Source organism: Juglans regia, chromosome 5, assembly GCF_001411555.2.
Source record: "Juglans regia cultivar Chandler chromosome 5, Walnut 2.0, whole genome shotgun sequence".
NCBI classification, from domain to species: Eukaryota; Viridiplantae; Streptophyta; class Magnoliopsida; order Fagales; family Juglandaceae; genus Juglans; species Juglans regia.
In genome coordinates this window covers 11,126,895-11,198,983 of record NC_049905.1, presented here as the reverse complement: position 1 = coordinate 11,198,983, position 72,089 = coordinate 11,126,895, and the positions used below count along the sequence as shown (strand labels likewise).

At 37.7% G+C, this 72,089-nt stretch overlaps 4 protein-coding genes and 1 pseudogene across 13 annotated transcripts; 1 reads left to right on the top strand and 4 right to left on the bottom strand.

Annotated features, from left to right (window-relative positions):
• The first annotated feature begins 16,130 nt into the window (after positions 1-16,130).
• LOC108986040 (beta-glucosidase 12-like) lies at positions 16,131-29,481 on the top strand. 5 transcript variants are annotated; one of them, XM_018958529.1, is made up of 14 exons: positions 16,142-16,317; positions 16,447-16,508; positions 18,465-18,586; positions 19,074-19,132; positions 19,337-19,412; positions 19,575-19,652; positions 19,744-19,831; positions 26,169-26,424; positions 26,705-26,820; positions 28,241-28,458; positions 28,541-28,572; positions 28,768-28,870; positions 28,981-29,089; positions 29,174-29,481. In XM_018958529.1, exons 1-14 carry the CDS (start codon positions 16,165-16,167, stop codon positions 29,340-29,342), a joined length of 1,641 nt encoding a protein of 546 aa, XP_018814074.1. In that variant the 5' UTR covers positions 16,142-16,164; the 3' UTR covers positions 29,343-29,481. The 5 variants fall into 5 exon arrangements, with proteins under 5 accessions (XP_018814075.1, XP_035546354.1, XP_018814074.1 ...); XM_018958530.2 differs by lacking the exon at positions 18,465-18,586 and having other exon boundaries at positions 16,131-16,317; positions 16,447-16,516; XM_018958531.1 differs by lacking the exon at positions 18,465-18,586 and having other exon boundaries at positions 16,157-16,317.
• Positions 29,482-31,691: 2,210 nt separating this feature from the next.
• LOC108986033 lies at positions 31,692-33,344 on the bottom strand (annotated as a pseudogene).
• A 4,686-nt stretch (positions 33,345-38,030) lies between these two features.
• LOC108986041 (putative disease resistance RPP13-like protein 1) lies at positions 38,031-44,102 on the bottom strand. 6 transcript variants are annotated; one of them, XM_018958535.2, is made up of 3 exons: positions 40,180-44,102; positions 39,117-39,738; positions 38,031-38,915 (listed from the first exon to the last, which is right to left on the bottom strand). In XM_018958535.2, exon 1 carries the CDS (start codon positions 44,000-44,002, stop codon positions 42,362-42,364), a length of 1,641 nt encoding a protein of 546 aa, XP_018814080.1. In that variant the 5' UTR covers positions 44,003-44,102; the 3' UTR covers positions 38,031-38,915; positions 39,117-39,738; positions 40,180-42,361. The 6 variants fall into 6 exon arrangements, with proteins under 6 accessions (XP_018814080.1, XP_018814082.1, XP_018814079.1 ...); XM_018958537.2 differs by having other exon boundaries at positions 38,031-38,767; XM_018958534.2 differs by having other exon boundaries at positions 38,031-39,374; positions 39,566-39,738.
• On the bottom strand, positions 38,346-42,058 carry LOC108986032 (putative disease resistance protein At3g14460). Its single transcript, XM_035690048.1, has 5 exons — positions 42,054-42,058; positions 41,077-41,981; positions 40,365-40,994; positions 39,167-39,246; positions 38,346-38,717 (listed from the first exon to the last, which is right to left on the bottom strand). The coding sequence occupies exons 1-5, from the start codon at positions 42,056-42,058 to the stop codon at positions 38,346-38,348; spliced, it is 1,992 nt and encodes a 663-aa protein (XP_035545941.1).
• A 23,138-nt stretch (positions 44,103-67,240) lies between the features above and the next one.
• On the bottom strand, positions 67,241-68,961 carry LOC108986031. Its single transcript, XM_018958524.1, has 3 exons — positions 68,817-68,961; positions 67,796-68,121; positions 67,241-67,696 (listed from the first exon to the last, which is right to left on the bottom strand). The coding sequence occupies exons 1-3, from the start codon at positions 68,959-68,961 to the stop codon at positions 67,241-67,243; spliced, it is 927 nt and encodes a 308-aa protein (XP_018814069.1).
• Positions 68,962-72,089: the final 3,128 nt, after the last annotated feature.

Below are 72,089 nucleotides of genomic sequence, written 5' to 3'. Positions count from 1 at the left end.
ACATTTGTTGATGTTGATGACAAAGATAGGTCTACATTATAAATATGTACGGATAAATATACAAATATACAATGGATAATTGATAAGAATGTTAATTCTAATGGAAACTACCATTATAAGAAGAAACTCATATTTGCATTCCTAGAATTATTGGTTTTGCCAGAATAAGGTTAGAAATTTCCTGGCATTCATTGTGAGCGAATCGATTCCATATTTTTAAACGCAACAGTTTAAGGCTATCAAAATTATAAACATAATTAAATTTCTAATAATAAGAGTAATATAGAATATCTATTACTATATATAAAAGTAGAGTCATATAATTCCGATGTGACATTCTATCCATAAAAATAGACATTCTATATATTAAATTTGAAGTGTTATGTTTATGAAGCAGTAAACCTTTTAAAAATGATGTTTCATTATGAACCATTGTAACTTTTAAGTTTCATTTCATTTCTTACATATAAAGATATAAACCGACTCAAGACATCACTCAAAAGCAGTAATTCAACATTTATATTGTTTTGTATTTTAAACGGAGTCATATGACTCCGATGTGATATTCTATCCATAAAAGTATGCATTCTACCCATTAACCTTGAAGTATTATGTTTATGGAACGGTAATCATTTTAAAAGCAATATTTCATTATGAACTGTTGTAATTTTTAAGTTTTATTTCTTTTCTTACATATAAAAATATAAACCGATTCAAGTCTCTACCTAAAGACACAATTTTAACATTATATTGTTTCGTCAAATAAATTGCCCTATAAACCTTTTCGAATTTCTCCACTATAAAACTCGGTCTCTTCTTAAATTTCTCTCCCTCATACACAACAATCCGAGCATTGCACGAGTTATAGGCTTGTTAAATTAAAAGCTTGATAAATGTAAGCAGATATATGTTGATCAATAATGTATATGTCTTGGACTAATCTTTTCCCTTGGCTGTTGTTCACTTCCTATGGCGGGTTCATATGAATTGCAACTGCCAAAATATCTAATTTACGAAGTTATTTTTTGTTTGTAACAAAAGAGAACTATATAAAAACATCGATATATTTATATAGTAGTTACCTATTTCGGCATTTGTGTCTTTGTACACGTCAAGTTCATTTAAAGAGATAATATTGTATTTTGGATGTCTAAGTGTTGCTTGCTCATCTTCGATGTCCTCAATTTTTCTCGAGTTTAATATCTGGTGGTACTCATACACTTCTCTTTAATGTCTTGGATGTAGTTTCTTCACAAAGGCATTGCTGATGTAGTAAGATTGATAGAAGTCTAGTGTATAATCACATAAATCGATGTCCTTGCAAGACATCATCGTTTGCACGCAATTTTCCCGTAAAAAGATAAAGATAAAAGGTATTTATTTAATTTTAAATGATAAACAAAATAGTGTTAAGTAATAAAGAAGAATATTTTAATCCCTCAGCGTCTATCAACATTAAATTTTGGTACCTCGTTGGTGAATTTTACACCACTCATTTTGGCGATTTTTCTCCGACAATCATTTTGATTTTCCAATTTCTGGTGGCTGAAGCAATGTCGTCAATGAATGTATACATGGTTTGCATGTTTACTACAATTAAAAATCTAGAAAGAAACATATGTTAATATATAGCATAAAATTTATAACACAATTAAATAAAATGATAGAATATATGAATAATAATAATGTTAAAAGAACTCAAATACTTACATGGTATTATAATGAGTTTATTAATATTAAAAAATTCCTATATACGATGTTTTTTGTGTAATTTGTTTCATAAACGGCAATTGTTGTTGATCTTATAAGCACTTTTACTGAATCAGCAGTTTGAGCTCTTAATAATGCAATATATAATTGTCTATAAGAAAATGCTGGTTCAGGTATGTTAATACAAAACTGTAAATTGAAGATTTTGAGAATTTTAAGGTTGTTCTAAAGATTTGAGAAAATAGATAAACCGTAAATTGAAGCATATGAAAAGTTGTATGGCAAAGCAATGTGTAAAATATGTAGGATAAAGAAGTGGTTGGGATAATGGTGGAAAACAAAAAAGATAGAAAACATTGTTGGAAAACGAAACCACAAGAGAAAACAATTGAGGATTTCCTTGAAAAAGAAGGAGCTTTTTGGGAAATAATGGATTTATAATAATAGACAGTTGGTAAAACAATTACATGAAGAAGAGTTCAGAATAAACCAGGAAAATAGGATAGAGATGGAAAAAAATACTTTCGATGAAAATACTTTTCACAATTTTGCAAATTTTGTTCTCTGCTTGTCAATTTCGGCATCACGTGGTATGTTTTGTTCTGCTTCTTCTTTTCAATTAAATATTTCTTATTGTTTATTAAAAAGTTTCTTTAGACGTAGTACTTAGGTGAAAAAATAATTACATGAACTCATTCCAAATATTGGACGAAATGCAAACAAGAAGAAAGCCCAAAAACAAGAACACTGGAATTTATACAAAAGTAAACTCGACTAAGGTTTGTTGGAATCTGGAAAATTTGAGAAAATTATAGTATCATTAATACTATGGAAAGAACAAAGAAGATTTAATTAACTCGTAAAAGGGTGGAGGAAACTGAGGTTGATGTCTTCTTATCAAACAGTTAGTGTGCACTATCATTGCTTCCTCTTCCATCTTCAACTTTTATTTTGCTTGGTGCATATTACATCAGAAATGCAAACTACTCACATAAATAAATCATGAAAAAAATAAAATAAAAACTTCAAATGTGAAAGAAAATTACACTGAGATGCGAAGAAGGAAGAAAATACTCTAATTTATTTGGTTATTTAAAAAAAATCAAATAACAAAAAAGAAAATTCAAACAGATTGAATAAAAATTTTCAACTCAGTCAAAAAATCAAACAAGAACATCAAAATATATAATACAGTGTAGATGTAAAAAACAAATTCTTAATACAAGAACAAAAAATCAATATATAGAAATAACAAAAAAGAAAATTCAAACAAATTGAATAAAAACTTTCAACTCAGTAAAAAAAATCAAACAAGAACATCAAAATATATAATACATGTGTAGATCTAAAGAAATTCTTAATACAAGAACAAAAAATCAATATACAGAAATAAGAAGAAAAAATAACATTTTTTTCAGATCTAAAGAATAAACCTTAGGATTTATAAGGAATTGCAAAAAAAATTTAACTAAAAAAAGGAGAACAAAATCTTAATATACAAGAAGTGTCAAAATAAAATATCTATATATTGTGAGAAACCCTAGGAAAAGAACAGAGAAGTCGAAGTTAATTGGGGAAGAAATGGTAGAAATTGAGATTGATGTCATTTTATCAAACACTTTGAACTTCGATAAGTTCAATGAAAAAAATAAAAAAAAAGCAAATCGAAACATAATCTATAATAGTTGTGTAGATTTAAAAAAAAAAAAAATCTTCAACTTAGCCAAAAACACTCATACTGATAGACGAAATAAATATAGATCGAAATGAGTAAACTTCTCCAAATCCACAACTTCCACAGAGCCTCAGATCATACCCAAAAAATATGCTCCTTATTGAGCAATGGAAATCGCAGGAGAAGATGCATATCATACCAGAAAGAAATAAAAAAAAAAAAAAAAGTAAATCCAAACATAATCTATAATACATGCGTAGATAAAAAAAAAAAACCTTCAAATTAGGCAAAAAATTCATACTAATAAAAACGAAATGAATATAGATCGAAATGAGTAAACTTTTCCAAACTCACGACTTATGGCCAAAACAATATGCTCCATATCGAGGAACACAAATCGCACAACAAGATGCATATCCAACAAAAAAAAAAAGAGAAGAAAAACCCAATATACAGAAAGATGAAGAAGAAAATAACATTGTATTCAAATTTGAGAAATAAACTTTAAGATTTTTAAGGACTTGCAAAAAAAAAAAAAAATTTGTGACAAACAAGGAAACAAATAAATAGAGAGAATAAAGAGATGAAGAAGTAAGGATTCTTCTTTGTTTCATTGAGCAACGCGAGATAAGGCTACGCAAGACGACGGTGTCGTGTTGGCATTGGTGCAGATGAGAGCAAAGGTAAGAGACAGAGAACAAGAGACAAAGAATAGAGAGAAGGAGAAACGGAGAGAGGCGTCTAGAAGGTGGGTTAGGTGAGAGAGGGTTTTGTGAGAAAATAAAGGGGGTGTCAGCACCGAGAGAAAGAAATAGAGAAGAAGAAAAAAAAACTAGGGTTTTTAGTATGGGTGTCAAATCATGTTAAAGGGTCGTGTTCGTATTGTGTCAAGACATGTACATGTACATTATACTTAATGGGTCAACCCTGAACATGACCCGTTAAGAATTTCGTGTCAAAATCTCAAACCCTAACACGACTCATTAAGATAACGGGTTGACACGACACGACATTTTTTGACCCGTTACTGAATATGAAATAGATTGAGAAGATAGGACACGACCTGACTCGTTTCAAGCCATTTACGTTAATGGGTTGAATAGACCCGTTTCAATCTATTTGACCTGATTGATTTTATATAAATATTAAAATATAAAAAATATTTATAAAAAATAAAAAACTAACTACAAGTCTAAAATTACAATCCAATCAATAAAAATACCGACACTAAAATTCCAACAATACCAAATATGATAAATACACAATTACACAAATATGGTAAATATACATTGTAATAATATTAAAGCTACAATCCCACATGTGATAAACACACATTAAAAATATTAATGTAACTATCCAAAATATGATTGAAATGTAAATTCAACTTTCTTAACGAGTTGACCCATTAAGCAATCGTGTCTTAACGGGTCAACCCGTTTTGACCCAAACTTGTAAGGCTAAACTCAAACCCGTTTTTATTGTGTCGTTAGTTTTTTATTTTTTATAAATAATTTGAGTTTGGCCTTACGGGTTTGGGTCAAAACGGGTCAACCCTGTTAAGCAATTGTGTTTTAAAGGGTCAACCAGTTTTATCGTGTCGTGTTCGTGTTGGGTTAACGGGTTGTGTCACATATTGCCACCTCTAGTTTTTAGATGTCTAAACGGTATCATATCGGGTTGGGCTAGGCTGGGCTGGGCCTTTTGTAGGAAATTGGGAAGGACAACTTTGGGCTTCATTTCTTTTTTTTTTTTTCCCTTGACATGTGACAAATATTTAATCTTATAAATGATTTTTTAGACAGATATTACAAATTGTACTTTTTGAAGCAGAATGTTTACCATCAGTGGCATCATGTCAACATTGTGAAGCAAAATGTTTTTTTATCATGAACCCAATGGCTTCTGTTGTGCTGATGGAACAATATCATTGACTCCTAATCATATTTCTGACCAATTTGATCAATTATTCACTTTTGGTTCAGCTGAATCTAAAATTTTTCGTACATATGTACGTACATACAATAATAAGTTTGCTTTCACGTCATTTGGAGTAAAATTCAATAGAAATCTTTGTAGAAGAAACAAAGAAATTTACACATTTAGAGTTCAATGACAGATCTATCATTACATTAACAATTTAATTCCCAAAGATGGACATTCATCATATTTACAGTTATATTTCTACAATACCAAACATGAATTACAAAATCGTATTGATGATACAAAAAGATTAGATCATTCTATTATTACTCAATAGATAAATATACTTAGAATTAATCCATATTGTCATTTCTTCCGAACGTTGAGCAACATGCCAAATCTTGAAAATCATATAATTCACATAAGATCAAATATTGGTTTAGATCAACGTGTTTATAACGCTCCATCGGTATCACAAGTTGCCACTATTTGGATAGAAAATGATAATTGTGCAGAACAAAAAGGCAGAAACATTATCATTTTTAGCCAAACAAGTGGAGTCATATTGTCCAATTTATTTTGACTATTATGATCTACTACAATATCTATTATTATTTCCTTTCGGCGATTTGGATTGGCATCAAGGACTTGAAAAGGTTTAGAAAAATCAATATTAGTAAATGCTCATACATTAGAAATCGCTGATCTCCAACGGTTAAATAGTGCAGAAGAGTTACTTCGAATTGAAGAATAAGGTAATAATCACTTTTAATCCGTTAACTCATTTATCTTAAAATTTATATCTTTATACTTCAAAATTTCTTTTTATAATCATTTTAGTTCTAAAGAAAAAGAAGAAAGAGTCAACAGTTTCTTGCCGTGAACATTATTGTTTCAAATTACAATTAGAGATGCATACAAATCAATTATGTTATTATCCGATTGTTTATTACAACATTTTGTCGTTGATATGTACATCAAAATTGAAATATCAAAATTAGATTATTTCTATTCAAAACAACAAGAAATTAGATCATATGTTTATTAGGATATTGTCGATAGTATTTCAATTGGTGAAACTAATACTTTAAAAATTGGAAGATGTATTATCCTACCTTCATCTTTTATTGGAGGTCCAAGAGATACGCGCAAAAGATATATGGAAACAATGACATTAGTTCAATGTTTTGGCAAACCTGATATTTTCCTAACTATGACATGTAATCTAAGTTGGAAAGAAATCTTAGACCAATTGAATCCACATGAAGAAGTTCAAAATTGTTCTGATCTAATTATACATATCTTTAGAGCAAAATTAGAAGATCTAAAAAATGGCTTGTTTAAACTAAATTCTTTTGGCAAAGTTACAGCATATGCATATACAATCGAACATAAAAAAAAAAGAAAAAAAAAAGAGGTTTACTGCATGTTCATTTCTTAATTATACTACAAAAAGATTGGAGAATTTACGCTCCTGAATCTTTCAATGAAATTGTTTCAGCAGAGATATTTGATAAAACCAAGAATTTACATTTATATAAAACTGTCGTTAAGCATATGATGCATGGCCCTATGGAATACTGAATCCAACCAATATATGTATGAAAAGGAACGGTACTTGCTAATACATCAGCAACAATTGTAAAAAAATAAAATAAAAATGGTTCTACAAAACATCTCGTCTACACTTGAATCGATGGAAAAAAACATAAATGTGCATAATTTCATTCCCATTGATATATTGTCTGGTAACGACGCATTTGCAAATAAATAAATTTATGATGAAGAAAATGTTACAATTTCGGAAGAAGATATCTTTGCTTCAAAACTTCTAAATTCTTAACAAAAAGATGCATTGATCCTTCAAACTTTATTGGCAAATGAACCTGTTGCATTTTTCACTGATGGCCCTGCTGGTACTGAAAAATATTTCTATATAAAGCACTTGCTGAAATTAGATCAAAACATATATTAGCAATTGCAATTGCAATTGCATCATCTAGTATTGCTACATATATTTTACCTAGAGGGCAAATATCATATTCACGCTTTAAATTTTCATTAAATGTAGACAAAAACAGTTCATGTAATGTCATCAAACAAGAAAATGTTGTTATACTGTTACATCTTACGAAATTAATTATATGGGATGAAGCACCTATGTCCGCAAAACAATCAATAGAATAATTGGATAAGATGTTGCGAAACATAACTGATACAGATCTCCCTTTTGGTGGAAAATTTATTATCTTTTGGGGAGGTTTTCGTCAAATATTGCCTGTAATTCGTAAAAGCACAAGAGAATAACAAATTGATGCAAGCTTAGCCTGTTCTTATTTATGGCCTACTTTAAAAAATCAAATTAATAGAAAATATGAGAGCCAAATTAGATCCCGATTTGTCACAGTATTTAATTGAAGTTGGCAATGGTAATGCACCAATTACCATCGATGAAAAGATAAAATTCCTTATAACAATGACATTGAATCTCTAAATTCTTTATTAAATGTTGTTTTTGGAAACATTTATGACTATTCAAAAAATTTCATCGAGATGGCAAGTCAAGCTGTATTGACACCAAAAAATTAATTAGTTGATGAAATAAATGCTATATTGATTGAAAGATTTCTGGGAGATATGGTTCGATTTTAGAGTTTTGACGAAACAGTTGATGCATCTGAACAAGGTGTTATGGAAGGTTTTTTAAATACGTTAACAACAAACAGACTGTCACCACATGAATTATTGCTTAAGAAGGATTGTCCAATCATGTTACTTAGAAATATAAATTTTTCAAAAGGTTTATGCAATGAAACACGGTTGTTTTGTTGCAATTTTAGTCGTAATATCATCGATGCACAAATTTTAGTTGGTCATCACAGTGGAAAAATAGTGTTTATACCTAGAATTCCATTATTGCTAGATACATGTGAAAATAATGGGTTTCTATTTAAAAAAGCATAATTTCCTATTAGATTAAGTTTCGCAATGATAATAAATAAATTGCAAGGATAAACATTAAATTATGTCAGGATATATTTACTTGAACCAATATTTTCTCATGGACAATTACATGTCACATTATCAAGAGCAAAAATTGCTAATTTAGTGAAAATTCTTATAAGACCAACAATAGCTGGTGTTTACGGAGCAAATTACACCGATATGTTAGCATTGACAAACTCATCATAGCATTATATAAGTATTTAAATCTTTCTCATGCTGCTATTATTTAGGTATTATATTATTATTTTTAATTCTACTATAGGTTTTATACTATAGTTCGATGCACCAAGAGGATCAATCTCAAGCAATACCATCGACACAACAATAAAGATTTCTGACAATGACGATATAGTTTTATTCCTTGAAATTAAATTCCTCCCTCCTGTTAAAAATTATTTTTTTTCCTATGTTCAAATAATAATGATTTCCATAAATATTTACTCACAATTATTATATGATATGCTTGTCTAAATCTGTCTTAATGTAGAGACCGTAATTTTTGGTTAAAGGAAGATTTTCCATGATTGATCTACATCAGCCATTCTTCTACATGTCTTGTACAAATTGTAACAAAGCAACTAGCTATGAGTACACTGAGAAATTCATATGCTACAGTTGCAAGAACATGACTGTCTCACAACCACGGTAAACATTTTTTTTTTCATATTTTCAAATTATATAGATTATTACATCATAATTAAAACATATTAACTATTAGTATTAACGAATAATAATCTTTCCATTAATTTGAAATGTCGAGCATATATGGAAGTATATGACGATAGTACATCTATAGCAGTTGTTAGTTTCGGCTCAACAGCAGAACAAATCATGAATTGCACAATCATGGATCTTCTTGAACATGGAGGCGAGGTAAAATCTTTATTCATAAATCTATTTTAAAAAATGGATGCATTACTTGTTTATATGTTTCCATCATTATAGGATCATCTCCCATATTTCGAAAATATTGCAATTGAAATTTCAAAAAAAGGAATAGATAATCCATTTAGGTGCACAAATAAATTAATATTGACAGTTGCGCCAGAACAAATTGAACGTACTCTCTGTCAATGCTATACTTGAAGCAAGAACATAAATGTTTCAAATGTCTCATTTAAAACTTGTCGTTGTTCTAATATATACTTCAAAAATATCTATATATAGTTGTGAATAGGTTTTTGTCAATTGTTGTATTATAATTGTAGATACTTTGCAAGTGGTGTAAATGATGTGTAGTGTAAACAAAGAATTTTTTTTAAAATATAGATGAAACTCAATCTATTTATAAACAATTCAACTTTTTTAAATTTTAAAACAATAATAATATTAAAAAATAATATTTTAAACTATCATCTAAAATAAAAAATTATCATCTCACTATCCAAATTTGCCCTAAGAATTGCATGACTTTTTTTTTTTTTTATATCAAATCATAACTTGCATTAATCATAGAATATGGCCTTCAACCATTACAATTGTCTTAATACAATCAACTACATAGTCAACATCAATTAATTCATGCTCCATATTGATAGCTTGTTGTGCCAATTGGTGAGCAGCCCCATTAAGTTCCCTCTTGACATGATGAATTTTCCATGTTGTGATTGCCATTAGTTGCTGCAAATCTGAAGCAAAACAATGAAACTTTTCTACAGTTTATTCTATTAGGCCAATCATTGCTTGCACCACTTGACACGAATTCCCTTAAAAAATCACATAATTCAAACCCAGTTCTTTACAAAAATTAGCAGCAGTAAGTAGACCCTTAGCTTATGCAATGGCTGGATCAACACAATAGAACTTGGGTTGCATTAAACTAGCAAGAACAGAACCCATATCATCCCTAATGATGACCCCAATACCAATCTTGTTAGTCTCATATCTAGTTGTCACATCCCAATTAATTTTAATCCAATGTGGTGGATGAGTTTCCCAATGAATTGCTGTCTGTTGATGAGGATTTTTTGTCATAGTTTGCTGTTGCATTGCAGTTTGGAAATTGTCAAAAGCTGTAACAACTTGCTTATAAACCATGGTTGGTGCCTGGAAAGCACCATTATGTATGAGAGTGTTTCTTCTAAACCAATTGAACCTGGCCAAGATAGCAAAGAACACCAAATCCTGTCTTGATAGTCGATCTGCAAGTTGCTAAAAAATATTGAAAATGTCAGATGTTGTTATTGAGGCCTTTTGTATTGATCTATAACCAAGTAACCACACATCCCTTTCTGAAGGACATGTCTATAAGATATGGCTTGGTGTCTCGTCTTCATGTAAGCAAATAGGGCATACAGATTCTGTTGTGACATGTATTTTCTATAAGTTTACTCTAGTAGGTAGACCTTCAGTACATGCACGCCACATGAACATCATCACTCCATTTGATGTTTGTAGAGACCATAATCTCTTCCAGATCTTCTCATGTACTCCTTGAGTAGAAGATGCCCCTTCTGATCATGTTAAGAGGTGCCTATGCAGATGATAAGCACTTTTAACAGAAAAATGCCCAGTTGTATTTTCCCTCCATATCAGTTTGTCATCAATAGGCATGATTCCAATAGGTATCTTCAGTATTTCCTTAATATCATTGTCATTAAAAATATTATGAACTATTTCCAAGTTCCACCACCCTCCTGTGTTCGAGTCAACTATGCCAGCAACCATAGCATCCTCATTAAGTACAGAAACAAGAGACTAGATTTTGCAAGAAAAGTCCTTATTAATCCATCTGTCCTTCCAAATTCGAATGTGTACCATCCCCTACTTTCCACATAATTCCTTCACTCAACAAAGAAATAGACTGGATCATACTCCTCCATATGTATGAGGGTCTGAGGCCTAGTTCGGCTTAAAATAAATTCTGATTTGGGAAATATTTTGCTTCAAAAATCCTGCTAGGGAAGGAGTCAAGACACATAATGAGTCTCCATGCTTGCTTGGCTAGAAGAGCAAGATTAAAACTATGTAATTAACGAAAGCCTAATCCACCCTTCATTTTATTGACACTCATTGACTTCCAATTCCTCCAAGGAATTCTTGATTGATTGTCTTGATTCCCCAACCAGAATTTTGCAAAAAGGGATTGAAGTTTCTTACAAAGGGACTTTGGCAGCATAAAAACACTCATACTATATGTTGGCATTGCTTGCAAAACAACTTTAATAAGAATCTCTTTTCCAGCTTGAGAGAGAAACTTATTTCTCCAATTGCCAATTATTTTACCCACCCTTCTTTAATCCCCTTGAAAGCGTTTGTTCTAGATTTGCCAACTAGTGATGGAAGACCTAGATATTTATCTAGGTTAGATGATACTTGTAAGCCTGTCACCTCCATAAGGTACTGCTTAGTTGCTGCTCTTGTATTTCTACTAAAAAACAAAGTGGCCATGTCTCTGTTGAGGTGATGTCCAGAAGCAGCTTCATAAATGTCAAGGATCTTATTCAACATAGCCCATTCCTGCATGTTTGCTTTACAAAAAGGAGACTATCGTTAGCAAAGAAAATGTGGTTCATTGTGATTCTTCCTCTAGCAATTGGTACCCCAGTTAGGATTTGTTTTTGTTCTTCTGCAAGTAATTGGGAGCTTAAGGCCTCATCACATATAATAAAAATATATGGTGATAGAGGGCAGCCTTGCCTCAAACCCCTCTGTGGTTTAAACCTTTTGTTGAGGAGATCCATTCACCAAAACAGAAAAGGAACTAGTGGTGATGCAGTTCATAATCAATTCAGCCCATTGTGGTGCAAAACCCATCTTGAACTTACAAATGCCCATTCTAGCCTGTCATAGGCTTTGCTCATATCCAACTTCAGAGCCATATATCATTGACTACCATGGAATTGAGTTTGCATGGTGTGAAGAGTCTCATAAGCAGCCAATATATTATCTGTAATGAGTCTACTAGGGACAAATGTGCATTGATTTTGTGAAATAAGTGTAGACGAGATGGGTTTCAACTTGTTTATAATCATCTTTGTAATGACTTTGTATAAAACATTACAAAGACTGATTGGTCTATATTTAGAAACATGTTTTGGGCTACTGGATTTAGGAATCAGGACCAGATAAGTGAAATTGATAGATTCAATATTAGCATTGGAATTTAAGAAGGATAAAACAGCATGAAAAACCTCTTTACCAACTATTGACCAGTGAGTTTGATAAAAACATGCTCCATATCCATCTGGACCAAGAGTTTTGTAAGGTTCCATTTGGAAAATAACAACTCTAACTTCCTCCTCAGTAAATTGTTGTAGCAAGGCTGCATTCATTTCTGGAGCTACTCTTGGTTTCAGGTCTTGTAAACAAACATCAATCTGAGTAGGTTGTATTGAATGAAAAAGGGACCGATAAAATTGTGTAAAAGCACAACCTATCTCAGTTGAGGTAGTATGCACTAGTTCACCATGTCTTCCACCTCTTTGACTTCCACATAGATGGAAAAACTTTGTGTCTCTATCACCATATTGTAACCAATCAACTTTAGCCCTCTGCTTCCACTTCAGATGAAGGCTTTCCTGAGTCTTACTTATCTCCCTTTGTAGTTGTTGTACTTCCTCAATAGATGATGCTGTTAAAGTATTCTGCAGAGCTTGTAATCTTTTAGTCTTCTCCTGCAATGCTTTATCAGAAACTGGTCCTTTACCTCGTGACCATCTTTTTAATGTTCTCATGCAGGAGCCAAGCTTCTGTGAAAGGGATTCAAAACAACCATAAGAGTCTCTTGCTTGCCTCCAATAATTTTTAATAACCTCACCACAATCCTCATAAGAAGACCAACTAGCTTTAAATCTGCACAATTTTTTGGTAGGGGCTGAGTGACTCTACTGTTGTGCCACCGATAGTAAGATAGGATAGTGATAAGAAGTAATGGAAGGCAGTGCCCTTATTTCCCCTTCTCCAAACTCATCACACCAGTTAGTAGAGGCTACTGCTCTGTCACGCCTTTTGCTAGTAAAATAGTCATCTATCCTATTGTTAGACCAAGTGAAGTTCCTATAAGAGAAGCCCAAATCATGAAGTCCACAATCATTCAAAGCATCATAATAGATTAATCTGTCTGTCACTCTTTTGAGCACCACCCTCCTTTTCACTATGGAATAATATTTCATTAAAATCACCAATGCAAAGCCACTTGCCAGGATTGAATGAATGAGGATGTCTTAGAATGCTATACCCTTCCATCATTTTTTCAGTAACATGTCCATAAAAATTGATGTGTCTATGTGAGAAGCTTTGAGCCTCCAACTCTAGACCACCCCTACGGCCAAAGCCATCCACAGTAAATAAGTTTTGAAAGTCCAAACCATACTTCAACTTACCCAACTTTGTTTTGAATTCTAGTTTCCATAAGAAATAAAATACTAGGCCTTTTATCCTTAACAATAAGGTTAAGATCATGAACTGTTCGAGGGTTGCTAAGCCCTTGACAGTTCCAACTTAGAAGCCTCATTTTTCCCGTCGGGGTTGTCTTCCAGCCTCCGCCGATAAAGACAAAGATTTTTTTTGCCTAGTCAACTTCATCTTGTTATTGCTTGTTGGTTTACCCCTAAGCAAGAACTTCCTTTTTTCGAGTGATAGTATTAAATTCAACAGGGTGTTTATCATTAAGATCAATAGACAGTTTGACATTGTTCTTCAATTTCTTCAGGGAAGATCCAACATGTTTATTTGTATCCACTGAGGTCTTCAACAAGCCACCTATCATCTCACCATCAGTAATGGGATCAGAGTCAATAGAAGGGTTATCTGCTAGAATAGATGGTTGTGGGGGATTCACTAAAAGTTCAGGCATGGTAGTTACTTCTTTTGCAGTTAAGGCAGTTATGGTTTCTGATGAACAACCAATCTCATTCCCTCGTTGAGAAATAAACTTCTGCCACATCACTTTTTCCTTGTCAACTGCCACATAACTGTCATTATAGTTCCCTGAGAAACTGGAAGAAGATAACTGTTGTCCATGTTGCATGCAAGGAAGCTGTCCTGACTTTCCAGGAATGAAATTCCCCACTCCACCATGAGAATTCATGGCCCTCAGCCATGAACCACATTGCTTATTAGTGGTGGTAGAGGATGAGGAGGAAATAGATGGCACCATACACCCAGAAGGTCCATGCATAATGATTCCACATATGAAACAGAAACGTGGCAATCTTTCATATTGGAAGGACACAAAAACTTGATGCCCCTTCAAGAACACCATAGTCCCACGTGCTAGTGGTTTGGATAAGTCAATCTCCATAAGAATCCGTAAATACTTTCCCCAGCCATGTCCACTATCATCCACATCCACATGAATAACATTGCCTATTGTCTTGCCAATCAGTGCACCAACATCATAGTTCATACAGCCAAAAGGTATGTTATGTAATTGCACCCAGAATCATGCATGATTGAACACCAGATCAATGGGAGTGGTAAAACCATCAAAGTATTGCAGGCAAATTAACTGTTGATCAAAAAGCCAAGGTTGACCCTCCCATACACTTTGCAAAGCATGTTCAGAATTGAACTCAAATAGGAATAAATTTGCCCCCACTTCAAATATCTTAATCTCATTAGCAAATTTCCAGACTTTAAGTATAATAACTTTGAAAGCCTCTTTATTAATCCTTTTATCCACCATAATCTTCCCCACGAGACATAATTTTCCTTTAGAAAGTATAGGTTCAACATCATTTTCAGCCACTATTACACCACCATTCTCCACATCAATAAGACAGAGTTCCTTCCATTTCTGAGTAATTTCATCTGCCATTTTGTAATCCAATGAACACAAACCGAGAACAAAAAGGTTCAAATAGCAATCCACTACAAACCTTCCACCCGAAAGTGAAGGTACTACTCTTCCTCCTCAAAGAACTCGTTAAGAGAATTGAGAGGAAACCGTTTCCGCTGTCGTCGGAGCAAACTATTCGAATCTCGACCGAGTGTGTTAATTAGTGGTTCTCCTAATGGTTATTATTAGATAAGAATTGCATGACTCTTAGTACACTATATAGAATAGAGAAATGATATATATGAGTATCAAATATATAAATTTTACATAAGTCTTTTATAAAAAATACTCATCACGTAAAAGTCTAAAAATTTTATCTTTTTAATAGGTCAATATTTTTAGAAAAGGCTTTTGCATTTTGGATCTAGAGCACTTACAATGGCTTTTGTATTATACAAAAAATATAAATTATTTAAAGAATTGCTCTAAAAAGAAGTTTCATTCGATTATGTAAAAGGAATTGTAAAATATAATTAGCTACAGTAATCTGCTACATGTAGCAGATACAGTTCATCCTGTATTTTTTTTATTATTATTGATATTTCATTTACTCTCTCATTTTCTTTTACTTTGATTTTTATCATGTAAGCAAATTCTTTTTATTGTTCATCATTTAAAACACATATATTTCATTTTCTTCTAAAAAATATCTTAGAAATATTTTTAAACCAATTTTTTCATATTTTGATTTACTTTTTAATTTTTATTTGGCTTATATATTTTTGTTTTATGCGTATAAGACTGAATTATTTTGCATCGTATATAAAAACAAATTGCAAATATAAAAAAATATATAGATATTGTAAATTTATTGGTAGAAATAAAATATTTAAAAAGTATAAAAAATAATATTTAAATAATATAAAAAAAATAGATAAATTGATGGATAACATATTATAAAAATTAATATATAAAATAAAAAAAATAAATTTTAATGATGTATTTTAAAAAATATGATAAAGAATGCATTGTGAATGTTCTTTAACATAGAGAATAATGTCTTTCTATAAAATTTAATAATAATAATAATAAAAAGGCCCCAGCCACTGCCTACCGCCACTAATCACTGAGGATGGCATTTCAGAGTTATCTTCGCTTAGTTCTTCTCTACTCATTCACTAACATCATTGCTTCAACACCAAGCCACTACCATAATCATGCTGTACTCAACAGGAGCAGTTTTCCTGCAGGTTTCATTTTTGGGACGGCATCATCGTCCTACCAGGTTTGTCTTTATTTTTCTGCACTCCTGTATGATTTTTTGAATCACAGTAGAGTTTTGCTTCTAGTTTTGTGACAAGAAAGCATGTAATTATTGTGTGTCCATGTGTGTTCTTTTGAATTACAATTACAGTATGAAGGTGCGGCAAAAGACGGTGGTAGAGGACCATCTATATGGGACACGTTCACCCATAGGTATCCAGGTCTCTCTCTCTCTCTCTCTCTGCGCCCCAAATATGAAGTTTTGATTTACAATTGAATACATATTAATGGTATTGATTTAAATATCGATTCTCAAAAGAAGAAAAAAAGGGAAAGAAAATCCCTATCTTTTCGGAATTGTGACGGGAGTGAATAGCACTGAAGAATTCAAAATTGGTTGTATCGTGAATGAAGTTTGTTTGATCAACCATACATATATTGTACTGCTTCCAAAAACCCAGAATCCTTTCTCAGTCTCGCTTTGTTTAAAAAAAAAAAAAAAAAAGGTTGCTGAGAATGTTTTATGGCTATCACCATTGGCATGGAAGATGGCGTACGAAAATAAGAATTCGCCTTCATCATCGAATTGTTGGAACTAATATCAGGCTTTTAAATAGGGAGGAGGTATTGGGCCAATCCATTAATTTCAGCAAATCCTCTATTCAGTTGAGCTGGAACATTTCAATTTGCTCCAAACAATCCATCTTCTAACTCCTTAATGTTTCCTCCGCCCTTCCAAAAGCTAAAAATGTAGGCGTTCTTTTTAATCTCCTCACATCAAAGTCTTATGCTTTTCGAAGACCGTCTCTCCAGTCAAAAACAAAATCTTGGCCTGGAATGCCTACTTCCTCTCTCAAGCTGGAAGAGCGACTTTGATAATGATAGTTGCATCCTCCATTCCCTCTTATAGTAAGCCCATGTTCTTTCTGCTTGAAGATCCCTGTACTCAGCTTTTGACCCTAAATTAAAAATTTTATTTTGGGGCTTCAAATCAGATGGTTGTTGTCATTTCACTGCAAAGGCTTGGCAATCTCTCTATACTCCTATAGCATGTGGTGGTTTGGGGGTTTTTTCCCCAAAATCTCTGGAAAACCATCTTGCTTTGGTAGCCAAGCTTGGGTGGCAAGTTTAGCTTATTTAGATAGAACTTGGATTTGGGTTATGTCAGCAAAATGCATGAAGCATTCAAATTTTTGGGAGGTTTAGGGCAGGTTTGAAGGGTGAGATGAGAATTTTGTGTTTTATTTTAGTGTTTAAAATATTATGTTTTAGTATTATTATTGTTTTGGAATTTGAAAAAGTTGAATTGGGATTTGAAAAAGTTGAATTGTTTATTATATTTTGTATAGGGATTTGAAAAAGGTGTAATGATGAGATGAGATAAGATGAGAATTTTGTGTCTCATCCCACCTCCCAAACCTACCCTTAGAAGTTCAATCTCGACTGGGTGGTTTTGGAAAGCAATTTTACGTACCAGACATTTATTAGCAAAGGGTATCTGGTTTCAGGTTGGTTCCTGATCTTCTAACCATAATCAGACAGATCCTTGGATACCCCATATTCTCGATCCCAAATGGCTTCCAGAAATATCTGGAGTCCTACTCCCCCATGTGTGAAATCTGCATTTTGGTTCTTTGCTACTAATCAATACTCTCCATATACTTCATTTTCGTATTCTGAATGGGCTTAATTGTGGTGATTTAAACCGCACGAAATATTAGAATTGCTCCGATGGAAGATTTGAAAGAACATTCTACCTGCTCATATCAATTTGTTTAGCCACACCCAAACAGGCTTTGAAAAATGCAGCCCAGCACTACTAATTTTGGTACGTAAATAAAGGGATCGAAGAGATTATTGCTGGTCAAATTCAAGTTGTTAAACCCAGAGAGCATTCACCATCCCCTTTGCAAGGCTGCGGAGGGAACATTAGTGGACTTGTTCCTCTATGGCCCTGTTGCTAGAATCATTTGCAGGAATTCTTGCTGGCCTCTTGATATTTGTTGTTTTCAAACCATACAATCCCTGAGTGGGTGCCGCCTATTATTAACATCAATCCTTCTTTGAAAATCAAGTCGAATGACTTGTTTCATTTTCATACTTTTTGCCTTGATTTGTTCTAGTGGGCAAAACTAATAATAAAAAATATCTTTGAGCATATCCTGGTAGATGCCCTTTCTCTATTAGAGAAAATCAACTCAGTGGCCAACAAGCATTTAAAAGCATGGAAAGAAGAGGAGGCACAAGGTCAGACTCATCTTTCGGAACCTTCCCCAACTGGTGTCATAAAGGTAAAATTTGAGACTGAAATCAGAAGCAAGACCTATTTTATAGACGCTCTATTCAGGTTCTGGAGCACAAAAGTGGTAAAAATACTCATCAATGACCCCACTTTTGCTCAATTTTAAATGAATTATTTTGAAAGGGGACTCACTCTTGGTCATATCTGCAGTTTCAATATCTAGATCAGTCCATTGTCTCTGTTATACAGGACATTGGGAACTTGTTCGTGCATTTTCCCTCTTGGTTTATTAAAAAATTGCGGATAGCATCAATTTTGGTATTCGTAATTTAGCTGCAGCCACCGATAAGATAGGCTGCATCCCCTTAGCTGAATTACCTTGCATGCCAATTTTGAAACCCCAAGTCCACATGAACCTATCTAGATAATGTTGGAGATATTTGCTAGTTTTAGTTGACTCATAGTTATATCCCTAATTATTGTAGAAAAACACTCCGTTAATGTATTCTAAATGCATTTCTATGATGAAATTGCAGATAGGATACAAGATGGCAGTAATGGAGATGTAACTGTTGATCAATACCATCACTATAAGGTATGGTGCAAAGTACGGAAAGAAAAAAGGAGAGTCACTCATATTAGCCTTTGAGTACTTATTATCTATTGAAGTCCATTTTGATAACTTGAAATTTCTTCTTTTTTAGCCTAGCATGATATAAAAGATGATCAGATATGGAAATTCTAGATGATTTTGCAACATTTATGATCCTTCTCAACTTTTTTTTTTGTTTTGAGACAGGAAGACGTTGGGATTATGAGGCAAATGGGTTTTGATGCATACAGGTTCTCAATCTCATGGTCCCGAGTTTTACCAAGTAAGATAATGATTTGAACTGACCTGTTATAAGAATTCAGAGAAAAATGAGAAGGAAAGAAAAGGGAAAAAGAAGAAAAAATGCATATAAAAATGGGCAACATCAAGTTTTTGTCTTGGTTTGGAATTACACTTGGTAGTATTTATTCTATGTTTGTGTCAGACGGAAGGCTAAGTGGGGGCGTGAACCTGGAAGGAATCAAATACTACAACAACCTCATCAATGAACTTCTAGCCAAAGGTCATGATTCAATCCAATTATTTCATCATAAATCATCTATTTTTTCAGCTTTTAATAATCTGCCCTTGAATTCATGATAATTAAATGCCAGGTCTAAAGCCCTTTGTGACTCTCTTTCACTTTGATCTTCCCCAATCCTTGGAAGATGATTATGGTGGTTTCTTAAGTCCACATATTGTGTAAGTGACAGAAAATTATGATCCTCTATCCGTCTGATTAGGTGGTTCTTAAGTCCACACATTGTGTAAGTGGCACAGAAAATTATGATTCTCTATCCGTCTCAATAGTAGATCACTTGTACATATCACTGGTAACATGATCCTAATTAAAAGAAGAAAAGGGAGAATCCATATGATGGATGCTGTTTACTATTCCTATTACTGAAGGCTTGAAATTTTGCCCATGGTTTTTCAAAATTTATTTTCTTTACTGTCATTTCATTGAGACTCCAATGACAGTCTATGACTATACAATACAAGATTCAAAATTGTCTTTCTTATTATGATCCTGTCTGTTGTGAAGATAGGAATTGACCTTAGTATAAGGACCTCACCTGCCCTTTCAGGATTGAACTCTATCTGACTGACTAACCTCATAAAGCTTTTTTTTTTTTTTTAAGTAATCGATATTATATAAATAGAGATAGGCAAAACCCAAGTACACAAGATGATATACAAGAGATAAGATCTATCTAGGTCGATGTAAGGGAAACTAGAAAGTCATGAAAATTCAGACCATTAAAATCTAAAGCAATGGCCCATAGACATAAAGTACGGAAAAATAGAGTTCTAAATTCCTCCAAAGACCGCTCTTTGTTTTCGAAAGTCCGATCATTGCGCTCTTGCTATATACACCACATAATGACATAAAGTACGGAAAAATAGAGTTCTAATTCCTCCAAAGACCACTCCTTGTTTTCGAAAGCCCGATCATTGTGCTCTTGCCATATACACCACAGAATGCAGATTGGGATCATTTTCCACACCGTCTTAATTTGTTGAACTTCTCTTGGAAGTGTCCAGCTGGCCAATAAATCTACCACAGTTGAAGGCATAACGGAGGATAATTCTATTCGGCTAAAGACTTCCACCCACATGGCTCTAATTGCCTCGCAATGTAGCAAGAGGTGTTCCACTAACTCGCCAGATCTCTTGCACATGCAACACCAGTCTAGTATAACTATTCAGCACTTCCTCAGATTGGCGGTAGTTAGAATCTTCTCCAACGCTGCTGTCCATGTAAAGAAGATCGCTTTCGGGGGCACCTTATTTCGCCAAAGTCTCCTCCATGGGAACAAAATATTAACGGCTTGGGAAAGGGACTTATAGTATGATCGAACTGAGAAAGTACCCTTACCCGCAGGAGTCCACCACATCCTATCAGCTCGTTGTCTATTCAGCTTCACAGAATAAACCAGACTGAAAAATGCCTCAAAGATGTCCACTTCCCAGTCTTGTGCCGCTCTACTAAGCGTGACGTTCCACTGCACTTGGTCCCCTGATAGAAGCTTAAGATTCTCTATTGAAGCTTCCTGGTTGCGTGCTATTTGGAAAACTGCTAGAAATGCATCCTTTAGATCCTCATTCCCACACCATATGTCCCTTCAAAACTTAATACGAAAACCCCTCCCCAACACCAATTTAGCATGGCTGCTGAAATGCCCCCACCCACGCCTAATGTGTTTCCAAACTCCAACACTACTGGCCCCATTTTCCTCTTCAGTGCACTAGGCCCCCCCCCCCACCCCCCCAACATAAGCTTCCATATTTACAATCAATTACCAGTTTCCATAAGGCTTCTGTTTCCGTGTTATACCTCCATAGCCACTTCTCAAGTAGGGCCCGATTGAATGTTCTTAGATTTTTTATACCCAAACCACTTGGCGAGATTGGTCTACACACCTTATTCCAATTGACCAAGTGAAATTTGAATTCATCCCCTATCCCACTCCATAAGAAATCACGATACAATTTATCAATCCGAGTTTCTACCCTTGCAGGCAATTGGAACAAAGATAAGAAGTACATAGGTAGGTTAGAAAGGGTACTCTTGATGAGAGTCAACTGGCCACCTTTCGACAAGTACAATCTTTTCCATCCTGCGATTTTCCTTTTTATCTTCTCTATGACTGAATCCCATATGGATGAGGCCCTAGCAGCAGCCCCCAACGGCAATCCCAAGTAGGGCATGGGAAGATAAGCTACCTTGCACCCAAGAATACTGGCTAGCTGCCTTGTGTTACTCACGTTCCCCACTGGCACTAAGTCTGACTTGTCAAAATTAACTTTCAGGCCTGATGCTGCTTCAAAACATATTAACAAGGCCTTCAATGCCCTCAATTGGTCACGATCTGCCTCACAGAATAGGAGCATATCATCTGCAAAAAGTAAATGAGATAAAGTAATAATGCTCCTATTGGGTTCACCAATCGGAAATCTAGCCATAAACCTATGTGTAACCGCCGCCGATATCATCCTACTCAAGGCCTCCATAATGATAACAAAGAGAAGTGGAGACAAATGATCTTCTTGTCTTAGGCCACAAGATCTACTGAAAAAGCCTGTAGGATAGCCATTTATCAATACTGAGAATTTAGTTGTAGTAATGCACCAACTCATCCAGGAATGCCACCTAGCCCCAAAACCGCACCTCCCCAACTCATCCAGGAAATCCCAATTTACGTGATCATATGGCTTCTCCATATATATTTTGCAAATAATCCTTGTGGAACCAGTCTTTAATCTACTATCCAAACCCTCGTTCGCTATGAGGACTGAGTTCAAAATTTGTCGCCCCTTAACAAATGCATTTTGTGGCTTCATGATGATCTTGTCCAAAGCCACCACCAATCTGTTAGCAAGAACCTTAGAAATAATTTTATACACCCCATTCAAAAGGCTAATGGGTTGAAAATCCTTAACCTCCAACGCTCCAATCTTCTTCGGGATCAGCGCAATAAAAGTAGCATTTAGGTATTCTCAAACTTTCCAACCGAGGATACTTCTCTTAAGACCTTCATTATGTCCACTTTCACTACCTCCCAACAAGCTTGGAAGAAGCCCATCGAGAAACCATCTGGACCTGGGGCTTTATCTTTACCCATACGTCTCACTATCCATACACTTCCTCTTATTCAAAAGGTCTCTCCAACCAAGAGGCTTCCTGGGGCTCAATAGTGTAAAAAACGAGACCATCCAACTTTGGTCTCCATTCCTCATGTTCTATAAGCAGTTGTTCATAGAAATTCACTACATGAGCACTAATCATGGGGGCCTCCTTACACTCCATATTATTAATATTTAGCATTTCAATGGTATTGGTTCTCTTATGAGAGTTAACAACTCTATGAAAGAACTTTGTGCTCCGCTCCCCTTCTTTCAACCACAATGCTCTTGAATTTTGGTGCCAAGAAATCTCCTCTAAGGATAGTACTCTTTCTAATTCTGAAACCAACTCTGTCTTGCACAATAATTCTTCTAGTAAAAGGCCTCTAGCCTCAAGAATCCGCTCAAACTGATGCAACTCTTCCACCATAAGTTTCTTTCGCTCTCCTATATCTCCAAAGGATTGTGAATTCTAAAGCTTAAGGTCTTTTTTTAAAGCTTTTAACTTACAGCTCGGATGTATGAGGGGTTACCGTAGAACTGGTAAGAAGACCACCATTGCCTAACCTTATCCACAAAACCTTCACTTTTTAGCCACATTTTTTCAAACTTGAAGTATTGGCGGCCGCTTTGAATGCCACCACAATCCAACAAGATAGGAAAATGATTTCGAGCAAAGACGTGGTAGTCTCTTTTGGCACACCTCCAGATAGTGCTCCTTCCACTCTGGTGAGATTAGAAATCTGTTCAGGCAGGACCAAGTCTGATTATTCGACCAAGTAAAGGAGCTCCCCAATAGAAGAATATCTAGCAGGTTCAAGTCAAAAATACAATTTGAGAACTCTGTCATAGCTGGGCGCATCCTACTCTCACCAGATCGTTCACTAGGAAATCTGATGACATTAAATCCCTTCCTATACGCCAAGGAAGCTCCCACCAACTATATAACCCAGCAAGTTCCTCCCATAAGAAACGTCTATCGTCGTCTACATTTAGATCGTATACGGGCAAAAGCTCACACAAAATTATCTGCCACTCTTAAAAGAACATGCCACTGTATACTCCCCCACAAACTTCTCCAATTTCTCAACAACTCTTTTATCCCACATCACTAGGATTCCACCCGAAGCCCCATTCGATGCAAGAAAGACCCAATCCACATATGTACAACTCCAAACATTTCGAATTAATCTTCTAGTAACACTTTTCTGCTTAGTTTCTTGTAAACATACCCACTCTCGCAGCAAATTTTTTATACGAAGTCGCTTATTTGCCTCATTTAACCCACGAACGTTCCAATACACAATTTTTGGCTTCATAAAGGATATGCAAGCCCCTTCCCTTTGGATCTTTCACGGCTCGAGCTTCCTTCATAATTTAATGACCAAGTTAGGCGCTTGAGCTCCCACTGTTTTTTTGACTCTAGTTTCTTTGACTGTGTATGACCCGCATCAATGGCAATAAGTAAAGCCAAAAACTGCTCTTCATAACTCACACAATCCATACCTATCCAGTGATGCATATCTTTCACCATTTGAAGCATCCAATCCGATGCATTCGATTCATTTGGTAGCATACGGTTCAATGGAATAGGCTCCCCTTCACTCCCATTGCATATTAGGAGTCACCCCGCTTCTTCCTCCCCAAATAAGTTTCTGCACTCCCATTCAACCACAACATTACTAGTGGGAAACTGGGTCTCATAAACCATCACTACCTCACAACCAAGTCCCTGAGAAAGCCCATCATCATCACCCACATCCACCCCTGCCCCCTCAACCCCTGGAACAATGTGACTCGGTTCAGGGCATGGCAAAGCTTCAGAGTAGAACTCAAGATGATCCTCTAGTTGTAGATGGGCTTCCACTGAGGAGGTGACCCTCCCAACATGATCATCGGCCTTTTCTGGCTGCCTGAAGCTGCAACAGTGTCGCATGGTGGCGGGAACTCCACCACCTCCACCTGGTTGTTTTCCGGAATGTGTACTGTCAGCCCCCCCATCGTAGGCCTCTCCTCATCGAAAGAAACCTTGCAGAACTGAGCCTCCACTAAAGGCGAAGGAACCACCTGCTGTTCTGTTGCCGTCAAAGCATCGACGTCCCTCGAAAATCACTAGAATGGACTTGGCGGTTCTGTTGTTATGCGTCATTGTTCAACTTGATCAGAGTCCGGCAGTTTAGCCTCCATCGGTGGTGTCGCTGCCTTCGCCAAGGCCACTTGGGTCTTCGCCGGCACTGGTGGCTGAGGCCCCCCCGTCGATGGGCCTGAGGCTGACGAAACCCGTCTCCTCCAAGCAGGCCTCTTCTTTGCCTGCGTCCCCCGATAGTGAAGCCCAACACGTGGGCCCGGCCCTAATTTTCCTTTTCCTGAGGCTTGCTTTAGTTGCTTGGGCCCATTCAGTTCCTGACCCAACACTTTAGCCTTCTTCCCATCCCCCCGGCCCACGCCCACTTCCATTAAAGCTTCCTCTTGAACGCACTGTTTCAGCAGATCAATATTAGATTGTAAATCCTCTACGTGCCTTTGCATCTCCAACACAGCCCGAAGGAAAAATTCCTTATTAAGACTGACATTTCCCCTGCCATCCCCCTCCAACATCTGAGCCCCTACTGAAACAACGCCACCTCCAGACTGCAACAGCGCTTTGACAGGTTGTCGGGATGGGTCCAAGACCCTTGGATTTTTTAGAGCTTCGAGGTACGAATTGTTGGAGGGAGGAGCTGTCATCGTCACTAACGGAGCTAGCCCAAATGAGCCACCTTCTCGCCCAACTTCCCTCAAAACCTCCACCATCTTCCTCCAACCCATTCCATCCCTATCTTCCGTAATAAATATGCAGTTCCGGCGACCTCTATTGTATTCCACCAGTGCCATGAAAACTCCCTAAAGGTTTGAGCACCTCTGTGCTATGCAACCCCTGTCCCCTTCCCTATGCCCTGAATAGAACTCCTTCCTCCCAGCAACTAAACAATTTCCTAGGGCTTTAGTGAACCATTGAGCCGTGGCCAACTCCAAACTCATCTTCTTCACCAGCTTACACCCTCTTTCGGTAAGGAGCACCTACGCCCATCCCTTAAAACCTCAAAGGACTTTAGTTCAATATCAACTACCCTCCTAAGACCCATAATCCTTCCCTGTTGAACTAAACCCCATGATCAAGCTCCCACTAACGCCATTGGGACGAAGCATAAAATTGTACGAGGGATATTGTACGGAGAGAAAAATTTTAAGAGAGAAAAGGCTGAAGTTTAGAGATCAAATATTTTACCGCTTCTCATAAAGCATTTTTAAGTGTCAAATAACTGAATGAAGCAAAAATCTCTTTGCATCTCATTATAAAAAATTTCACACTTTGGCCATAGCTTTAAATAATTGGATTTTTTTTTGTGTACTCGTGCATTTGATGACAAAGGAATGATTTTCGGGACTATACCGAGGTTTGCTTCAAGGAATTTGGCGATCGGGTGAAGCACTGGATCACACTGAATGAGCCAACGAGCTACAGCGTAGGTGGTTATACATCTGGGGCTATACCGCCAGGGCGATGTTCTGATTGGCAAAATCAGTATTGCACCAAAGGAAATTCTGGAACAGAACCATATTTGGTGATACACCACCAACTTCTTGCCCATGCAGCTGCTGTTAAAGTGTACCGGCAAAAGTATCAGGTTCAACATTTATATGAAGTTAAAATGTTCATGTAAAAAATCCTAGATAATATCCAACAATGTACAAGCATGTTTTGCAATGCATACAATATCATGAGTATGCATCATAGATAGAGGATGAGAAATAATTATATAGTGTACTAGTTGTAGTAAGGACTAACTTAGCTATAACTGAAATTGTATTTCATTAAGAGTAGATGAAATATTTTTGGTAGAGTAATTAAAGAAAATTTCACCACAGACATGAGTGTCAACTCAACCAAATTCTGAAAATGTTCAGGAAAGACAAAAAGGCACTTTAGGTATATCGCTCGAGACAGGCTGGATGGTGCCATATTCTAAAGCAAGACATCATCGTAATGCTATGCTACGGGCTCTTGATTTCAGAATTGGATGGTAAGTACTGCTTGAATGTTCTTTTTGCATGTATACCATTTCAGGGTTGGATGCTCTAAGATATCTTGTGATGCCATGTCTTGGGCTAGGGTTTATCATTTGACTCCAAGCATTTAATAGTGCTATTGCACTGCCGCTTGGAGGTGATGTTCTATGAGTGGCCCTTTTAGATCAATGAGTTTTCTTATGGGTGCCTTTGGCTTTGTTGCTGCTGGTGTGATATGGTGGTCCAAATCAGTGCTTCTTGGTTCCACATACTATGTATGGTGGTTCTAACCGTCGGGTTCATTTGTTATAGATCTGGCTGAAGTGCAAAGCTTTGCCTCTATTTATGGTTGTGGAGTTGTTCATGGTAGTGAGTCTAGTGACATGGAAACACATCAACGGGGGACTGTCGGTGACAACCATGCGGGTGGTTTTGTGTGTGCTGGTTTTCCTTCTCTATGTGATTTTGGAATGCTTTGAAGCTTTGTGATAGTGGCGAGGAAGCTTGTGGATTGTTCGACCTGGCACTTCCCTCTCTCTGTGTTAGTGATGCTAGTGGGAGCTAGAGATCTTGCTCTAGCAAGGAGAACCATTGATGTCATCCGGCTTGATTCGTCCATGTAAAATAGCGTGCTGGGTTGGTTGTTTGAAGGAAGGTTGGTGAAGTATTACAGGTTTCAGCTTGGAATGCATCGTGGTCACTGACCGCCTACTGATGTTACTCGAGTTGTGCACCAAGCAGGTTGGAGGGTTTGAGGAGACGGTAGTTATCCTTGGATGGCTCAACTATTTTCATACTTTCCATTCGATTGTGATGATCATATGTTGAGCTTGCAAAGACAATTTAGGTTTTTAATCGCAGAGGAATTAGTTTCATGGTTTATTAAGGGTCAAGATTTGTAGAGGCCAGAGACTCTCTGTATATTTTAAGGGAGTAGACTACTTATCTCTCCTCGATTCGAGGAGTTGGTTATTTTGTGTATTAAGGCATTGACTCCTTGATGTTTGCATTGGGCTCTTTTATATTATTCTTGACTTTTTTTGGCTTAACGTTGACTTACCTTACTCAAAACACATATTATATCAGCCTATTAGTAAACATAGAGGGATCATGCCATATAGACCACTATCAAAGGAGGTTAAACAAAATCCAAAACGACTATAATGAAAATGAAAATAAGCAATAACTGTCCTCTTAGGATTTGATGACAAACCGATATTGTGAAGTATGTGGAAGAAACGCTTTCTAAGGTTTACTCATAAAAAAACAAAAAAAAAAGGTTTCTAAGTTTTAATAATTCCATGGGTTATATATATTAAATGCCCAAAACTAGGTTTGATTAACTTAAAGCTATCATGACATGAAAATTCTTGCATTGTATGTAAATGTATGAATATTTGTTATGAAAACTGTAATTTCAATGCATTGTTGCAGGTTAATGGACCCCTTGATCAATGGTGACTATCCACATAGCATGCGATCTCTGGTTGGAAACCGATTACCCAAATTTACCAAAGAACAATCTAAGCTCGTAAACAGGTCATTTGACTTTATCGGATTAAACTACTATACTGCTTATTATGCAGCCTATGCACCTCAACATAATGCTGGAAATGCAAGCTACTTGACGGATTCTCGTGCTAATCTTTCAAGTAAGTGAAAACTCAACAAGTAATGATTACGTTGGTTTATGTTCCAATATTAAGGATAACATGTCTTTGCTGTGCATGGCAGCTGAGCGCAATGGAATCCCCATTGGTCCACAGGTGTGTTCTATATATGTCAAAATTTTTGAATTTTAAAACAATCATGTACCAAAATATATCAATTTCTTTATTCTTTTTCCAAATAGAAATATCCTCAGCAGTATCAAAGCAAGACCTTTGGGCTGACTCACTTTATAAACAAGCACAAATGGAAAGGGTTATTTGGTGTTAACCTCTGTTTTCTATAAGTTGCAGGCAGCTTCAGAATGGCTTCATCTATATCCAAGAGGAATTCGAGATCTTTTGCTCTACACAAAGCAGAAGTACCATAATCCACTAATTTATATCACTGAGAATGGTAATTATTTTGTCTCAAATCTCGAGTTATCTTCTCGTGACACTCTGAAATTTGAAAGAAGTTGTAGTTATTACATGTCCATTGGAAGCTAAATGCACTATGACTTCTAGGAATTGATGAGTTCAATAATGCCACCTTGTCACTAGAGGAGGCTCTTGTGGACAACCAAAGAATTGAATACTATTTTAGTCATCTTTGGTATCTTCAGAAGGCTATCAGGTAAGTGCTTGATAATAGTTCTCTCTCTCTCTCTCCCTCTCAAATCTAGCTGACTTTGGCTCATTAATTTTTTGTTTTGAATAGGGATGGTGTAAATGTTAAGGGATACTTTGCATGGTCCTTGTTGGACAACTTTGAATGGAATTCAGGTTACACTGTTCGGTTTGGCATCAACTATGTAGACTACAAGGATGGATGTAAAAGACACCCTAAACTTTCAGCGCATTGGTTCACGAATTTCCTCAAGAAATAGATTATAGATATGATGTCCATATGATTAACGTATGTGAAGGCCATTTCTTGAAAATAATGTTATAATTATACGTAGTAGGAATAAATATTGTAAGACTCACTTCATATATCATACTTGTTGAAGTTCTTTTTCTTCTCAACTTCTGTCTCTACTGTTCGAATTATCTGTAATTTGTCTTTTGCTTCATTGCTCGGATTGATGGAGCCAATCCTCACATCCTTTATCGTTTAAATGATTTCTTGGCTTGATTCATATAGTGGAGAGAATGACCCACTCATTTTTGGCTCCATGTGATCTATTGGGGAGGAATACAAGATCTCTTGCTCCAGCTAAAGGTTCCATGCATGTTTGAAAAAGTGCATGTTTAATTTGCGCCCAGGTTAGGTTATGTTACCATAAAAATAAAATGAAAAAAACTTGCTAGCGAGCTATAAGATTTTCTTCTGAATTTGATCGAGTGCATATCATGCTTACATTATTATTGACGCGTTTAAGGTTTGGTCTATAGAAACATAATCTCAAGTAGGGCTGCAAGCGGTCTGTTCCGGTCTGGGCCGGCGATGGACCGAATACTTTCGGTCTATCATTTTTCCGGACCAAACATCCAAAGGGACCGGACCGGACCAGACCGAGCCCCAGTCGGTCCGGCCTTTTTTTTTAAAAATAATTAATAAAAAAATTATTTAAAATACTAGATTAAATTAAGTGATTTATTAATGTGGATTATGTAACACTCAATAAAAAAAATATTTTATATGGTCAATGATAATAAATTAGATGAAAATTATATTATTAATTTATATAATTACTATATAATTAACTAATTGATATTATATATTTATTAATTCATAAAATATTAACAAGTATTAATAGCATATTTAAAATTTTATATTGTTAATAGTGATAGGTTAGATGAAGATATATATAAAATATTGTTAATTTATAGAATATTAACAAGTCTTAATAATATATTTAAAAATTTATATTGTTAACTGTACAATTATTATATATAAAATATATATAAAATATTTTTTATTTTTTTTTATTTTTCATTCGGTCCGGTCTGGTCCGGTCCGAAAAAACCCTGGACCGTGGACCGGACCGAATGTTTTCGGTCCTCTAAATTGTGGACCGGACCGGACCGGTCTAAGTCTCGGTCCGGACCGAAACGGTCGGTCCAGTCGGTTTATCACCCCTAATCTCAAGGTTTTTTAACTTTTTTTTTATTTTAAAAAAAAAACTTATATTAACCTACTGATTTGCCTAAAGTTATGTAAAAAATACTTTTCACAAAGTCTAAAAAGTAGACATGAAAGTATGGGTGGGTAGCAGGGCCCCGTACGCCACTATCCTGCCCCCGCATGGTGGGGCAAGCTGGGTAAGTGATTTCTTAGATTGCTTAAGTGAGACTCTTGTATTTTCTTGAACTCCTATATAAAGTCTACATTAAATTACATTAACTTACATATAATATGCACTAACAAATTTATGGTCATATTTTCAAATTTAAATTTAGAATAATTTTGCTCATTATTCTTATACCATAGTACACCACACGTAATTTTTTATCTTCTTATTTTTTTTCCTTAACAAGTATGCTGTATAAGGACGGTGAGTAGAAGAACTCAATTAGTTTAGTAAAAATAAAACAAAAAATAAAAATAAAACATGTATGGTGTGAGTAGTAGGATGATGTGTAGTAAAACCTTTAAATTTATAATTTTGGTTCAAAATGTGTTTTTAGTCACTTTTAGGCCTAGGAATAGTTTCTGGGCCTAGTGGGTGATGTGCACTATTGGAGTGGGCGGGGGGCGGGGTGGGTGAGGGGTTCGCCCCAAGCACCAGGGCAGGGTGTAGGGGTGAAAACCCATCCTCCGCCCATGCGCGACACCCCTACCTGAAAGAATTATATACAAACAGTTTTTAAAATCTACCTACTTACGCAAATCAATAAAACAAAACCTATAAAAACCTTTATCCAAACAACTTATATATTTCCTATCTACTTCTATGAAATATAGTTAAAAAAAAAAAAAATTATATTTTGAAACAGGTGTGCAAAGCATACTTAGTAAAATGCTTATTGGACAATTTGATTTGGAAGAATATTTCTAAACCTTAAATCTTTCAAATCAAATCTTACAATTTAAATGACGTGGATGGTGTGCTCTACCCATCGACTTGAGAATAGAATAATTCAAAAAAAATTTACTAAAAACTTTTTAAAAAGATTGTCAAATTGTTTTCTTATCCTAACAAGGGAATCATGTTAATTTCTTAACTACACACGCTATTATTAGGAACCATTCAAAACCACAAAGTTTGAAATGTATAGTCTCTTTGAATTGATCAAATGGAAATGCTATATAGAACTCCTTTTCCAATTACGCCAAGGGTGGAAAATGGCTTCAAAAGCTCATATGGCACAACTCCAGCTCCTACTCTATTCTTCAAACTACTGTTTGCATTCCTTTTATCAATTATCAATTCAAGTTCCCTCAATCTCCATGGAACCTCTCAAATGCTTCCTTTATGAACTGATCTTCAGCCCACAATGGCTCAATATTCTCCCCAAGATATTCCTTGTCGGGTGAATGATTAGACAATATGTCCAAAACAACCATCATTCTTGTTGCTTAAAGCTATGACGGGTAGCATTGTAAAAGTGCATGTTCAGTCTTTTTCATGAACTTTTCCATTCTTCTTCAGTTGGGTCTTCTGTGGCTAAGTTGGTTTTAGCAATGCTTGGCCGATTTGGGAATTAGCTCCCGTAAGCATATTGACCGAAGTTGGCAGCGACATGGAGGTCGGAAGTCACACAAGTGACCGTTGTGAGGATGCTGATTAGGTCTTTTTGGGTTTTGAGAATCGACCACCATGGTTCGTCCTTCTTGTCTGAGTGGCCAACCGTTTGAATTTCCGTCCACCGTGATTGGAGCTCTTGATCAGACTCCACAAGGCTAGGGTTAGGATAGTAGTGATTCACATAGTTTGTGACCCATTGTTTGATGGAATCCCAGAGGATGAGACCATCATTGACGTAAGGATAGTCTTTGATTGTTAGCCTTAGTCCAGGACATTCCCCTATGCACACAATTGCAAAAGAGTTTATCTTAAAATTTGATATATGGAAATTAGATTATACACATTAATGAAAAGCTATAATAATGCCACTTGATTGCCAATAAGTTGCAAAACAACAATTTTTCTCTTTTTATTTTTATTTTTTTATTTATTATTTTTTTTAAAATATGTCCATAGGCTTTATTGATAAGCCCTCACTTTTGGCGGAGAAATACCTTGTTTACATGACAATCCAATAATAATAAATAACCTTATTTCCAACCACGACCAAAATGAAACATGAAACTATCAACTCCCAAGCTACTTACATTAACAAATACGCAAATAAAGCAAAACCAATTTATCTGTACTAACCAAACCTCTAAAATAATTGGGAACCTGCAATAAAGATCTCCAAACGCACGTAACGCCATGCTCCCCCAATTTCGCCAATTAATATGCGGGAGCATTACCTTCTCTATATATATGCTGCACAAGAAAATCACCACTATGAATAATGTCCATAAGCTCTTTCCAAAAATCTTCTAAGTAACACACACCACACATTTGCTGATGAACCCAATTAACACATACTAAAGAATCTAATTCCACATCGACATGTTGTATACCCAGCTCATGATAAAACCGCAACCCAAAGAGCATTGCTTGCAACTCAGCACAATTATTTGACCCTCTTCCAAGGTGCCTCAAAAAAGCTAGACAAATGTCCCCATGTGAGTTCCGTATAACACCGCCTGCAACCAAAGCTTCAGGATTGCCAACACTACTTCCATTTGTATTCAATTTGAATCTTCCAACCACTGGTTTCAACCAAGTAACAAGCCACAGTTGTTGCCTTTTTACAGGAACCACAGGGAGGTTTAATTCTTGGAGAGGAACTTCATGAGCATACGAAATCCTCTTAAATTTTAAATTCATGTTTTGCAATTTACCCAACGTTACTCAGACCAACCTGCACGCTGTTTCAACAGAAATCAAATTCCCTTCCATCCTCGCCTTGCATCTACATTGCCACAACCTCCATGAAATGATGCACGAAATTGTTCCCAAGATGCTTCCCGTTTGTGACGATCTTGAAGCTCTCCTGAACCACAACACACAAAATGGTAGAAAATGATCTCCAAACCACCAACGCAATATCCCTTGCCACTAATACATGATTCAAGTCTTCCAAACTCCCTCTCTAGCACAACAATCACATTTAGAAGGAATAGGAATACCAACCCTTCTTAGCCTCTCATCAACACTTAAACAATTATTCATTGCTTTCTACATGAAAATAGATATCTTTTTGGCAAGCAAGCATGCCAGACCCAATATGCCCAGTACACTTCTGGAGCACAAACACAAACACACTCCCAGACACTCTTCATTGAGAAACTACCCATCACTGACTAATCTGATTGGTCCACACACTTAAGCATGTGTGCAAGGTTGTGCACTGGCCCCACATCCCGCAGCAGCAAGGGAAGCCGCTGAGTAGTATTCTGACATACTACGGTGGACCATGCTTGAGTATGTGGCTTGCACATCCACTCTGAATACTGAACTGAAAGGCCATCCTATTAACTGATCTTATCTTATCTTATCTTATCTTACACTTGAAATTAAGATAACTTACGTGTCTTATAAAATGTGGTATGCATGAAATTCATACTAATATAAATAATATAAAATGCTGAACCTGAACATGATGCAAAAAATTAACATGACCATATACTATGATGACTGACATGCTTATACAGATCGTAACATGCTTGGTACATAAAAAGAATAGCTATCGAAGAACTGGCTTTAATAGTAATAGTCTAACTATATGTTAATCCTAATTTGTGATCAAATTACTTACCTCTTAGCGATGCTTTCACAACCTCACTTTGTAGTTCGTTACCTATATGAAGCACTAGTCGTCACTAATTTTCTAGAAAAACATATCATCGTATTCTACTAAATTAACCACATTCCAAGGAAAACAATTTAAAAATATTCGGTTATGCACACTAGCATCATATAATTATTTAAACATTAATATCATAATCAATCTTCCAATTATACCTAGTAGCATAATTTAAAACTTATTACAATTTTATTAAACAAGTCAAAGAAAATTCAATTAAAAAAATGGATTTAATTGTATTCAAAATAATTAAGAACCAAAATCTGAATTCTTATATATATATATTGCAGTAATCTAATTTATTAAAAAATAATACCAAATGACATAATTTAACTCTTACATATTTTTAGAAATAAGATTTTTGACTATTTATTTAAATCGAAATTCTTTAAATAGAATTCACCTCAAAAGCCGATAACATAAAAGGATTCTGTATGCTGGTCCATGAGGCTTCGAGAGGCCTCGAATGTAAATTAAAAATATATTGTTTAAAGGGCAAATTTGTAAAATCAGCTTAAAACCTCATCTACCTCTTTGCACATATTACACCTTATGTTCATCTTCTCGTACACATCTTGTCTAATAACAGAGAAGAAAAAGCAACTAGGAATGAAAAAGTTATACGTAATTGACTTTCTGTAAGTATAAAAACTGTGCATAAATCTGACTAAAAGAGACCAAGCCAAGAAAAAGACAAGGATGAAATATTCTGGAAAAACAAAGATAAACCTTACATAAGGACACTAACATCAATTTAGCCATTAGAATAGTGATTAGCACTTATATCTATGAGCTTCAGTCAGACAAGATTTTATTCTCAAAGAAAAGCTAGACAAGGAAGAACTTGAAAGCTTACAGTACACAAAGCGACTTCGTGCGAGAGGAAGGTAGGCGACGAAACGACGACTAGATAGAGATCTACCTCTTCCAACAAGCACGGTGGAGTAAAAACTAAGGTGAGTAAAATACTTGATTGTTAGACTAACGAAAAAATATCAGAAGAAAGGAAGAGGAAAGGGCAACCAGTGAGGCTTACCACCAGAGCAAAAAAAAAAAAGGCCGAGCACGGACATACTATATTTTTTTTAAATCTATAGCACGATGGACAAGAGCAAGAGAAATTTTGCTTGATGCATGGAAACATAGAATAAAGGAGTGAGGGTATTTGCTGCACTGCTGAATTTACGGAGAATAAGGAATATAAACTGAAGAATTCAGTTCTTACTATGTAACGTCTGAAAATCGAAGAGATCGTCCGAGGAATGGAAATGGAAACAACGGCTGAAAAATCTGAAAGTTTTAAAGAAATAAATTAAGAACTAAAATTAGTAATAATAGTGGTATTAATAATATAAACATAAAAATACAAAATACAAAATAATAATTTTAAAATTCTTAACTTAAAAATCGTGGCCATTACATAATCCTTGATGGGATATTACCATTTAAGAGTAATATATACGTACTCTTTCATAAGAATTTTTTATTTTTTCAGAATGTACAAAATTTAAAGGTGTATATTTTCTTTTCTTTTTTTCTAAAATGTTTTCCCGAGATTTTCCTGAAATGAATTGGTGGTGGAAGGAACTTTGGGGTAAAAGAACAAAAAAGCTGAAAAATCCATTTTGTAATGCATGTTTGTGAATGCTCATTTGCAATGCATGTTTGTGAATGTTAGTAATGCATGTTTGTGAGTGCTCATTTGTAACGCATAAAACTTGGTTGGATGTTCATTGTTTAGCATGTTTACTATAATTTTAGATTTCTTGTCATTGTTTAGTTCATGGAATATCCGGCAGATTCTAGTGCGAGTTTTCCTATCCATCTCTTCTGGGCGAGTAGCCAGTTAGATGTCGCATTGTACTCTTTCTTGAATTCTCGAAATCTAGCTGGCTTTCCTTTGGAAAATAAATGGTATTGGATTTTGATTTTGTAGATATTTTCTTAGAATGACTTACCGATTAAGGTTTTGCGATCTGTTAGTCTCACAAAGGAACTCGAGGCTTTTCCTGGCACTGATATCTAATTTGTTGTAGAAGCGGAGTTGCTATTCTTAACAGAAATTTCCTCAATTTTAGCAACAAGTAAAAGGTTGCCTGCTGTTTATGTTTGAGTCTAAAGCACCACCTACGTTCAAATATATTTTGGTGTGAAATTCTGAACATGATGACCATCCTCTTTTAGAAATTACACAAGAATTCTTCTTTCATGGTAAAAATCACACAGGAATTTTGTAACGACTAACGAGCAAACATCAGCAAATAGAGTTGCATATTTGCTCATTCATTTATATATATGCTATGGCCAATATTGCATAGCAATGATATAGCGATGTGTAGTAATTACAGTTTTCCTGATCCATCGGAAGCGTTATCTATTTTTCTATATTGTCCACCACGTGTCTATAGGTTCAATTTCTGGACTTGTAGATCAGCTCCAATAACTGAGATCCTAGATTTGGGCCCTCCAACACATGAGTTTATTCTGCTGAGGCCCTAAATATCCCATCCACATATAATTAAGTTGAATTGAAATCAAATTCACAACTTGATTCGTTGACACTGATAGATGATATGTCTAATTACTTGGTTGAAAACTTGACGCGGTATGATCTAATAATTTTGCTTTAAACTCATTATAAAAGGACATTAACAATAGGTATTGGTTGTTTGGGATTGCGCCAGAAAATAAAACTTTTTTTAGTATTCATAGTAGTTCTTTTTAATTATAGAGCTTTACTAAAAACAACTCTACTATCAAAAAGGCTTTTATTGTTTGGTAAATATGCATTTAAAATGTTTCTAAAGTTAGTTACGATGATGTTTGTAAAAAATTAAACATTACTTTTGTAACAAAAAGCTTCCATTTGGTTTAAAAGAACTTTTAAACAGTTAAAAGCATTTTTTAAACCTCCAAACTCAAACCTAAAAATGTCTTAGCTACTACCCATAAATGAGTTAAACTAAGGGACTTGTGAAAATTTAAATATTTAGAATACTACATTACAAGTATCGGCACCACAATTTTTATTTTTAGAAAGAAATACAGACAAAAAATAAAAAGAAAATACAAGAGACTCATGGGTTGAGAAGATGCAAATCGTTGGATATCTCAAATGTGATAGTTGAAATGGATTCTATGGTAGTTATCTCTTGGTGGCTAAGAGGGAGATGTAGAGTGTGGTACCTTGAGGATTTATGAGAGGAAATTGTTGATTTAGCTTGCACGGTTCAATGTCGGTTTCAGCATGTCTTTCGTGAAGGTAATAGGGTGGCGGATTGATTAGCTAAGGTAAGGGCTTCATGTTCTGATTGGGATTTTTTTAGTAGTTATAATTTACCTTGGGTTCTTAGAGGTCTGATTCGTTTGGATTCTTTGGGTTTTCCTTCGTTGAGATGTTAGATTATGATTTTGGGGTTATTTGTAAAACTTGTTTTTGAGTGGGTTTTTGGTGGGTATTGTTTTAATAGTGATCTAATAATTTTGTTCTAGTTTTGTTTTTTCTTGGTTGTGGGCCTGTTTCCATGATCCTTTCTTGTCACCACAGTATTCTTCCGCCATAAGTGATGGCTTTTTTAATAAATTTTGGGTCACTATTGGACATGTGACTTCCTGCTCTTTCTAAAAAAAAAAATGTAATATCCACTTTTTTTTTTTTTTTTATAGAAGAGGCAGAGTCACATGTTCAAGAGTGACTCCTCCCAAAATTTATTGAAATAGCCCTCACTTATGGTGGAGGAAAACCGTGGGTACATCCTGACACTTGAGAATTACAAAAACAAATACCATGAATATAAACCAATAAGGCCCAAGCATCCAAAAAAGACATCACCTACTTACCAAGATCTATACAATGAATACCAAGCTGAAGCAATAAATTAAATAAAAATGAGTTAAAAGATAGACATCGTTCCTTCTATACGAAATAAAGCCAGCATAAAAAATAAAACGGCGTCTATACGAAAAGTTCCGTTGCCAATCTTCCATACGAAAAGTTAAGTCTATACAAAATCCACTTGAAGCTACACACCGTCCAAGCAAGTTCGCAAGTGAGATATTTCCATTGGGCGCAAACTCAGCAAACCACTATTATCCAAGCGAAGGATTCCTCTGATTACCGGAGGTAAATCTGAGCTATCATTCCAAGTCTGATTCAATCCGGAAGCTCCCAACCTAGCTAAGCTATCAGCCAATGAGTTACATTGCCTATAGACATGCCCGAATATGTAATTCAAGCCTTCACACAGCTGCATCAACTCTTCCCAATAATCTTCTAAGTACCAAAGGCCACATCTTTTTTTCTTCATCCACTCAATCACAATCTTAGAGTCCATCTCAATTTCTATATTTTGAATGCCCAAAAATCTCACAATTCTCATGCCCTGAACCAAGCTCTAAAATTCAGCAACATTGTTAGATTGATTCCCAGTAGCTATTGCAAAACCTGAAATTAACTATTGTTAGATTGAAATATGTAATATCCACTTGATGATATGAAAAAGTGTGATTCTTTAATGATCAGGAATCACATCATGCCATGGCCCAACCACCATTTTGGAAGAGCCAAATTATATCTCCTGCAACCAAATGATCTACAAGGAGACATAGAGATGCATGTGAGAAATTTTTGGAAAAACAATTATATGCTGAAATTCATAGTGACATCAACAAGAATAACTGCAGTAAAATTGCTGGCATGAGACAGAGCTGCAGTACATAAAATTTTGTTGAAAAATATTAAATTGGTTTCAGTAATTTTAGAACGATTTGCATTCAAATTGTTTGCCACTTACTGAATTTCCAAACAGCTATCTGCTTTGCCCCTGGAGAAGAAATTTGGAACCTGAGGCGGAGTTGCTATTTTCACAAAAACTTCATCAATTTTAGAGAAAGGAACATGTGGTCGATTTACAGGGGAGCAGTCTGAATTAGAAGATGAGGGACTCCATGTCATATAGGAGATTATCTGTCACATGAGTGGATGTTGCCCAAAGTTTGAGTTCTAGTCTAAGGTAGGGAAAAAAGATCTCCGAAGCCTTGTGAAGTGCAACCTGCTTTCATATGTATTTGTTGTAAATTCAAAACATGATGGCTATCTTCTTTTAGACACTACAATGGATTTTTTTTATTTTTTTTTTATTTTTTTACTCTTTCTTGAATTCCCGAAATCTAGATGGCTTTTCTTAGGAAAATAAATAGTATTAGATTCTGATTTTGTAGATATTTTCTTAGAATGACTTACCGATCAAGGTTTCGATCTGTTAGTCACACAAAGGAACTCGAGGCTTTTCCTGGCACTGATATATAATTTGTTGTAGAAGCGGAGTTGCTATTCTTAACAGAAATTTCCTCAATTCCAGCAACAACAACAAGTAAAAGGTTGCCCGCTATTTGTGTTTGAGTCTGAAGCACCACCTGCATTCAAATATATTTTGGTGTGAAATTCTGAACATGATGACCATCCCCTTTTAGAAATTACACAGGAATTCCTCATTCATAATAAAAATCACTCAAGAATTCTCTAACGAGCAAACATCTGCACATAGAGTTGCATATTTGCTTATTCATTTATATATACGTCATGGCCAGTATTGCAGAGCAATGATACAATGATGTGTAGTAATTACAGTTTCTATGAAGTTCATTGTTAGCAATTGTCATTTTAGTAAGATAATTTGGTTTGAAGAATATGACACCAGTTATTGAGGATTGATAGTGATCAAACTGAGATCTATTGAAAGCAACCTACAGACCATACGAGAGATACTCAACAACATGTTTCACCAAATATAGTTTTTAGCGAACCTAAAATAAAAATGATGAATTATATTGACAAATGGTTGGGAAAACAAATACCTTATTTTGAAAGGTGAATATACAGTCGCTGCCATTCACTTGTAGTTCATATGGTTGCCTTGTAGAAGAAGCCATTCAAATCCCCTTATAATTAATGCTTATGTGGGGGATGTGAGCAACCTTGCACCATTCTTTTCCTTTTTTATTTTGTAATAGTTTCTCCAACAGTGGACATTTCCTGATACCTAGTGAAGAAATTGAGGCATGAAACCCATCTTTGGGCAAGAACTTCAGATTAGGACAATCATAGATCCGCATTGTCTTCAGAGAGGTGAAGTGTTGAAGGCCCAAGTTGTCCAAAGATGTCATATTTGAAAATCCAGAGATGGTAAGACTGGTTATAGTCATGGGCAGCAACGCCGGCTCCGGAAAAGACTCCACATCTTTGCATTTGCCATGGATGTAGAATTCTTGAAGAGAGAGGAGTTTTTGCAAACCCCATGTCGTTCGAGAGGCAACAAGTTTGTCACAATCTAAGATGGAAATTGATTTTAAATTGGTAGACAAGCCCCCTTCACCGAATGATTGCAACATTGGACACATACTAATAAATAGTGACTCAAGTGATGGAAGGAGTAGGTGCATCTTGTCAGGCAATGACCTTAAACTCCCACAACCATTTATCTCAAATGTTTTCAAATTTTGGGCACGCAATCCTTCATCTGAAAATGATACGAAATTTGGGCATTTCTGGATTCTTATAGTCGAGGCGGCTGAATCAGTTTCATGTTGTTCTGAATAAGTAAGAGACTCTAGATTCTCACATCCCTTGACGGTGATAATATTGATCTCGGCGATTAAGTTTGCTGGAGCACCTAAGAGAATCACAACTATTTTCCAAGTACAACTCTTTGAGCGATGAATAGTTGAAGTGCACTGGGAATTCTAACTTCTTACAGTTTGAGATCTTAAGAGTTTCCAATGTGGAGGATAGACCATCTTCGAAAAGTAACATGAGCGAGCTACAACCATAAATTTCCAATTCTTGAAGAGGACTGCTGGAATCCATCATTCCCTCCGATAGGGACCGTAATACAGCACATCCTTCAAGTACTACTTTTTGCAATAATCTAGATGGCAATTCATTTAACAGAACCTCATTAAAATTTGTTAACTTCAATTGACATAGAGTAGGAGACCTTGGGAGTGAGGCCTCCAGCTGCGAACATTCAACAATCTTAAGTCTGGCTAAAGAAGGAAGATGGATGGGTAACCCTCCTGTTAGCTTGGGGCAATTAACAATATAAAGCTCTGCAAGATGAGGAAAAGCTTCACCTTCATTTTCAGAATCAAAGCATAACCAGTTTTCCCAATCTGGCATGTCTTCGAACCTTAGAACTTTCAAGGCTTCGAATGGCTTAAACGTAGAAGAATAGCTACCATAGAACTCCTTACCCACACTAGCAATTCCATGAAACCCAATGATGTAGAGGCTCTCGAGAGCGTGTAGTTGTCCAAATGATGGCAAGATGTGGCAATATTTACAATCATAGAGATAAATAGATTCTATCTTAGAGAACGAATGATGAGTGATCCAATCCGGAAAGCTTTTACCACCATATTTGTTGATTCTGAGACTTTTCAGGTTTGTATGGGGTTTGAGACTCTTCAATACAGTTATTTGATCACTTTTTGAAATATTGCTACTTGTATTGTCTAGATAATCCAACGTCAAGTCCTCAAGGTGCTTCTTATCCTTCAATCTTGCATCCAAAGCATCGGCAGGAGATTTGACATTTTGGAGGTTCTCAATAGAGAGATTCCCCCCAATATATTCAAGCTTCCCCAACTCCCCAATATTGCTTTATCCGCAATGTTTGTTGACAACAAATATATCCAAAGTCTGTAGACATTTTAGTCTACCCAGTTGTAACGGCATCTCCGTTATGGCACTTCCATATAAAAAAGGATGATGCAAACTAATGCGTTTATGCATATCTCTAGGTAATACAGTAAAATTCTCACACCAAATTAATCTCAATGTTTGCAAATTGCACAATTTACATATAGAATCAGGTAGTTTTCTAATTGGTGTATCTGACAGATCCAAATATCGTAGATGTCTAATTTTTCCAAATGAATCAGGCAACTCAGTTACATTTCTATTCCTTAATAAGGAAAGCACTCGTAAGAATCTCAACATGGGCAACGAATGATGTGGGAGTGCTCCATTCCGAAAAGCCTAATTTAGAAATATTGGGAGAAAAGTGCGTAACCCCTTAGCCTCATAAAGTGCCTCAAACGTCTTTGGGATGTTTTCAAGAATCGATAAATGGCGAGTCTTGCTCGTAACTTGGAGTGAATTGACACTCTCCAGTCTAAAGATAAATTGTCCAAATACAAATTTTGCCAAGTCGTTGACAAGATCATGCATTCCGAACTTAAAATCATACACATTGTGTTGTTGGAATAACGATCTCGATACCAGATCAAAGAAGTAATCATGACCGACTTGCTCCATTGTTTTGTCTTTAGATTTTTTCAAGAAACCTTCTGCCATCCACAATAAGACTAATTCATTTTCTGAGAAAAGATAATCTTTTGGCAATATCGAACAATAAGCAAAGCATCGCTTTAAATGTGAGGGCAAATATTTATAACTTAATCGTAGAGCAGGAATAATTTCAGTCGACATGTCCCACACCTCGCTCTTTAATATTTTATTCCAATCATCAGCATCTACTTTAGACCTCAAGAGAGCTCCAATTGTCTTGACTGCTAAAGGCAGACCTTTGCATTTTTCTACGAACTGTCTTCCAATTGCTTCTAGCTCTGGATGTATACTGCCACGAAACACATGTCTTACAAAAAGTGACCAACATTCTTTTTCTGGTAATGGCTTCAGATAGTAATTAGGTATAGTTTGCATAACCGATGCTACTCGTTCTTCACATGTGATTACCAAAACACTGCTCCCTTGTGCTCCAAATCTGAAGGGATTAGTTAAGACCTCCCAATTAATATAATTATCATTCCCAACATCATCTAAAACAAGTAGAAATTTCTTTCCCGTCAAACTCTCCTTTAGTCTATTTTGAAGCCAATCTAGAGTCTTACCATCACCATTAGCGGATGAACCAACTCCCTCTAGAATTGCTTTTGTTACCTTAAAGACGTCAAAGTCATCCGAAATACAAGCCCATGCTTCAAGGTCAAAATGTTCCTTCACGCACTCGTCATTGTATACAAGCTGAGAAAGGGTGGTCTTGCCGAGTGCCCCCATACCGACAATAGCAATCACAAACAACTTATTGCCACTTACATCATTTGAGAATAAGGAATTAATAATTTTCTCCTTATCATCTTCTCTACCACAAATTCCAGATTCTTCAACCAAAGAAGTTGTGGGCAATCTTTCAGATGGATTTCCTTGAACGCCTTCTTTTAGACCCATATTGTTCTTTTGACTTACAAGATACTCCAATTTGTCAAGCACTTGTTTTATCTTTGGTTCAATTTTCTTGACAAAGGGTACTTTAAGAGAAGTAGAGATGGCTTTTCGTACCTTGCTCTTAGTGGTATGAAATTCAGCATCCAACTCGCGTAGTTTGGCTTCGGTATCAATCTCATCCAAGGTGTCCTCTGCCTCATAGATAGCATCTTTCAACTCATCGAGCCATTCTTTTACGTTGGGATTTACCACTTGCTTTTCCTCTGCATCTTCAAACACAACATTCACAAATAGCAAAGCCATCTTTAGTTTGTTCAAGAGTGCTTGGTCGAGTTTTTCTCGTCGAAAAAAGTAAACAAATTCACGAGATGCCACCCTTTCAAAAAACACTTGGAGGAGTGGGGAGAGAACTATGCCTGCAAGGTCAGCCATGGTTTCTGCTTTGTAATTGGAAGGAATCAAAGGAAATGAAGGAAAATGATGAAGAATAGTGGAGAGAAATAAGATGCTTCGACGTTAAAACTGAAGTGAGTAAATTAATGAGAAGTTAGTAAAATAAATAAATCGATGAGATCAGGGTGTGTTAGTGGATCGGAGGCCAACTCATTCACTCACGCTATTCGCAACTCATTCATTCAACACTCAACATCATGTTTTGGAGCAAAGGAATCAAACAAAAAAGGGAAAGCAACCAAAGGAAAGACGACATGCAAACAGGTGGAACCATCGTTCAACAAGCCATCTACCACTCCATGCAATAATGTCGTTTGCTTTTTTAATTCATTCCAAGCTTGACGAATTGACGAATATTAAACTCACATGATGTCTCTGCAGAATGGGCTATTAGGCCTGCTTGGTTTGTTAGTTGGGGCTGAGCTACAAAGGGATAGATAGGCCTACATTCTTTTTTTTTTTTTAGTAGGCCTACATTCTTGAAAGCTGCTACATGTGACGTCACATATATATACATATTAAATTATAATATCGTATAAAGTATTATATATATTATACTATACTAAAATATAAAAGAAAATGTAAGATCATATATATTATTAATATATACTATTATTAATATATATTATAGTAATCTATTATTAATATATATTAGTAATCTATACTCTCATATTAAAGTATATATATATATATATAATATAATATACTATAATATTGCATATATATTACAGTATATATAATCTACTATAATAGTATATATTTATACTAAATTCTAGTATTATAAATTTCATTTAAAACAGATACTAATTATAATATACTATAATATACTTTTGTTAAATTTGAAACAAATATTGTTTGATCGGTAAAAACCAAAGCATTGATCTTCTGGGAATTAAAAACATATCAATGAATGCGATGCCAATCGAAAGTGCTGTTAAATGAAAGTGTTCGCCACCAAAGCAAACAAAAAATATCACAAAAGCAAATTAATAGATCAAGAAAAACCAAATAGAGATAAACATGGAGAGAGATAGAGAGAGAAGGAGATAGAGAAAAGAAGGAGAGAGGGACACAAGAAGGAGAGAGAGAGAGAGAGAGAGACTTACTGGGAGAAGCTGTGATGACACGGGAGCGCGCAATTGGTGTGTGGAGGGGCAATGAAAAAATCCGAAGGAAGATCGCAATCGATGTGAAGGTTGGGAGAAAAAAATTAGGTCTGATCGATTTTTATACGGTTAAAAAGTTGCCACCACTTATGTCGTCACAATAATCAAATATAAACAAAAATTCTTAGCGGCAATATAAAGTTGTTGCTAAAAACACACTAAGCGACGATTTAGTAAACAAAAAAAGTTGCTTTTTCACAACGAATGAGTATTTCCTAAAAATAGTGGGATGGAAATGCAATAATTTTGTCTTTCACGACCACTAACAACGTTGCCGCAAATACATTGGTCGCAAAAACTACACATGTTGGGAGATCTTTAGTGACAACGTCAAATTTTTCCCTCATCTGGTCTTGTTTACTCTCAGTAACATGTTAAAATTTCTTACTTCGTTTGTATTTCTTCCTCAGTCAGTAGGAGAGATAAAAGAGATGAAAACAAAAAAAAATTTCTTTTTTTTTTACTTTCCACCTATATAGGTCCTCTTTAATTCTCAATTTTGTGTCAGTTATTTCTTTTTTTATTATTAACTCTAGATTTTTCTACTTGTCATTGGTTTGAATACTGAGAAAATCAAAGAAAGTTTGTGAATACCTATAAAGAAAACCAAAGGAAATAACTATAAAAAAATTTAAAAAAAAGTAGAAGTTTGTATATGAAATGCTTATCCAAAATCTTAGTTTCGCAACTTCAATTCCTTTTTCTAACACACATTTTCTTGACATCCAAACATCTTCTTTGCACGCCATTTTATACAACATTTTTATATTGTTAATTTTAATTTTAACCTTAAGTTTGTTTTTGGGAGGAACCTTTTTTATATCGACACTATGCAGATCAAATAATCAGAAAATGTGTGCCCGAGGAAGAGATGGAGAGCTACTCAGATACTACCACTCTTTGGAAGCGAGCGGCATGGCCACTTTGGTAGAGCAAAAAATAACAGCAAAATTTTTACAATGCTGCTTTTATTAGCCGACTATTTTTAAAGACTCTTTTTATTTTGTTACTTTACGTGATCATTGTCAAAGGGTTGGTAACATTTTTAGGAAACATGAGATGCCTTTAAACAATATTTTAATGATTGAATTATTTGATGTGTGGGGAATAGATTTCATGAGTCCTTCTCCATCCTCATATTCTAATAAATTTATTTTGGTGGCTGTACATTATGTCTCCAAATGGGTGGAAACGATCGCCTTGCCAACCAATGATGTGAGGGTCGTGGTGATTTTCTTGCGAAAGAACATATTTTCCCGATTTGGCACTCCGAGGGCCATAATCAATTCAGTGATGGCGGAAAGTATTTTTGCAATCGCCAATTTGAAGCCCTACTAACTAAGTATGGAGTTACCCATCATGTGGCGACACCATACCATCCTCAAACGAGCGGCTAGGTCGAGGTGTCTAATCGGGAGCTAAAGCAAATTCTGGAGAAGATCGTGAGTGTCTCTCGAACAGACTGGGCGAGAAAGTTAGATGATGCGCTATGGGCCTATCGGGATTTCACCTTATCGGCTCATTTATGGAAAAGCCTGCCATCTAGCCGTGGAGATAGAACACAGAGCCTATTGGGTGACGAGGACACTAAACTTTGATTTACAAGCAGCTGGTGAGAAGAGAATATTGTAGATCAATGAGATGGATGAGTTCCGCAATAATGCTTATGAGAATACTCGAATTTACAAAGATAAAACTAAAAGATGGCACGATAAGCATATTATGAGAAGGGAATTCGAAATTGGGCATAAAGTTTTATTATTTAACTTAAGACTTTGACTCTTCTTAGGAAAGTTGCACTCTCGGTGGTCGGGACCGTTTGTGGTAATCCATATCTTCCCCTATGGGACGATTGAAGTCCATCATGAGACAAAAGACACATTTCAAGTAAATGGACAGAGACTAAAACCCTATATGGATGGAGACTTTAACTCGGAAGAGTGCTCCATCGATCTCGCCATTAATAAATGCTGAGCAGACAATGTCTAGCTATAGACTCTAAACAAAGCACTTTTGGGAGGCAACCCAAGTTTCTATTTATTTATTTATTTTATTTATTTTCATTTTTACTTATTATTATTTATTTTCCTTTCATTTTGCAGGAACGAAGAGGCGAGGAGATCTTCAAGGAGTACATGGCTGTACCTTCAAGAAAAATATTCAAATGACAGAACTGGACAAAATCAGGGAAAATGATATTATTTTCTAAAAAAAATTAATAAAAACAATAAAAAAAAATCATAATAATGATGTTAGAAACAGTATGGTTTGATGAATAAAAAACCTATAATAAAAATATGATTGAAATTGATTATCATTTTCAGGAAAAATTCCTATTGCTTAAGTCTAGTTGTTAATTCTACACTTGATCTTACTTAATTTGATATTTTCTATGTTCAATGAATGCTTCTTATGATCATTAATTTTTTTGAGTACATAGAGAAATTTTATGTGAATTTTGTGAATTTATATGGTCTCAACTTACTTTAGAATTTGTTTGATTACACTCGAGGTGAAATCCTAGACAGAATATTATTTGGGAAATGACTATGGCATTCTTTGGACCAATTGAGCCTTTCATGCTTACCTGTTTATTCTCTTCATCTCTAGTCACCTCTTTGAGTTTTATTGAAATATATTTTGGCCTTTTGTTTTTCTTTCTTGTAAACCTCATATTCTCTACCATATTTTAGCTTAAACACCGATTTTCATACCTTTCAAGAGAACTAAGTTTACACAAAGTCACAGATTCACAAGAACATGAAAGGCGAGAGAGGTAAAAGGTCTACAAGTAAAGTACCTATAGCAATATTATCATAATCATAAGTTTGGAGATGTGAAGAGTCAACTCATTTATCGTGTAGCCAATAAGAAAAGGCTAACGAGAGTCATCGACAAAGACAGTCGAAAAAGTATGGAATATTTCCAAAAAAGTAAAATAAAATAAAAAATTTGACTTACTGAATAGAGGGGTAAAGATAGAGATACTTGAAAGTGAAATAAAGAAAGGTATGTTGAGAGATTTACAAAGACTGAGAAGAGATGTTTGTGTTACAAGTGAGAATGTTCTATTTATTCTGTTAGTGTTTGTAACACCCCGCTTAATTAACTCTTGATTAACCCTTAAGTACTCTAGATTAGACTTTTATTTTTGGGTTAATCACTTTCATTAAGATTGATAATGGGATTAGCATTAAAGTTGGTACTTAGTGTTAATGACCTAAGGATTAGAGAGGCAAGCCCATTAGTAATTTTGTTGAGACTTTTTAAGACCCAAATACATTCATGGCCTAGCCCAAGAAAAATCTTGAACCAAGCCCTTAGGAAATCAACGCTAATCTTGGCCCAAGTATTGGAAGGCATAAGGCTTTTGGTGTAGATTGGACCCTTGGCCCTTTTCAAGCTCATATGGCCCAAAGCCATGTTTGGACTCATTTTATCATTCATGACCAAAGGCCCAATACACCATACCATTGGTTTCCTTAAGCCCAAATCACACTCAAAGTACCCAAATTAAGTTTTAAAAATTGGCTAAGGCCATTAACCATTATACTTGAGGTTAGTGCACTTTAAGCTATACTTTGAAGTTTAATCTTTTCTTAAACTTTTTAATTCAGATTTTCTTGAATTAATACTCCCTTAAACCATGATTAGACCATGTTAATACCCTAGCTAAACCATTCCACATGTCATTAAGAAAAATGACATAGCAAGCCCAAACTATGCTTCAAACGGTTTTGTACATTGCCCTTTGTAATGCTTAGACTATTTTGCCCTTGGACCCAACATTTTTGTGGTTTATCCTCAAGGGTAATATGGTCCTTAAATACCACATGAGACCCTCCCAAACTCATTTTGAGCCTTGGACGAAATTGGTTGCATCAACCAACTCAAAGAACCAAATTACCTTGTGCACCTTGGTCTAGTTTGTGTAGGAACCATTTGAATTGAATTTGAACCAGTCTCCTACCATGGTTTGCACCACCACCCCATGCCACCTTCTTCTCCACCCAATCACCAAGAAGTCTCATGACCATCATGAAGGATTTTGACTCATTTTTGCTGCCCAAATAGATCCAAAACCGAACTGATTTTCTGCTACCACAAAACCACCTTCATCCACCTGTTTTCAAAGGTGGTTTGAGGGATCTTCTGCCATCCAAATGATGCCCCACGACCTGGAATCATCTACAAGACCCTTGCAGCTACTGTGGAGAGGAAATGATGGTGGGTTAGGGCACTATTTCATTCTGCACAAGTGACCTAAGCTCATGCAAGCAAATCTGGAAATTTTCCACATTTGAGCACCTCCCACTTCACCCAATCACCAAGCACCCAAGCTAACGTCCCTCACCCCTTGGCCACATATAAAAACTTTCATCCCCTTCTCATTTCATCCACACCATAGCTCCAAGCATCATCTTGAGCCTTGAGAGCATTTCCCCCTCTTAGAGATCAAAAGAGTGCAAACCGAGTGAGTTTTTGTGAGTTTTTTAGTGTTCTTGTGTAAGGCAGTCTAGAGTACTTGGAACGCCACAAAATTTGTAAGTTTTCTTACTTTTGATCTTAGCTAGCATGTCAAGCTTTATTTCCAAGTGTTGGTACGAAATTTGATAGAGTTTTGAGAAGGTTACGATACTTAATGCAAAACCGGGTCAATTAAAGGAAGGTTTGAATGATTGAATGTTTTTAATTAGAAATTTAGCTATGGCATGTCCTAAGCATGATTTTATATGATCTATCATTGTCCAAACATGATTATGGAAGGTTAAGTTTTTTATTAGAAGCTTGTCATGATAGGTTTTAAATCTATCTTGTTTTGATCATCAAGCATGAATCGGTTTTAAGTATATTGGTGAATTAAGGATTTCTTAGCTTTGATTAAGTGTTGGGATGAACTTGATTACTCAAGAATTAGACTTCATAATTTTCCTAAAGATGTTAGTGATCATTAATGATTAAATAAAATCTCATATGCATGCATTCATAAGGATCAATAGTTGAAATACACACATGCATCAACTAGGATGCATATCACGGGTTGAGACTAATTGGACAACTTCCACTTTGTATTTTGAAAATCTAAGGGTATGGATGGTTTTAGAATGCCAAAAATATGACGTCCATGAAATTTGGTTAAATATGGAGTTCGTTTGCAATTAGTGAAAATTTAGGGTCTAAATGACAATTTTTGAAAGACTAGGGGTATTTTTGTAAATATCTAAGTTTTTTGAAGCCTTTGATTTTGAACCTATCCATAAGAATATTAACCTTAACTTAGTATACACACGATTTATGCAGCTACAATGCTAATTTCGAATTTCCCAAGAAGTTTGTAAGTTGACATCTAACTTATACCTTGATAATTTTCTTATGAATTATTGATAAATACTTCATTTGTTCATCAATTATCATTTTGGGCGTAATTTATCATGTTATATGATACATTGAGTGCATACTTATATAACATATGAAATTTTCACTATTTTTACATATTACATTTATAAAAGTCATTTTTTTGCATGAAATTTACTACATTTGTACATGTCATGAAAAATATTTTTCAAACTATTGTATGAAAATCATTTTTATCACGACTTCAAAAGTTAGAATTGGGAATTATTCTAGTGGAACTCCTCTATCTACTCTGAAGTGTTTAATAATGGAGTGGTACCCCTAGGTTGACGAAGAACAGTCAACATGCTTCGAATGAGTTCTCTTTAAAGAACAACGGAGCGAAGTTAACATGTTATGACACCTAACGCTAATGGGTGTACACGTTATGATTTTTATGATGTTATGTTATTTACCAATGCATTGAGAACGAGTCTATAGACAACGTAGTTTCAACGTAAATTATACTATGATCACTGGCAGGTACTCACAGTGCATATGGGGAACTGTGACATTACCACACGTTATGTATTAATTAAGATAATGATCTAAGTCTATGATGATGAAATTTTTATGAAAAAGTTATGTCTTTTAAAAAAAATGATGACGAAATTACTTAATGAGTAAAAACCCGTGTCTTCATTTTCTTTTTTTTAAATGTTGAGGAATCTGGATGGGAGACATGTATACTGATTTTCTGCATCTCATGCATTGCATATTTATCATTTTCATGATTGATTTATCTATGTGTTAGTTAGTTGTTTAACTTATTGAGATTTCGAGTAAATCTCACCCTTTTATGGGATCACTATCATTCCACTCAGAATGATAGAAGTTGTGTCAGGAATCGACCAGGACGAGATTGATGGAGCACTGGATTCACATGATTGAGGAGTAGGATTTGGAAAGGAAGCTAGACTAAATTTTGATATTCATAACCCAAGTCCTTTGTGCTTTAGATCGCATTAAGAGAATGATATGACTTTGTATATAAGTCTATGCTACTTTAGTATTTCGAACATGATGATTATCTAATGAAGTTGGGATGATTATCTATGCGATTATTGCATACTGCTAGTTGCATACTAGAATGCATTGCATATTAACTGTCATGAACGGGGGTATGTAACCTTGTGTTGCATATCCTAACGCGCTAAGTCTCCATTCCATCCCAAGCTGGGATTGGGGGCGTCACAGTGTTCAAACTTAAGTTTTCTTCCTTTGTTTAAATCCTATATTTTCTTTGTAGCCCTCACTCTAGCCTTACATTACAAGTTTAATAAAGACCTATTGATTCCTAGTAATAGTTTATGTTCTACATTAGTGGAAAGTGATTTGAAAAGTAAGACTATGAAGTTTTTAGAGATCCATTATTTATTTACTTATTTGTTTAAAATTACCCGGGGAGCTAATGATGAAGTGAGAATGATGGCTATGCATGAATGTGGAATGGATAATGCGGTGGAATTGAGTTTTGAATTAACTTTTGGACTTGATTGATCTTGAATGATTTCTTTGAATTATAGACTTTAGACAATCTTTGAAGCAATAATTTTTGTGAATTAAACCAATGCTTATTTTAATTTTCTTTTCTTTTCTTCTTTTCTCGAGAGGAAGCAAAACTTAAGTTCGGGTGTATTTGATAAGTGTTATTTTTATGTGATTTTTATCACTATTTTATTTATGAAAAGTGTGATTTTCCCTCCATTGCAATTTATTTTATTTTATTTCTACATATTGTTATTTATTTTCTTGGTTTTAAAGGAATGAGAAGATTTAGTGCAAAAGGAGAACCTTTTGGTACAAAAGAAGAGACTACGGATCCAGACTGATGAGAACCAACGATATCTGAAGAGAGCCAATGATATTGGGGCGAGGAGCCTTGTCCCATGAGTAACAAAGAGGTTTCTCTCACCCAAAGGCGAGAAGGCTTACCTCGTGATAGGCGAGGAGACTCGCGACCAGAAGGCGCACTTGAAGGCACGAAGACTTGGCGACCAGGCTCTAGGAGGTTAGATTGGGCAACTAGTCTAAACAATCAACTTAAAAAACCAACGTAAATGACATCGTGGGCAACAACAAGAAAATGTAAGAGGAGTCTTTCATCCCGATCAGGAGTCTTTCTACTCGGTAGGCGAGAAGAGAGCAGTGTCATCTTTGTGACCTCCACGCCCGTTCATTTGTGACCTCCACACCAGTTAAATTCAGCGCACACGACATCTACTCGGTGGGATAATTCATCCCGACCGGATTCAATCTTCTACTGACCACCAAATCCGAGTTTCGAAATCAATCTATTGGCGACCAAATCCTCCTTAATCCGCAAATCAAGCCACATATTACTAAATCTTCCATTTTAGATAATCTCGTTATTCTTAAGATATTTCCTTTTATGTTAACATATATTTTTAAAGATTATTTTCCATATTTTTAGGTGAGATGGTAGCCGTAGTTATCTTGTTTTCAGATTTGAATTACGACATCTATTTAATTCTGTCTTGTGGAATGGAGGTCGGGCTTCTGAATCGGAGAGCTGAGAATTTTGAGTTTAGGTTTAGAGTTCCAGTTTTTAAATTTGAAGTGTTCTTTCAAGAATGTGGAACTGAAGGGCAGAGGCGAGAGTCGAATGCTTTATCAACCGATTTTAATAAAGAACACCAGTTTTATTATTTTTCTTTTTAATTTCCTTATGAACTAATTCTATTTTTTAGAGTTTTGATGTAGCCTACCACTAAATACACAATTTATATTTCAAGTTATTTTATTTTCAATATTTCCATTATTGAATGTTTATTCCTTGTTCTAATGCTTACAATTTTTTAGCTACTATTGTTCGATCTTTTGGATTGCAATGAGACCAAGAGGTGATTTGTGATTAAAGTGGTAGGATCAAGCACCATTAGTTGAGCCAAAATAGAGATGTTTTACCACTGCTAATGTGATTTTCAAGAAAAATCTAAAAAACTTAATGAGTTTTCAATTAGTTAAATTCACATAAAGATATGAAGTTATTAGTTGTAGATATTTTTTATATTGTTCGAGTGAAAATATTGAATAGTTAAGAGATTTTTATTATCAATTTGGGATAATTGAGATTCTATAATAAGGAAGAATAAATTGTGTGTGATTTGTTAGGTGAAGACAAATACTTTAGATCTATTCTCATTATTATTAAAATCTTAATTTTAATGTTCTTTTCTTTAGTTTAATTTAGATAAATCATTCTTCAAATTTTGGTTTTTTAAATAGTAATTAATTTAGTCAATTTCAATACTTAATAGCATAATTATTCCCTGTGGGTTCGATAACCTTTTTCTTTAAAATACTTTACTACTTGTTACGATTCTGTACACTTGCAGATATATTTTTATGCTAACAGTGTGCAAGCTTGTGTACAAGTGAGGAAAAGATATGGTGGACGTGTGGGACAAAAGAAATTGAGATGGAGGGAGTGAGTTTCGGTAGGTGAGGTATGGGGCTAAAGTATTCTTGCTCATGGAGTTAGATGAGTGACTTGTTGTGAGAGATTGGAGGTGACCAAATGGCATGAGGGAAGGGGGCAATTTATCTTGAGTGAGGGGGTGGTTTTGGTGGTTGAAATGGCTGGTACATGGCATGGTATGGGACTGTGCAGGTGGTACAACAAGGGTGCCTTGGTTGCTTGCAAAAGAGCTCAAACTCATGTGTGAAGTGAAGGGCAAAATTCTAGTAGCATGTTGCTCGATTTTGGGGTTTGTAATTCAGACAAAAAATGAGGGCAAGGCAGGAGGGTTGCATGGTTGGAGAGGGCAAGGTAGGGGCTTCAAAAAGGTGTAAGACCTTCGAAAGAAATGCATGGTCTTGCCTTGTTTCACACTCATTCTTCTTATATATGTACTAAGCTTGAGATGTGCAAATGAGGTCCAAATGGAGGATGATGACGGTGCCAAGTGTCGGTGAGGTTTCCTAGTGTTTCTTGGCTGACTTGGGCATCCTACATGGCATCCTGGCTTACTGACAGTTGGTTGATGACGTGGCATGCTGGACGCCACGTAGTGATCTCCAATTGCCCATTTGGCACCCGAAAATCATGAAAACTTTTATTGCACCATAAAATCCAATCACCAACCCAACGATGCAATCTATTTTCTCTAATGATTCTATGCCTCAAAAAAACCCAAATAACATTACATTCTTTAAGCAGATCATAATTCGACTATGGATTCAAACCGAAAACCTGTCTAGTTCTTAATTCATGAATTTCTCCTAAGTCTTCATGGTATATCCAATGTATAAATAGAAGAAATTTTTTCCATCAAAGTTATTTGCTACCGGCAAGTGGGGGTGGCAATTCGTGTTCGTGAGTCGCATTCCTGTCGTCATGAGTATTAGATTATATAGATCAACCCGAACATGACCCGTTTAATTAAACGAGCTAGATCTCAAAATCTTAACACGACCCCTTTAAATTACAAGTGGCATGACATGACCCGCTTGACCCGTTTAATTATTATGGATATGATCCATTTAACTCATTTCATATAAATAGTTTGAGTTGACCTGTATTTTTATTTTTTCACCAAATTAATATAATTTCATATATACTACAAGAATAACTATATAAAATCATTTACAATTACAACTGGATTCATGATTCAATATTTTATCATCAATATCCAAACAAATAATATATAAGAAAATTAATATTTTCATAAAATAATATTACATATTAACAAAAAAAAAAAAAAAGTTCAATAGTTTGAGATATTATGTAGTCATATACTAATATTAATGTCAAAAATATAATTTCTTTGTATTATATGACTTGATTACTAGTTGACCCGCAATTGGTCTGTTTATTAATCATGTCTTATCGGGTGAACCCGTTTTAATCCAAATCCATTTATATCAAACTCAAATCTACTAATTTGTGTCATGTTCGTGTTGGATTCATAGGTCGTGTCATATATTGTCACCCCTACCGCAAAGGTCTATCCATCCCATGGAGTATTTTTCTTGGTTAATCAAAACCTCTGCGAGTCATGCCACATGACTCCACTAGTAGCGTCGATACTCTTTTATGATCTAATGTTGCTTATACAGTTAAACCAAATTGATCTCATTTTATTGGTGTTACGACCCCAAACTCTACTTGGGATTTGACAGAGCTTGAAGTATGGAGACATACAACATAAGGTTACATATCCTTGTTCATGACCATTAAAAATGCAGTGCCCCTAGAAACCATCTAATAGTATGCAATATTCATAATAGATAATTTATTTTTTGAGAAATAAACAATATACCAGAAATACTATATCTCAAAATATAAACCTGATTCATATTTCTATAATAAAAACAAATCCAAAATGTAGTTACACTTGTCCAACAAGACTGTATCAAAATAAGTACCGGAGATAGCGCTCCATAAATACAAACATGAAATAAAACTATTGCACTAAATCATTGAGCCGCTTTCGCAGCTCGGCTATAATATCCAAAATCGTATCCAGAAAATGGAGTATCCATGCTATTAGCCCCTCATCGTTGCTTCGTACGTGTGGTCTATTAAACCTTGTCTAGTTGGTTGTGTGTAGATTCTCGAAGTCCTGACACCTCATCTTTCATTTCGGGAGAATGGTAGTTGGAACTATCAAGTGAGAATTTGACAAATCTAAGAAAGTAAGCTACTAAACTATCAACAATATACATAGGCATGCATGACAGAAAAAATAGCATGTATACATCATAAAATGAACTTGAACATGCGTGACGTGACGTGACATATAAATAACATGACTATACATCAACGTAACATGACTTCACGTGAATGTGGCATAACTTGACTGGAACATGACTTTGTTGCATATACATGGTTGTTTAACATGAAACTGTAGATGTTCCACAACTCCCCAATGGCCATGTGCTCCTGCCAGTATCACATTATATCACAGGCATCTATGCCAGCTTTGAGTACGTTATGATAATTGAACTAATAAAATTCGCAAACGTGCAGTTGGTACCGCCGGCATTGGGTGCCTGACTTCGTTTCGATAACCAGTTACTTAGGTCCCATTTGAAGCTTTTTTACTGTACTTTGTCAACACAAATGATTTCACATCCAATTTAAACACTCTAACGTGGATAATGGAGTTGCATTAGGATAATTTCTCATCCTAGCACTTGAGATCGTGATAAAATAAAATAAAAAATAAAAAAAATAAAACTCATGCATAATAGATAAACGTATGACAAAGGACATGACATTCATATATTATAACAATTACATTAAGCATAAGTGACTTGAATATAAACCATAGTAGCCTCACTACCATACATGCATAAATAAATGAGAGTAACTTAGAGGCTAACTTATAGTTATATCGTGTAATGTAAAGCGAAGCATAATTGAGTGCAAACTGAAATGAGATATTTTCTATGATTAGAATATCTCACTAAAATCTTATAAAACTAAAAATTGCTAATTTAGGACTAAAATTACAAAGTTATCCCTCTACTTGTGAGAAATTATAATTTTGCTCCTAAAATAAAGATTTTGTAAATGAACTCTAAAACTTACCAAAATTTATATTAATCATGTAAATCTTGTCCTAAATCCAAAAATGAACTCATAATTTTTTTTTCAAAAAAAAGTAAAAAATATGCCAAACTCCTGGGCCAATTCACCTTTAGGCCAAAAACTACACTTTTTTGTCACTTGACCTTTTAACATACTAACATGCTTAAACCAGTTTTATCAACTCTAAAAAATTAAATCATTGGTTCTAAATCATTCTAAGACATCAAAACACACATTTCATAAAAATTTAGACTCATCATAGCAAAGAAAATGCCAAAACATTAAGATTAGGTCAAAATGAACCAACTCTTGATGTTCCTGGACTAACACTTTCAAATCAACTCCAAGGACTCCAAAAGTCCATAAAACTTCTCCTAACATGTTTATCATCCAAACCTAAGTGATATCATGTTTGAATGAACAACCAAAAATCACAAAATACACTTAGAACAATCTTTTGTATAAAAAGCCATAAAAGTGAGTATAACATGCATGGAATTGAAACAAAGTGACTAGATCTTTGATTTTTATACAATAAATCTTCAAATAAAAAACCATATATCTCATATTCAAGTTCTAAATTGATCTAAGTATTAAGTCTAGTATGTCATGGCAACAATTTCATCCAAACAAATCATCACACCCAAGAGCCTCTAGATTGAGTTTAAACCAAGCTCTTGCATGATTAACAACATTTCATTAATGATGTAAACCAACATTCTCCAAAAACAACTCATTCCATTGAGCAAAGCCTCAAGAACAACATAAACGAAAATCAAAGCTATATGATCAAATTTCTAGAGCCAGAGTCACAACCTAAGCTAAAATAGAAATTATTTTGAGCCAATCGGTTTCTAACACTTTGAAATCATTCAAAACGCTTTTATAAAAATACTAATATGCTTTGAATCCAATCGTAACTTTCATATAAACATGTTAAAACTTCACCATAGCAAGATTTACCAATCATTTTATCAAAAATTTCACAAAACTTTTGAAGTTTCACACAAACATCAAAAGTGTCACCACCGAAACCTTTCCTCCATCAACAACCATTTTCATCAATCAAAGCTCCACGAAAGATTTACCAATACATGCCCAAATAAACTAGACTCAATATAGAAAAAAATGCAAAAGTATTGAGCCAAATAAAAATGACTTACAAAGGCTAGAATGTAAGAACACAAACTGCCTAGAAAAAATTCTCTCAACTCTTTCTCAATTTGCTATAGAAAAGTGAGGAAAATGGCTAAGTGTGTGAAGTGAATTGCAAGGGACATGGGGTATAAGCGAGGCTTAATTGAGTGGGTGGATGAATGCACTTGGATGGGAGGGTGGCAGCTAAAAGGTGGAGGAAAAAGTGTTGCACAGCAACTAATTGGCTATTCTGGCTGAGTGGATGGGAGCTGATGGAGGGTGGTTTGACTTGAATTCAAGCCACTATTAGGGGTTGGTCATTGCTTTGTTCAAAAAAAACTTTTGGTTGGACTAAATGGAGTTAACCGAATGGGTCCAAGTTTGGGGTCCAGTTAGGGTTTGGTCATTGCTTAGTTCAAAACAAACCTTTCTTGCTTACAAATCATACCGAACCTTCGGTTCGATTCAACTGATTTTCTAGTTTTTTTTTACGCCCCTGTTGATGTCGTGTTTCGCAGCCCAAGCACTTCCGTAGTATCCAAGCTCGCACCACCTACAAAATAAGAAGAAGGGCTCCGGTGACGTCCAGGGTCACTCCGATGCCTAAGTCAGCGAATGATTCTCTTCTTGGGAACTTAGAAGAATAGTAAGAACAATTAGAAATTAAGCCAGTGCTCCCATGGGTAGGAAGCCTGCTATTTATACCTGATACAAGTCCTGCTGTCGAGGGGGTCGTGGTATGTGAGGTGTCAAACTTGTCACAACTCATTTCTCTCTGCCACAAAGCATCTGCTAGCGGCTCTGGCGGTTGAAAGAGATCGTGGTGTGTCAGGTCGTGGGTAAGGTAGTCATTAGTGTTTGGGATGCGTCATCGCGAGCTGAGCTTCCCGACTCACACCTTTGAGTGCGTCGTCCTGTGAATCTGGAGAGTCTGTGCCCGAGGATATTCAATAGTCCGCTTTTGCTGCCACGCGCCTCGCCTAGCATCCCATAGTAGGTCATGGTGGGCTACTGAGCCCAGAGACGTTCTCATCGGCTCCTCCGAACTCGGCCCCAAAAGATCTTCCCAGTTGGGTTTGCCATTCCTAGCTTAGTAAGTAGTCGTCCTGCTCGGACTCTTAGCTCACGAAGGAAGGGGTCTTGTCCTTGGCCCGAAGCCTTTGGGCTTGGCCTCCTCAGGCGTAGAGCTCCCAGATCTGGCCTCTTTGGTCCTGGGCCCTTTGTGGATGGGCCCCTTCCTCTCAGTACCCCGCGAATTCCTATTGCTTGTGCGTGGGGTGAATTCATTATTCCTTCAATTACACCGTTGTCTGTTTGGCTTCCGGCACTTCAAGTTCCCGAGGCCAATCATCATTGATGGGGTGCCTTTCTTCTTCTTTCGAGGATTGATAGGATGTGTGGGTGTCCCTCCCTTCATATCCTGTGATCTTATTGGCATGTGCCCCTCACTTTCCTAACATAACGCCTTTCAGCCCTACAGCCGCTCCAGGAATCACGTGCCGCGTGGCACTTCATGATCAGAGTCGCTTCATTTCCCGCGCACTCTCCATCCTGTCTCCACTATATAAGGCTCTCACTCTCACATCTTCCCCACCATTCCCTTCTGCTTTCTCATCCCGCATTTCTATTGTTCTCACTCTCTTCCTCTCCAGTAGTCGTGTTTCCCTTCCTTCTCTTCTTTTGGTCGTTGACTCTGTGCCTCCATATTTCTGGGGGAAACGCTAGGTTTCTTTCATTTCTAGTGATGACCTCAGGACATTTCATTCTAAGTACAAGATTCCTCCTACCATTGTTCTGGAGATTCATCGGGGTGAGCATGCAGTGAATCCTGACGATACGACAACGAGTGTTCCTTTCTGCCTCCCTTTCTGTCGTCTGGTTCTCGAGGTTCTGCATTACCTTGGACTGGCCCCATTGAACTCCACCCCAATGCGTGGCGCCTCTTGATATCCAATTGTATCATCTTCCGGATGATACTCAGCAATAATCCTGAGGAATACCCCAACCTGACGGCTCGGGAATTCTTTTTCGCCTATATCCTCGTCTACCATTCGGGAAGCATCATCAGTTTCCAGGCCAGTCCCTCAGGCGCAAGATTGCCTTGCTTGAGCAACATCATTCAAGTATAAAGGAGTGGTGTCGGAAGTTCTTCTTTGTATCGGGTTCGGAGTGGGAATTCCTCCAAGGGGAGGCCGCCCACAGGGAGTTCCCTATTCAGTTATGCTAGGGATTTCCCCTTCTGCGAAGAGCCTAGAAATTACCCTCAACCTAAGGGAAGAGGCTTGATTGGAGCTGGTGATTGCTTGGGTGTGGGCCCATCCTAACGAGTCGAAGACCGACTTGGTTCTGTCCGACGAGAATATCCGCGACTAGCACCCAGATTCGACCCTCTCCCCGAAAGCGGGCTTCGAGCTCTTTTGGTCGCCAAGCAAAACGACCGAGGGTACTCCACGATTCCCCTCCACAAAGTGGTTAGGTGGGGGGTTATTCTTCTTCTGGCGATCGGGGCAAAGAACCGGGAAGCCACCCCCTCTGCCTTGGGGCCAGGGATCCATGCGGATGGAAATTCCAGTTCCTTCAACATGGGGAAGTACATCATTCATGTGCCCTTTACCCCAACGAGCTCTTGGTCAGCTCCCGTCGATCCCTTTCTGGACCCATTGCTTCCTTCCGTGAAAGAGTTGGATGCATGCGATCTTCAGGCTACCTTTTACTTCTCTATCGCATTCCCAGCCCCTTGCGCCTAGCACATTTGAGCCATTTACCTCTTTCGAGGATACGCTGAGGGAGGAAGTAGCATGTCAGCTTCCAAAGACAAGGCAGACTCCTTCCCCATATTCGAGCCATAGGGTTGTTAGCGGGGATGGGACGTCTCCTAGGATCGGGTCGCGGGGCACAGAGTCTAGCTCCTCCCATGCCTCTAGTCGGGGAGGGGTGAGGGCGGACTTTGGCTACATTTGGATAGTGAGAATACCTAAGAAGTGTTGATAATATTTGTGAATAGTTATGAGTAGGGATTGAAGTGGGTTTGTGGGTCCCATTGAGAGTATTTTGAGTTGTTTGGATGTATGAAATATGTTGAGTTGTTGACTTTTGGATAGATAATTGAAAAAGGTGTGGATCCCTTCAATGATTGATTTTTTTTAATGATGATTTTATTTTTTTTAATGATGATTTTATTTATATATAATAGTGATAAATATTATAGTGATTTTATTTTTTATTTATATTTAATAATGATAAATATTATAGTGATTTTATTTTTTATTTATATATAATAGTGATAAATATTATAGAATGTTTGTGAATAGTTATGAGTAGAGATTGAAGTGGGTTTGTGGGTCCCATTGAGAGTATTTTGAGTTGTTTGGATGTATGAAGTATGTTGAGCTGTTGACTTTTAGATAGATAATTGAAAAAGGTGTGGATCCCATCAATGATTATTTTTTTTAATGATGATTTTATTTATATATAATAGTGATAAATATTATAATGATTTTATTTGGAGAGACTTTGGTACGAAGATGGTTCACTGTGTTTGGCATGTAGAGTATTTTCATCCGTTCGAGAATACTTGAAAATTGTTGAGATATCTTCGTTACCCAAACGTAGTCATCTATCAAGACGAGGAAGAAGAAGATTAAGAAGAAGATTAAGAAGAAGAAGAAGAAATCAGCGCAAGAGGAGATGGGCCAGGGCCCGAAAGGTCCTTCCCTTGCGTCTTGGATTTAAGGTGAGGTCACCAGGCGTGCTTCTCCAACGATGGGGGTCCCCCCCTCCTTCGTTTGCTGGGCCGAGTGGGTCCAATCGCGGTCCAAACTTCCAAGACCCTCCAATCTTCATAGACTTGAGTGATGATGACGACTCTGAGGCTCTATCCCCCATGGCACCCGAGGAAGGAAGTCAGTTCTGAGGCTCTATTCCCCGTCCCTTCCGAGTTTTTCTTGGCAGTTAGTCTCCTCAGGTCCTTCATCCTGCTCCGAGGAAGGAAGGATGCAAGCCTAAGCCTCAATCCTGGACGAAGCTCGTGATGTCGCTACTGAGCGCGTGGGTCGGATGTTGCGACCCTTATTTGGCCAGGTATTTCTTCTCGTGTGATACATCTTGTCGTGCCCGTCCAGTCTTCTTTTTTCTCATATACATATGTGTGTCTTGCAAGCTACTCGCCAGTTGGCCTCAACGATTGGTGGGGAACTAGGAGAACTAGAGGAGGCCAACTGGGAGCTCGGGACTCTGGCGCGTTTTGGGTACTTTAAGTTGAAGATGGCGGCCTGAAGAATAAAGAGTCTCAAGATGGAGCGGAAGGATCTGATCAAAGAGGTGGTGGATTTGAAGGAACAAAACCAGAACTTGGAGGGTGAATTGCATGTTGCAGAAGTTGCCCGGCAAGCCTCCGAGCAAGGTTTGGCTACTTAGGAAGCAGAGTTGGTGACTGCTCAGGAGAAGTTGGAGTCTGCTTGGCAAGAGCTATGAAAGTCTAGAGAAGAGACTGAGTTGGCTCGAAGGGAGTTGGTGGATTCCCAACGAAATCGAGCTTTGGCTGCAGGACAGCGTTCACGGCTGATGTTTGGACATTTGAGGCACTCTCAGGAGGCTCAGCTCTTAAGGAAGCAGCTCCGATAGGCCAAGGCACGAATCAGTGAGTTTGCACAGTCGGGCATTCAGAAGAACATTGACCTCCTATCTTGGAATAATGAGATTGCCGGTGAAGTCTCATCTGGAGGATGTCTTCAAACGATCCGGGGAGATTCGATCTCAGATTGTAGGTGCGAATGCTATTCGAGACGCAGCATGGTCTCATGGCTTTCTAGAGGGCCTCGATCGAATGCATAAGCACTTGTTGCAGAACCCCGAGCTAGACCTGCAGACTTTGTCACCTGCCTCCTTCCTCCCCGACCTAAGGTGCAATCTTATGTTAAGAACTTCGGGAAGCCAGGGTATCCCCCATTTTCCCCCAGTCTCCCCCGCCTCCTCCACCCTAGTGATGCACTGGGCCCTTCTCACCTCAGTCTCTTTTTTTCTTTTTTCCTTTTGAATGCTTTTTGTGGCCTTGCACAGTGTTCCCTGTATTTTCTGGTAATTATATATGGCTATTGATGAATGAAATGAAAACTTGTTTCTTACAGCGTGTCGTGTTCCTTTACTCCTCTCCTCCCCCCTTTCGTTTTACTTTTGTTGTTGTTGTGTCTGGGGCCCTTACCCCACAGCGAATCATGGGGCTCACCTTCTGGCGAGTGTTGGGACTCGTCTTGGTTGGATAGGTGGCCGGGACGTAGTTTGAAGACTTGGGCCCTTACCCCACAGCAAGTCAAGGGGCTTGCCTTCTTTCTAGTGCTAGGACTTGTCTTTGTTTGGCGGGGGGTCGGGACCCAGTTCGGTGACTTGGGTCCTTACCCCCAGTGAGTCAAGAGGCTCGCCTTCTTGTGAGTGCTGGGAGCGGCAATCTTTGTTGAAAGGGGGTCGGGACCCAGTTAAGAGATACCCCCTGCAAGTCAAAGAGCTTGCCTTCTTGCGAGTGTTGGGACTCATCTTTGTTGGGTGGGGGGGGGGGGTCGAGACCCAGTTCGGAGATTTAGGCCCTTACCCCGCAGCGAGTCAAAGGGCTCGTCTTCTTGCTAGTTCTGAGACTTGTCTTTGTTGGATGGGGGGTCGGGACCCAATCCGGAAACTTGGGCCCTTACCCCACAGTGAGTCAAGGGGCTCGCCTTCTTGCGAGTGCTGGGACTCCTCTTTGTTAGGCGGGAGGTCGAGACCCAGTTCGGAGACTTGGGCCCTTACCCCATAGCGAGTCAAGGGGCTAGCCGTCTTGCGAGTGTTGGGACTCATCTTTGTTGGGCGAGGGGTCGGGACTCAGTTCGGAGACTTGGGCCCTTACCGAGCAGCGAGTCAAGGGGCTAGCCTTCTTGTGAGTGCTAGGACTCGTCTTTGTTGGGCGGGGGGTCGGGACCCCGTTCGAAGACTTGGGCCCTTACCGAGCAACGAGTGAAGGGGCTAGCTTTCTTACGAGTGCTGGGACGCGTCTTTGTTGGGTTGGGGATTGGGACCCAGTTCGGAGACTTGGGCCCTTAACCAGCAGCGAGTTAAGTTGTTTTTGTTTACATATATATTATTCAAAAGAAAAGTAACACGAGGTTTGAGATTAACATCCGGGCGTTCTCATTCATTCGTGGTTGTTCGTACAAAGCATCACAACGTATTTCTACACATAAAACTTCTTCAAGTGTTCGACGTTCCACGGGTGGGGTAGCTAGAGCCCCTAATTGTCTTTAAGGCAATAGGAACCGAGTTGGTTGCTCGCAGTTACTACGTATGGGTCTTCCCAATGTGGTCCCAACTTTCCCTCTTCTAGGGTAGTTACTCTAGTTTGTCGAAGTACCAGGTCCCCCACCTTGAAAGAGCATGGCTTAAGTCGCCCGTTGAAGTATTGCTCCGCTTTTCACTTGTTATTCACCGTCCGAACCGCTGCTTCCTCTCTCATCTCTTCCAGGACATCTAAGTTCTCGTCTAATCTTTTGTCGTTAGTGTTCGTGTTGAAATGCTAGACACAGAAAGTGGGGAGTCCGACTTTTACGGGGATTACTGCTTCGCTGTCGTAGGTAAGGTTGAAGGGTGTCTCGCCGGTGGGGGTCCGGACGGTGGTCCGATACGCCCACAACACACTTGAGAGCTCTTCGGCCCAGGCTACTTTGTGCGCCCCAATTTTCTTCTTGAGGGTGGAAATGAGAGTTTTGTTGGTTGCCTCGGCTTGTTCATTGGCTTGAGGATGTCCAGACGAGGAGTACTTCACTTTAATTCCGAGCTCCGCGCACCAATCCTAGTAATGCGTGCAGTCAAACTGTTTTCCATTGTCCAATATGAAGTTGTGAGGTATGCTGAACTGGCATATTATTGACTTCTATAGGAATTTCATGATGATCCTAGAGGTGATGCTTGCGAGGGCCTCAGCTTCAACCCATTTTGTGAAATAATCGATCGGGACAATAACAAACTTAGCTCCTCTTCTTGCTGCTGGGAAAGGACCAATCAAGTCTACGCCCCATTGGGCGAAGGGCCATGGGGCCGTGATTGATGTCAGCTCCTCCACCGGGCAATGCGGAATCGGCCTGTGCTTTTGACACTTTGTGCATTTCTTGGCGAAGTCTTCTGCATCTTTGAGGGAGCGGGGCCAATAATATCCAGCCTGGGTTACTCTTGCAACAAGGGCCCTCCCTCCTAGATGGTTTCTGCAAATCCCCTTGTGAATCTCCGTTAGCACGTATTGGGCTTCATCCAGTGACAGGCACCTAAGGAGTGGTTTGGAGAAACCTCTCTTATACAGGACACTTTCTAACACGGTGAACCAGGCCGTCTTGTTCCTAACCTTTCATGCTTCTCCCGGGTCGTTGGGTAGCTGCCCTTCCTGCAGGAATTTCTGGATATTTGTGGCCCATTCAGGAGGTGCTAGGGTCGTGACTAACACTTCCAACCCAATGGACGGGGTGGCGACCATCCTGACCACCGTGTGTTCTGGAAGGGGGAGTTCTTCCTGCCTCGACACACCCCTCGCTAGACGATCCACCTTCTGGTTCTCTCCTCTTGGCACTTGGTGGATGTTCAAATAGTAGAACCAGTCGCGTTCGATGCAGACCAACTGGAGGTACTTCTTCAGTTTTTCCTCCTTTGTTGCGAATTGCCCTAGCACCTGGCTAACCACCACTTGGGAATCCGCCCTCACCTCTATTTCTTCAGCCCATAGTAACCATGCCACTGCCATCCCTGCCAAGAGTTCTTCATACTCAGCTTCGTTGTTGGTTGTTTTGAAAGCTAGCTTGACTACATAGTTGTGCTCCTACCCTTGCTCGATGATGATATGCACCCCTACTCCCCCGCCGGCCCGGCAAGATGAGCCGTCGATGTAGACCTGCCAGGGATTTCCTTGGGGTGCGTTCGGAACTTCTTCTAGGAAATTGGTGAACTCCGCCACAAAATCTACCAGCACTTGTCCTTTGGCTGCAACTCGAGGCTGGTATTCCATATCAAACTCACTGAGCTCGATCACCCACTGCGCAAGCTATTCCGAGGTATCTGGCTTCTGCAATACTTTCTTAAAGGGAAGGTCGGTCAAAACTTTCATTGGGTGGGCCTAGAAATACGGCCTTAGTCTCCTGGCAGTAGCAACCAAGGTGAATACTAACATCTTCGTTCAGGGATACCTTGCTTCCACGCCATGGAAGGCCCTACTCATGTAGTAGACGGGCCGCTACCCTTCTTCCGCATCCCAAAAAAGTACGGTCAAAACAACATGGGGTGATACTGCTAGGTACACCGTCAAGGTTTCCCTGGGTTGTGTTTGGCTGAGCAGTGGGGGCCGACTCAGGTACAACTTCAAATCAGCGAAGGCTTTCTCGTAGGTTTTGTCCCACCCCTGGGCTTTCCTCAAGACTTTGAAGAAGGGTAAGCATCGGTCTGTTGATCAAGCAATGAAACGGTTCAGTGCTGCTACTCGCCTAGCCAGCCTCTAGACCTCATGCAGGTTGCGAGGGGAGGGCATTCCTATCACAGCTTCCACCTTCTCTAGGTTTGCCTCAATCTCTCTCTCGGAGATCATGAATCACAGGAACTTACTTGTCTCTACTCTGAACGCACTTCAACAGGTTCAACTTCATCCGGTATTGTCGAAGGACGGAAAATGCTTTCTCAAGTCTGCCAAATGCTATCTGCGCTCCTTACTTTTTACCAGCAGGCCGTCTACATATACCTCCATATTCTAACCGATCTGTTGTTTGAACATCTGGTTAACCAGCCTTTGGTAGGTGGCCCCTGCATTTTTAAGGCCGAACGACATGGCCTTGTAGCAGTAAAGGCCTAGGTCCACCACGAATGTTGTCTTTTCCTCATCGTCTAGGTTCATCCTGATCTGGTTATACTAAGAATAGGCACCCATGATGCTAAGTATGGGGTGCCCCGCCGTCGAATTCACTATTAGGTCGATGCGAGGTAGAGGGAAACTGTCGGGCAAGCTTTGTTCAGGTCGGTGAAGTCTACACACATTCGCCACTTCCCGTTGGCCTTCTTCACTAGAACTACATTAAATAGCCATTCCGGGTAATGGACTTGTTGGATGAACCCTACTAATAGGAGACATTCAACCTCCTCGACGATCGCCCAATACCTTTCTGCGCTAATGCTTTGCCGCTTCTGCTTGACTCTTCGCACCGCCAGATCGACACCAAGCCAATGCTCAATGATGGAGTTGTCGATCTCTGGCATATCCTCATAGCTCCAAGCGAACACATCTCGATGCTCTATCAAAAGGGATATGAGCCCCGTCCTCATTTTCGGGTCTAGCTTAGTCCCGATCTGGACCATCCATTCTAGTGTCGACTGGTCGACTGCAACCAGCTCCAAGGGCTCGTTGGGGTCTGCTTGCCGCAGAGCCTATTCATCACAAATCTCATCATCACATTTAGTCAGGGGCGGGGGCCAACCTAGCTTCGGTACTTCTTCTGCCGCCTCGACGCTCGCGACTAGTTTGACCTCGTGCCTTAGCTCTCGGTCGTAGCATTCTTGAGCCAAGACCTGCTCACCACGAACTTCGCCCACTCCCGAGTCGGTGGGGAACTTCATTTTGAGGTGGTAGGTGGATGTCACCGCTCTTAGGCTATTCAGAGTGGGGCACGCCAGTATGGCGTTGTAGGAGGACGGTGACTTGACAACTAAGAAGTCAGACATAATGGCCTCAGTCTTGGGAGCCTTCCCCGCCAGCACTAAAAGGGTGATGGCTCTCATTAGTTGGATGACGTCCCCATGAAGCCCTTGAGTGGCATTGGAGCAAGATACAGTCAGTCCAAGCTGATTCCCATCTTGACAAAGGCCTCCCAAAACAAGATGTCAATTGAACTGCTGTTGTCTACTAGGATTCTACGGGTTTGGAAATTTGCTATTGCATCGTTACCACCAGCGCGTCGTCATGCGGATGGAGGATGCCTTCTTCGCCTCTTGCATCGAAGGTTATCATGGGACCTCCAATACATTGTTGGGGCCTGTGTGCAACTCGATCAATGGCGAACACTTCCTCATACCTCGCCTTATGGGCATGTGCTTTTTCGAGCCGATGAAGTCATGCCTCCTCCCGCATAACCCTTATGATCGTGCTGATCTCCCCAAGTGGCCTGTTTTCTACTGGGGGACTCCTCCGCACCTCATCCCTTGTCCCTTGCCTTCTCGGGCTCGTACCTCGCTGGGGGCTAGTGCTTCTCCCTCCCCCCAATCTACATAGTATTCCTGTCGGCGGGCCCGGTTTCGCTGGTCTTCCTTCCTCATCCTCTTCAGGGCATAGCAGTCTCAAGTGTTGTGGTAGTTATTCATATGGAACTCACAGTACGGGCAGCCCTCATCGTCTCGGGGATGCTCTCTTCGAGGGCTTAGGCATTGGTTCCCTCCCACTGCCAGGTTTATGTGTGTGCACGGCCTTCCCCTTGGGGCCAAGCTGGCATTTCTCCCCTGCTTTTTGTGTCAGATGCTCCCCTCTTCCCTTGGTCGCGATTTCCTCATGGACCTGACGCCTTCTGACCCGCTCGCTCCATCTCAGACTGCCATGGGGCAATTAGGGCCTCGAGCATATCTTCAGCGTTGATGAACCCATCTACCCGGTCCATAAATTCCCTCAGTGTTGTAGGGGTCTTTCGCGCTATCTCCGCCATGAACGCAATCAGAGGCCAGATTCCCCCTAGGAGAGCTGCCAACGTGATCTTCTCATCTTAGTCGTCGATGCTCATACGCTCTTGATTGAACCGCTCGAGATACGACTTCAAGTTCTCACCATCTCACTGTTTGACGGTTAGAAGGTGAGCTGCCGGGCGTCTCCTTTTTTGACTTGCCAGGAATTCAGTCATGAAGAGGCAGGTGAGCTCCTCAAAGCTATCTACCATCTCTATACCCAGCGACCCAAACCATATCCGGGCGGCTCCTTTTACTGTCAGTGAGAAGGCTCAGCAGGCAACTTCCCCCGGGAAATCATGCAGGGTCATGTGGGCTTTGAACGTCTCTAGGTGTTCCAGAGGATCTTTGGACCCGTCGTAGATTTCCATATGGGGACTTTGAACTTGGGAGGTAATGGCACTGCCATGACTCCCACCCTGTACGGGAGGTCGGTGCTTATGAGTAGGTAGTCTACGGTGGATGGCATGTCTATCTTTTTAACCATCTCTGCGCATTTATCCTGATTTGAACATGCATCTGACATCTCTCTTCTTCAGCCACGGCGTCTGTAGGGACCGCCGTGAATCTTCATGTTTGTTGCCACTTGGTTCTGCACCTCCCATTAGCTTTTTGTTGGTGCGTTTGAGAGCTACATTCTCCTATCGTAGCATCCCAACCTCTTCCGTCAACTTTCTCATTGTCTCCTCCATACTCGCAAGTCTTGCTTCCATCGCCTCTTCTTCGTCGTCTCCCCTTCGCATAGCTTGGGATCGCATCCTTTCCGGTATACGAAGTACATGCTTTTATGGAAAATTATCCCACAGACGGCACTACTGTTGATGTCGTGTTTCACAGTCGGAGCACTTCCGTGGTATCCAAGCTCGCGCCACCTGCAAAATAAGAAGAAGGGCTTCGGTGATGTCCGGGGTCACTCTGATGCCTAAGTTAGCAAAGGATTATCTACTTGGGAGCTTAGAAGAATAGTAAGAATAATCATAAATTAAGCCAGGCTCCCATGGGTAGGAAGCCCGTTATTTATACCTGATACAAGTCCTGCTACCGAGGGTGTCGTGGTATGTCAGGTCTCAGACATTTCATCACTCATTTCTCTCTGCCACGAAGTGTCTGCTCGCGGCTCTGGCTACTAAAGGAGATCATGGTGTGTCAGCTGTGTTAGGCTTGTCCTCTACTAGGAGGGATCGTGGTGCATCAGGTGTCAGGCTTGCTACCACTTATTTCCTACTGCCACAGTGTGTCAGTCTGTGGCTCTGGCGGCTGATAGGGATCATGGCTTGTCAGGTCATGGGTAAGGCAGTCCTTAGTGTCTGGGATGCATCGTCGCTTGCCGAGCTTCCCGACTCACACCTTTGAGTGCGTCGTCCTGTGAATCTGGAGAGTCTATGCCCGTGCATATTCAGTAGTCCGCATGCTGTCGGGTGCCTCGCTCGGCGTCCCATAGTAGGTCCTAGTGGGCTGCTGAGCCCCGAGACATTCTCATCGGCTCCTTGGCCCCGAAAGATCTTCCCAGTTGGGTTCGCCGTTCCTGGCACAGCACGTAGCCGTCCGACTCGGACTCTTAGCTCACAGAGGGGTCTTGTCCTTGGCCAGGAGCCTTTGGGCTTTGCCTCCTAGGTCCTAGAGCTCCCGAATGTGGCCTCTTTGGGCCCAGACCCTTTGGGGATGGGCCCCTCCCTCTCAACCCCTAACAATCAACTTTCTCCCATGTCTAACCTTCCACACCACTGTCGACAATTATAGAAGTTACCAACCAGTTATTGTTCACCCCCAGGAGCCACTGTGAAGAAAACATCAAGCATGCTTCAAGGGCATGGCCATGCCTTTACAACAAAGCTTTTGCATTTTCAGCTCATGCAGGCATCAAACTACACCACAACTTAGCATCTTCAACCCAACACCAGTTTCTACTTTTGTTGGAAGAACTAACTCACCCTCATTGCACCTCGCCACCACTCAACTGGATACCAGTCACCATGGTCATGACCATTTTCTCTATTAATTGGTTTGTCCTTTCGAGTCCTCTCTTATGTTGTTTCAACTCTCTCCCTAGGTAAAATTCTATCTTTCCTATATATGTTTTCTGCTTTATTTTACAAATAATAAAATAATGGCTAGTCGGATGTGAGTGGAGGTTAAGGGACATGGTGATGTATATATATATATATATATATATATATATATATATCTCGTGCATGGTTTATTATATGTTTAAGTGTGCAAATCATACTTATTTAAGTTATCATGTTAAGATGTTTATATCAATTAAATGAGGTGCCGTAATATTGTGAATCATAAGAGGATAATTTATTTGATTGGAATTGTCATGTTGTGAGTTTGAGCTGCCACGATTGGATTGCATGAGAACAAGATGTAAGCAAGATGAGCAAGTCGTGTAAGGGCGAAGAGTGTGTTCATTGATTTTTGGATATGAATTGTGTAGCATGGATTGATGTTGTCAATTGAATTGAGGGTTTGGATCGATGAGATGATGTTGTAATGAATAGATGGGATTGTTGTAATGTATTTAATATTAATCAGTTAATGGATTATGTTGTATGTATTGTATATAGCTGATGTTGGATGATGTAATACTGTGAAATCACCACTTGTCCCAAAAGTTTAAGCTGATGGGAAGAGGTAGATTTTATCGTTTTATATCTTAACACTCCCCCTCACTTGTGGGCCAGACTTCTTCTCAATGAGTAGGCCCAATAAGTGGAATATTTAATTAAATGGGATAGAGTGTAGAGTCGGGGTTCGAACTCAGGACCTCTGCTCTGATACCATATGAAATCACCACTTGTCCCAAAAGCTTAAGCTGATGGGAAGAGGTAGATTTTATCATTTTATATCTTAACAAATACAAGGGTTAAAGTGTGGAGGCTCAATTGAACAGTAGAAAGGAAGTGGAAGTGTCTTGAATTAATTTGGTAATGTAGAAATGTTACAAAGTATATATGTTGGAACCCATGGAATAATTCAAGATTTGAACAAATTGCTTAAGATTCTATGTTTTCTTTATTTTATGTTTTGAACTGATCAAGAGATGAAGACTTTTTTTTTTTTTTTATGATTCTTTTGATAAAAATATTCAAAACATTGATTAACATTT

What these genes read in the sequence shown, in the direction of transcription:
- LOC108986040 (XM_018958529.1), top strand. Translation starts at nt 16,165, where the DNA reads ATGGCATTTCAGAGTTATCTTCGCTTAGTTCTTCTCTACTCATTCACT. An exon ending in CTTGATTTCAGAATTGGATG is followed by an intron (nt 26,821 to 28,240) that starts GTAAGTACTGCT and finishes GCATTGTTGCAG; the next exon opens with GTTAATGGACCCCTTGATCA. An exon ending in TATCTTCAGAAGGCTATCAG is followed by an intron (nt 29,090 to 29,173) that starts GTAAGTGCTTGA and finishes TGTTTTGAATAG; the next exon opens with GGATGGTGTAAATGTTAAGG.
- LOC108986032 (XM_035690048.1), bottom strand. An exon ending in AACTCTTAAGATCTCAAACT is followed by an intron (nt 40,995 to 41,076) that starts GTAAGAAGTTAG and finishes TGATTCTCTTAG; the next exon opens with GTGCTCCAGCAAACTTAATC. An exon ending in AAATAGCAACTCCGCCTCAG is followed by an intron (nt 38,718 to 39,166) that starts GTTCCAAATTTC and finishes GCTGAATTTTAG; the next exon opens with AGCTTGGTTCAGGGCATGAG.
- LOC108986041 (XM_018958533.2), bottom strand. Translation starts at nt 44,002, where the DNA reads ATGGCTGACCTTGCAGGCATAGTTCTCTCCCCACTCCTCCAAGTGTTT.
- LOC108986031 (XM_018958524.1), bottom strand. Translation starts at nt 68,961, where the DNA reads ATGGCGGAGATAGCGCGAAAGACCCCTACAACACTGAGGGAATTTATG. An exon ending in AGCGGGTCAGAAGGCGTCAG is followed by an intron (nt 68,122 to 68,816) that starts GTCCATGAGGAA and finishes GCCTTTGTCAAG; the next exon opens with ATGGGAATCAGCTTGGACTG. An exon ending in ACCGAGAGCTAAGGCACGAG is followed by an intron (nt 67,697 to 67,795) that starts GTCAAACTAGTC and finishes TGTGATGAATAG; the next exon opens with GCTCTGCGGCAAGCAGACCC.